The sequence below is a fragment of the Cinclus cinclus genome, chromosome 2 (assembly GCF_963662255.1).
Source record: "Cinclus cinclus chromosome 2, bCinCin1.1, whole genome shotgun sequence".
NCBI classification, from domain to species: domain Eukaryota; kingdom Metazoa; phylum Chordata; class Aves; order Passeriformes; family Cinclidae; genus Cinclus; species Cinclus cinclus.
In genome coordinates, this window is record NC_085047.1 from 73,654,888 (window position 1) to 73,726,976 (window position 72,089).

A 72,089-nucleotide genomic window follows, 5' to 3' on the forward strand; every position below is an offset into this window, starting at 1 on the left:
TGGAAGTCCAGAGAGATAATATCCACAGCTCTTCCATCTGATTCATCTAACAAGCTAAGGCTGAAAATTATTTTTCGGCCAGAGATATGTAGAGACACTTGCTCTGGACAGGTAAAAAAGCTCAAGTATTATAAAACACCAGGTAGACCTCTCAGCTAAAAGTGCTAAAACTGCTACTGTATGTCCAAACCAATTTCAGATTTTATATAGCCATGTGAAGGAAAGACCCCACATTTGTTTCAGGATTGACATTCATTAGGTACATATCAGATATTTTTTAAATATCAATTTTCAATTAACTGTATATAGATATACACACACATATTTGCAAATATCCATGTGTATGTGTATACATATATATATATATGTATATATATATATATATAAGTAAATTTGAAAGTTTGAACCACATAACCTACTAAGATTCTCATTTACATTTAGGCAGTTCTGAATTATGCAAAAATAGTGTGTACAAGTCTTGCTGGTGCAGAGACTCCTGAATTCATCTTTGTCATCTATCATTGCTATAAACACATTGTGAATGATCCAGCTAGAATTTATTATTGTTCATTCTTTCAAATGCTTTTTAACACTTTCATGTAGTTAAACTCAAATCCATTTCGAGTCAGATATTTATCAGTTCTTTACACTTATGAAGCTAATTTTACAAGTTGAGAGATTCTTCTGTGAAAAGAATTCTCTATTTACAAAATAATTTTAAAACCAGAATGAATTCTGAGGCATTTTTCATTTCTAAATTGACAAGAAATATGAAAAAAACACTTAAAAACAACCAAAAAATAATTTAAAATAATATTTTAAAACATTCGTATGACAACTGTGTATCCTCCCTTAATAAAGATACACTATGCCTCACTGTGTAATTGCACTGATTTAAGCAAATAGATGAAGAAAAGCAACAAAATTAGAGGTTATAATTTTAAAATTGTTCTATTTTTTTCAGTCCAGTATTTAATTTTTAAATGAAGTTATTTATAGATAATATATAGCTTCTTTTTGGGAAGGCAATGTCTACATTTGTGAATGCATTCCTAGTATGTGATAAGAGCAGAGAAAATTTAAAAAAATGTTTGTGATAATCTCTTTTTTGATAGAAACACTGTGTTCAGTTAGCTATAATAAAGAACTTGCAATATTATAGTTAAAAAGATCCTTAGTAAAAAACAAAGAAGGCATTCATCAAAAGATTTGCTAATTCCAAAAGTTTTTAAATTTTACACACAAATAGATTTCTAAATGTTTCCAATCAAAGTGCAATGAGGATTTTTATTTTTTTCCCCCCTGTAAACAGAAAATAAATCTACTTAACAGACATCAGCACCAGCTTGGAACATTACTGATGTCATTATTGAAAATGTTATTTGAAATCAATAATATGTAGGCACACATGTAAGTCCTGCTTTATTTATTGGAAGTCCTGCTTAGAACAGTGGATTTAATCCTGTACTAGGATATCTTTTGAAATGAGGCCTTAAGTAGTAGCTGCACAAAGGCAAAAAATCCTTCAGCACAGACAGACCTAGAGCATGCTACTGTGCTGAATGCAGATAACTCTGAGTGCATGCTGACTGTGGCATCAAGTCCTTGAAACACAGCACAGTGAAAGAGACTTGGGCAAAGCAGTTGTTTGGTTTTATCACTTATTGAGCCTTATTTTAAGCCAGATAGTCCTTGGCAGTTATTATGAAAACAACCTAGAACTGTATTATGGACTTTTTTTTCCATCAACTGGAATTTCAAAATGGATAGACATCACCTGAATCATACAAAAAACCAGACTTTGTTCTCTAGGGCTGTTGCTAACTTGCAAGAGGTTTGTTTACGCTACGTTTATTTAATCTTTAAGTAGAAGCCTTTGTTGTTGTTATAATTGTTGTTGTGCCTAGTGAACTCTTAAGGCTTAATAAGCATTTCCATGAAAAGATTAAATTTAATTACAATATGTTTATATGTTTAGTCTGAGTACATTTGTCAAATGAAGAGTATGTTCATATTATTCCTTTGGTCACATTATTTACATCCCTTATTCTTCCCTTCCTTCTTTCATTTTTCCCCTTTATTTCCTTTTTTCTTTCCTATTTTTTTAATGCTTGAACTTCCTCCTAATCTCCTAAGAAAAACACATTCCTATATCGCCTTCTTGTCTGTTTCAAACCTCTTCTTCACAGAGTACATAGTTATTCTCCTTTCCCCTGGAGTTCTAAAATTGACTTATTTTGTCTTACCTGGCCAGTGCCAGAATTTTGGATCATAATATCCAACTTCCTCAAGTTTTAATGGAATAAAATGCATTCAGTTCTAGAAAGAAAGGAACAGAAAAATGTGCAGCACAAGAGCAAAAATAAGCTCATTCTTCATTTGTATAACACATGAAATAAAGAAGTGAGCTCCATAAATCTGGTATTAAAGTCAATATAAAAACTTAAGTTCAAGATGAAAAATCCTAATATTATATGAGAACGTTGTTTTAAGGATTTCTTGTCTTCACTGGTAGACATTTAAGATGTTTACATGTACAGAAAGAAATTTACCTTCCAGACCCACACGCAGTATTGCAGCAGAATTCAGATAGAGTATAACTGTCAATAACTTATGTAAAGTGGGCATAAACAAACCAGAAATTTAAACAAAATCCAAATAGGACAAAGGAAAAAATACACACTGAGCATATTTAAATAGTTTTTAATCCATTATGCAATAATTTAATGAAGAAGGAAATAGGAATACATATGAACCTCAACAATTTTTAACAAGTGCAATTTGTAAAAGTATATTGTAAAAGTACAAAATTGTATTATGCACTTGAACAAGTAAGACAAGACTGTTTCTTAGTGCTGTGTCCTATGGGTGTCATATTTATGAACTATTTTCCATCCCAGAATCTATTTTTTTTCTTCAAATGTTTTGCATTATTTTGTTTTTCTGTAGGTTTCAAGAGTGCTAAATTAATCTTGAAAATATAGGGCAGTACAATGGCTGCTTTTTTATGAACCTCCCTCAAAATCTGTTGGATCGGCTCAGAATATCAATATGCTCTAAATATCAGCACTGTTCACTTAATTCATATTTCTAAGAGAATTAAGGGAGGAAAAGGATTCACATGAAAAATTGCACATGCAATGCATATGCACCACCTTACCTATATTCTGAAAAGTCCTGTATGTATGAATTTTTCTGTATGGTGTCCAGTCCCCTCAGGACATGCTGACCTAACTTCTCAGAACATGACTACTGACACTTCATAAATATATAATGTCCATGATTAAATTGTACATAGAGCTATCTCTGATCATATTATGTAGATGTGAATGCCAAGTAAGGAACACCTGCTTTATCCCTTTTCTCACAGTCAGGATGGTGCATTTTCCTGTCTTTTCTCCACTCTATGGAATGTGGGATACACATGAGATTTGGCAAACATGCATACAAACAGTTCAGCTGCATGACAATTAAATCTATGTCAACATTCTTTAAGACTTTTTAATTTTAATAAGCTGTTACACATTCAATTTCTCCTCTCCCTTTTTTACAAGATTGCTAGGACAAATTCTGAGATGTTTGCTCAAGAGAGAAGTGGACAAAAAAGTGAATTGTTAAGAAAAATATTGCTCACAATTGTTCCCATTTCATGTCCATCCCACTCTGATGAACTGTTTTGAATGTGCAGAATAAATGAAGCCCTTTAGAAAAAGGGACAATGGATCTATATAATATCATGTGAGCTCTGTAACAAGGGACAAAAATCTGAGAATATGCAGCTTGTACTTGTGAAATACAGAACAGAAGATGAACCATGCTAAAGACTCTGGACATTTCATAATTTGAATATTTAATTTTCCTCTCTGTTAGACTTTTTGGCTTGAATCAGGAAGTTTTTGCATTTTCCAGCAGTAGAAAGTACAGTTCAAGTTAGCTCAAATTTTGTACGTCTGTGTCCACGGATTGTATTTTGATAGTTTGTTTTCAGGGTTTATGCATTTTGTAGCTAATTTAAAATTTCACTAGACATTTATAGCCACTTCAGAGATGTTTAATATTAGGCAAATCACACTGGGATACGGCAATAAAATCATATACAAAGATTCCCTCCACCCGTCTAAGCTTTAAGGTTAGACTAAGTGAACCAAGGGCTAATCCTGATGTGAGGCTTTAGGAACACTATAGCCTCCCTGGCTAGAACTTGGATGATGGGCCAGATTAGTGCACAGCTGTCCATATATGAGCTGATGGTGATATTCAAAGAACTCCCACATCGAACACGTTTCCTATTATTTTGTCTGTTTGTTTGTTTCTTATTTCAAACAACTGCAGAAGACATATCACTTGCAAAGTATTTATCTCAATGGGAACAACTGCCTCTAGGCTTTACTACACTACAATGACTACAGCAACAAAAAATTTAACAAGAAAAAGAATTTTGCAGGCTGACCTGTGAGATTTTATGTGAACCTTCTAGATGCAAATGATCTTTTGATCACCATCACACAAAGTTGAAGAGAAAGATGGAATATTGTTCATGTAGGTAATTCTTCTGAAGATCAATTTATGCATATGCAGTGACATTGTATGATGACAGGAGAATAGATAGGAATGAGTCAATGGTTTTGGTAGGAAATAAAATTTACTGTTGCATAGACATAACTGTTCCATGAAGTTAAGGAAGGGAACATATACCTTTCCTGTGGGGCTTTCAATTCTAGTCACATAAGCAATAAATAAAAATGCCCTCTATTTTCTGCCTTGTAAGGCTGTTGCTAGAAATGACAGGTTTGCAACTCCCTCTCTTTTGTCTGTCTCCCTATCACTACATTAATGTGGGCGAGTGGGTAGACTGCAAATGGCAAAACCTCAGACTGATCTTTCTTTTCTAGCAAATGCGAATTTCATTAATTACTGTATTTCAGATCCTTATTCTTGTTACTTAGCTGGTCTAGTTTCAGCAAAGACAGACTTATATTGTGACAGACTTATATTGTGTTTAATACATACAAGATCAAAACAAAGGAATTGATTACAAAATATTTCATGCTATTTTAACACTTCAGTTCCTTTTTAATGTAACTTTCAATGTGTGTTCAGAGGCATATCCATCAGACTGGAAACAAAGACACTTAATCAAGGCAACTAAAAAAATAGAGTAATTAGAGGTACTCTGTTTTGCTACAAACACTATAAAGTTAGAAGATATTTAGACTATAATATTTATATTTTATATTTCAGTGATTTTCCAAGAGTGATAGTGAGAACACATGAAGAAAGTGAATTGCCTGGAAAATTTTATTTAAAAGAAAATATGGATATTTTGGTTATGAAATTGAAAAACTTTCCCCTTGGAGTATCTGGAATTACTCTGAATTTGGAGTTTTATTTTATAAATGAATAAAATGTAAATATGAGATTTTGTTTCAGTTGACTCAGCATATGTTCCTTTCTCTTTATTATTTTTCATAGAAACATAGAAACACAGAATAGCTGAAGTTCAAAGTGACCCCTTAAGCTCACATAGTCCAGCACCTTTCTCAAGTAGAACCAGCCAACGCGGGTTGCCAAGATTCAGGTTTTGAATGTCTCATGGGTGCAGACTTCACAATGCTTCTGATCAATCTATTCCAATTGCTGGTCACCCTCATATTAAAAAAAAAAAAAAAAAAAAAAAAAGTTATTTATTTTGTTTTAACATGGTGGCCTGTGTATCAGTTTGAGCCCATTTCCTCTTGGTTTACCATTAGATTCCAAGTTACATAATTTTTAGTCCCTGCATGAAGGTCATTATGCATATTTACATGATTCCCCCTAAACCATCCCTTCTCTCAGTTAAACAGTCATAGATGTCTCAGCCTTTTCTTGTATGAGAGGTGCTCCCTTTGTGGCACTTTGCTGGACTTAGTTCTATGAATAGTTTGTTGTACACTAGCATCATATCATAGAAACATAAAACGGCTTCGGTTGGAAGAGACCTTAAAGATCATCCAGTTCCAGCCCTGAGCAGGGCCATGTTCTACTAGACAAGGCTGTTCAGAGCTCCATCCAGCCTGGTCTTGAACACCTCCAGTGATGGACCATCCACAGCTTCTCTGGGCACCTGTTCCAGTGCCTCACCACCCTTACAGTACAGAATTTCTTTGTGTTATCTAATCTAAACATAGACATAACTCTGTCAAAATATGATAATCATATAGCAATATTGCTTCAGTCTGTGGTTTTTAATTATTTTTTGGTTGTAGTTAGGTTTTCATGTTACTAAACTCCATTAATTTGCAACACACTTTTTGAAAGAATATCCAGAAATTAGGATATATTTTTAACAGTAATATACAAAAAAAAAAGTCTTCATCTTACCTTTTTGATGAAGACTACTGAAACAATTATTTGAATAAGAAAGTTTTACTGACAAAAAAGGTACAAAAATGTTAGTGAAATGACATTGGTTTGGGGTTTTTTTAATAATGAAGACAATTATACTTTTGCAAAATTCTCAAAAGTCAGAGTGTTTGCTTGCTTTTGGAGCATTGCAAGAAGGTTTATTTTTCTAGGAAAAGAAAGTTATTTCACTTGATTTTGTTATTTCTGCTAATAAAATTTAGCAGTAATACAGAACTATTCTGACTGAAGAGACTTGCTTCACTTTTTCATTCATACACATATGGAGATAACTAGTTTGTGAAAATATTAATTAGGTTTCTACTTGACCCTAAGCTAGATACCTCCATATATCCTAGGAGATGGCAAAAATAGTCACAGCAGGGGAACTTAGCTCTCAAACAATAGTAGCTGAAGGGCTTTGCTTCGTGGTATACAACAGAGGCATTAAGCGTTTATTAGATAAAAGCAACAAGACCATGCTGTTAACAGTATGAGCAAGCAGCTGACAAGTGAACGAATTACAGGCCCTTCTGCATCTAGATTTTAAATTTTTAATCTTTTTTTTTTCTTTTGAATCTCTCCTTTCTCTTGCTGTTTCTGAACAAGCAATCTCAGTAAGAACATCTCAAGATGTTAAAATATTTCTTTCTTCTGTCAAAGATAAGTTTTTCTTTTCAGAAAATGTGAACTGAATCTCTCTCTCTTTTTTTTTTTCTTTTCCCCAGGACCTCAGCCTCAGTGGCTCTGTTTTCTAATTAGAAGTCTTCTTCCATTTTTGATTTAGACATTTGAACTCAATGTAATTTCCATAACTGAAGACTATTCCTCAATGTATGAACACTGGCTAATTGTGTGTATGGCATTTCTATGCAGAAAGAAATTTGTCAAAGGAATCACAGCATGGTCAGTGGACAGTCAAGAAAGTAGGCTGTTTTGATGATTTCAGTTTGTTAAAAACAGATATCATCTGACTAGTTAGCATTTTAGGATGCGAGTTTTTACCACAAGAATAACATAAGGATCTAAAACGGATGATAGAGGTAAAAATGGCTGTTAAAAGAAAATATGACAAATATATGAAATAAATTTATATTTAATTAATAAAATTATGAGTCACAGTACAGATAAGTAATTACAATTAATATATGTAACAGCAACACAACACAAATTTGCTTTTAATATAAGACAGTTAACATTTCTAAAATGTAGGTAGTCTTAGCACAATGAACTTTGTATAACATTGAAATTAGTCATAGCTTTTCTTTTAATGAACCATCAGAGATTAATGAATTAAATAAAGATACTAATTGGGTAATTGACTGAGTAAATTAAATTGGGTTATTGTTGCAAATAAGCTAATGCTAAGTTTATCAATGTTGCTGAGAAAGATACTCAACGCCAAGAGAAGTAGGAACTTGCATGAACCTAGTCAAGCAGCAGTTATCAAATTGTGCAAATATTGTAAAAAAAGTTTCAGTGTCATATTTGTTGGGGTTTTTTTTCAGTCTGGCTTCTCTTGTGACTAGACCTTCTGTTAATTAAAATCTCATTTATTTTTCTCTATTGTGCATTTTCTATATAGCTGAAACTAATCAGGCTAAGGTCAATTTCTTAATAGCTTCTAAAAATGAGGTTGAATGAACACTATATTTCATAATCTTAATATGCAAAAACTCCTCATTAGCAAAGATCTTCCTGAGCTAATTTGTTATGAGTAGTTCTCTTTGGTAATTATCTTAACATCTAAATACCTTTGGACTTCTTTAAGTGAATAATCCCTAGCACTTATGCAGATATGTAACATTTGACTTTCCTTTGATTTAGTGAATCTTACTTAGACTAATAGAATTATTGTAATTTCTTTTAATATCAACTTGTAAGATTTTATTAGCTCTTTACAAATATTTGTAATAGCTAGTTTTATCTTCAGTTTTCTTTTGACAGCATCATCTCTACTGCTTTTTCGTCACAACAGCGAACATTTGCATGATTACTGCTTCATGCTGATTTCTTTCACTTTGTTATATCAAGGGATACAATGTTATTGCCTTCATTGTTCTCTTCCCCTCTCTTTTGCATTTGATGTTTTCTCATTTTGTTTCTATTTTTTTTAGGTACTAAAGGTGTGCAGATATATTCATTAACTATCAAAGCCTTTTTTTTTTCCCCCAGTTAATTTGTTAATTTTTCCCTACATCCTGATCTCCATTGTATGTTCATTGACCCAAATATCTGTTTACTGCTATTCTGTATCCAGGTTCCAAACTGAGAAACACCAGAAGATCCAAAAGTAAATTAAAATAAAATCAAGCCCAAAACTGTAGGGAGCTTCTTCTTTTACTTTTGTAATGCGGGATCAGGAGAGGAACACTGTTGTTGCTGCAGAATAATTAAAAATACAAATATCAAGATATAGCAGAACTTATTATGGCTAAGCAGATAATTTTTGTCAGTTTCATAAGAAATAAATACTTTAAAATTGAACTAATTATTTAAGTATCTACATTCATAGTTTTTGTTACAGAAAATAATTCTTAGGAAAACATTTTTGAGACAAAGGCAGTAAATGGCAACCAAGGACGTCTTTTGGTAAGAATTTTATGAGAATGAAGACAGCACTAGGAAGCAAAACATGGATGAAGATCTTTAAGGATAATCTTCCAGAAAGCAAAAGTGTTGGCAATCCCCAGAACCAAGAAATCGAGAGAGGAGGACGAGGGGCAGGCATGGCTGAGTACGGAATTGCTGGTTACACTAAAGGGAAAGAAAAGAATGTGTGGGCAGTGGAAACAAGGACAAATAACTTCTAAAGAGTATAGAGATGAAGTACAGTTGTGTGGAGATGGGGGTAAGGAAGGCCAAGGTGAAGCTGAAACTGAACTTGGCTAGGGATGCAAAGAATAATATGAGGGCTTCCACAAGAATGTTATCCAGAAAAGGAAGATCAAAGGAGGTGTATCCGGATAAAAAAAATTGTTAAACTAGTAGCAACGGATGAGGAAAAGGCTGAGGTGCCCAGCATCTTTTTTGCCTCAGTGTTCAGTGGCAAAATCTCTTCCCACACCTCTCGAGTGGATGGACAGCAGCACAGGAATTGCGGGAATAAAGTTCCTCCCACGGAAGGAAGAGAAGTAAGTGAAGATCAGGCTTGTGAGAACCTGAGGAACCTGAATGCACATTAGTCTATGATGAAATGAGATGCATCCCATGGTCCAGTAGGAATTGGCTGATGTAGTTGCCAAGACACTCTCCACAGTAATTGAAAGTAATGGTGAGGTCCCAAGTGATTAGAAAAGGGGAAATATTGTAACCACCTTTAAAAAGGATAGAAAGGAGGACCCTGGGAACTACCCACCTGTCAGCCTCACCTCTGTGCCTGAAGATCATGGAACTCACCAAAGAGATATTTTATACCAATATGAAGTAAGTCATACCCACAAAGAAAAGGTCAAGAGAAAGGGGAAGGGTACTGGGCATTCATTATTAAGGCATTTGTCTTGATACGAAATGACTATGTGCAATCAGGCCCTAGTTTCCAGGAAATGGCTGGATGTTGTCCTGTGATGGGAAATCAAGAATACAATTTTATGTATTTTACTTTTTTTTCCATGTATGGCCTTAGTGTTTATGTATTTAACTGCATTTATCTCAATCCATGTTTTTTTTTTTTCTCCCCCAAGCATGCTGAGGAATGAAAGAACTCCATGGTGGGCACCTGTTAGCCAGCCAAGCTCATTCTAACACAATTAGTCAGATTTTATTTAATGCAGAAAGTGCCTTTGACCTCTTTCTGAGACATCTGTCAGCCTACCCATTCCTCTTTGCTACATGGGAGCTCTGGGGCATGGACAAAGACTTGTCTTTGATTTGCTCCCTGAAAGTCTTCCACCAGCTCAACTCTTACATCAGCTCTTAGCCACTCTCAGTGTTAATGCTACCCATGCCTTTCCCACCCATTAAAATAGCAGCTAAAAGTTTCCACCACAATTTGAGCTTTTGGAAGACATCAGACACTGAAAATGCATCTGGTGTAAATAAACATTTTGCAGTGTTATACAGATGAGAATAAGGTGCTATAATAAGTGGATTTAAAAAATTGAAATGGTGATCTTTCTCACTAATATGTAGAAAAATATAGAAATCCATATTTTTATATTTTTCTTCAATTATTTCAACAACGTAATGTTCAAATTGAAATTTCCCAACTTTTTACCAGATAAATGAAAGTATATGTTTACAGCTTTTTTTCCAATTATTTTATTTGAAAATAAGCAAGTGTTTTTCAGAAGCTGCTCATTTTACAGTGGGGCACCTTCTTCTTGTCCCTAATTCTGTCTTATCATGCTGGTAGAAATGAAAACAAAAATTAAAAATCAATGCCTAAAAATGATTAAATATTACTAGAAGTCAGGCTTTCAATGTCACCAGGGCCATGGTGTATTGATACTCTCAAGCTGTTAACAATTCTAGCCTAAAAGAATTGCATGTAATTTTTTTTTTCTTGTGGTATTTCTCTTAGCTGTGTTTCATACTCTTCAAACTTTGTATAGATATCTTGGTTTAGTTTTTTATTTCCCAGCCAATGCACCAAATATGTTATAGTTTGGGTTTGCCAATTATATTTACCTTCTGTTGTGAAATAGAATTAGGACTAAAAGAAAAGGAGGCCTAAAACTTAAAAGGGAATAAAGAAAAACTTTATTAACAACACAAAGAAAAATAATAATAAATTCAGAACAGATCTTCAGACCATTCCCTCTTTGCCCTTTGTCACAGTTTAACAACATACAGAGACACTTCAGTCAATTCCTTACTTAAGTAGTCTTTTTCAGTTCACTTCAGGGAGAGGAGTTTCTTCTTGTTCAGTTATAAGGATCTTTTTTCAAGACAGGAAATAACCAGTTCTCTTCTGACTTCACTTTTTTTATGAATAACAGCCACCCGGGATCTGCCATCATGGAACTTCTCCCACCCTCACAGCCTTCCCAGAGCTGTGTTTGTGGGCCATGTTAAAGTCATGGGGTGTTACTTTTAAGGATGAGCTACTCAAAGGCAAAAGTTCTCTTCAGCTCACTTCTCTCTGTTCATTCTTCATTCTTAGGAAGAGAGATCCCCCTTTTTCCCTCGGGGCAAAGGATTTTCCAAACACTTTACACCTCACGCCACCCCCCCCATGTCTTTCTCCATGGTTTAAAGGAATTCTTGAGTGTAGCATAGTCCACCCCTATAACTTACAAAAAGATATTTCAGCCAACCTTCACGGCGTCTCCTCATTCTCCTTCCATTTAGAAACTTAGCTTTTACTTCATTGACTTTGGTGTATTCTTTCTGTTCTTCTCCCTCTCACCCAAGGAAGGATGGAAAGTCTGTAAGTCTTATCTGAGCATTGGTAAAAAAGTTAAAATATCCCACAGAAGTTGCAGGGGCTGTGCCAGGCCATGCCGGAGCTGTGTCAGGATCTCAGGGGCAGGACGAGAACTGCAAAGTGCAGGCAGAGGAGAAATGGGTGCCAAGGCCGTGTGTCCATGGCTTTCCCCCGGCGCTGCCCGCCCCCAGCTCCAGCCGCAGCCCGGGGGTTCTCCCTCTGCCCTGCCCAGCACACAAAGCCCTGGGGGCTCTCCCGAACCGGGCCCGGCTGCCTCCCCCCAGCCCGTGAGGGCGGCCGGGCGGGCTCGGCCACCCCACGGCTGCTCCGAGCTGGGGCAGGGCAGGGAAGGGCAGGGCCCCCCGAGACACGGACACACCGGGAAAAGGGCCAGGATCTCAGCAATGGGCTCGGCTTCTTTTGGTTATCGGGGCTCCTGGTTGGAAACGGGGCCCGGCAGCTCCCGAGCGCAGCCCATGAGAGGGACCCGGGCCGGATCGGTGTTACCTTGTGAAAGGCCAACAATGCAAGAGCGCTTTCCCGGCGTTTACTTGCTTCAAATGTGACTCATGGAGCAAACTGACTTTTCCAATTGGTTTCTCAGGGTGTCAACAACTAAAGCAGCCTCCAATTGGTCCCATCAATTCACAGAAGAAGTTCTCATGGAGAAAAACTCCCTAGTACCCCCTACCTTCAGGTGCTTTCAAGGTAAAACCAGCACTGTAGAAGAAAATCGCACTATGTGTGTTGACATGCAAGTTGAAGTGACTTCATAGGGACAGCCACAAAAGTGGTTCAATTTCTTTGTTCTTGTAGTGGGGTAAAGGAATTAGAAGAGATGAATACTCCTTTCTCAGGGAGTGAGATCAATTTCACTTCCTGGCAGTTTCTAAATTGTGTTTGCCAATTGTGACTGAAATTATGGAGACAAATGATCGCTGCTCTCAACCTTTCATTATTCCAAGGCCACTGAGTGAAGTTGTGCACTGCTTTTAGGCTTTCCTGCTTTGTTTCAATTTACAGGATCTCAAGTTTCATTTCTCAAAGACTGGACTGGAGAAAAGTGTTTCTGAAATCTTTTGTATACACAGGGTTAGCACACTAGAGATCTTAGTTTTCTCTTGTATCTTCCCATTTCTTCTGTTTCTTTTGAAAGTGCAGTAATACATGTTCTGTAAAAGACATGATCAGAAGGAACATCCATCCTTTTCATAGACTGAAACTTGATGTTTCATTGTCTTTACTAAATTCATACAAAGTATGTGTGCTATTAGCTGTAACAGACTGCACCTAAGTTGCATTACTTCTATGTGTACTTCCTTTTTAGTGTGATCAGTTTAAATTTTACAAAGTTCTCAGAAAATGAAATTTGATCTCATTCAATGTTGAATTTTAAATTTAGATTTTTATTCTATAAACAATCTTATTAAGATAAACATATAGGATTCAAAAAGTCTGTCCTATAAAGTTCTTTATAAAGGACAGTTACATAGTCCTGGACAGGCAGTTAGAAAAAAACTCAAATAATTAAGAACATAATAAAATTTTATAACCTTGTTGTTAGAGTGTTTCCCCTCGAAAGGGAAACGTAGAAAATCTGTAACAACATCTAAAAAAGGCATCCACAACCAAATAAGCCCAACACGGTCAACACAAGGCAGTTTCTACTACTCCTGGGGGAAAAAAAATGGGAAAAAAATTAATGAAGAAGCTCTTCAAATTTTTTTTTTTTTTTTTTTTAGCAATAGAAATATACAGTAAGGTCATTATTTTTAGGCAGCTAGAATTTTTCACAAGATTTTGTCTCTGTAAGAAGTATACACTTCAGTTTTAATTTGCACCAGAAAAGTTTAAGAGGCCTTCCAAGTGTGGAAAGATTTAGTCACTCTTCCACTTTCCAAATGAGACTTTGCCTTGTTTAATCATCAAATAGGGAGGACTAAAAGAGCTGTCCAAGCTAAATGGGCAGTCTATGATGATGAATTCTGGTCATCTCATTCAAATTTTTAGCCAGTAAGACAGCAGAATGGGTCTATTACAGGTATTACTGTAAAACACTACAAATTAATTCACAGGAAATTAGCTCAATGTATGCACGGAAGGATGCAAATACTGACCTTTTTCTACTCTCTTTAAACAGCAAATACATTTTATTTGTAAATATAGTAATTTTTAGTTAGTTGTTTCACTGTCACTGCAGACCTCAGATCTTAAAAGAAAGAAGCTATTATGTTGATGGAGAAAATAGGTAATTTTCCAAGAAAAAAAAAAAAACAAAAACCATAAGAATGCATGCAGATACTGTATAGGGTTAGTTTGTTTGCAAACTATTGTTAGCATTCTTTACATTCAGATAATCAGTTTCAAAAATAAAAATTATGGCAAAAAAAGAACACAGAATTAAACTTGAGTTCATTGACTTAAATCCTAGCTCATAAAAACAAGGAGACAACTTTAGCCATATACAGCTCTATAAGGAAGCCCATCAGAGAGGGATGAATGGCAAAATCTACTCTGTCCACGTTAGAGATTTGAAAAGCTGGGTTTGCTGCTAGTAGTAGGATCAATAGTGCTTGGGGTATTAGGTAGTGCTGTCAAACAAAGGCATGGGGAAAGACAGTAAGAACTACCAGTCTTCTGGTATTTACCCCACTTTTTGTTTCATTGTTTGAATTTCAGATTCCTCATCTCTACTACAAGATTGATTCTAGTTCTTCTGCCTTGGGATACCTACTGATATGTGTAGGGTTATATATAGACATTTTTTTCTTGATTGGGTATTTTTGTATGTTTGTTTTTTTTCTTGGCTTTTTTTTTTTTACTTTTTTTTTCACTTTTTTTTTTCTCTGTCACTGCTGAGAAGTTCTTGCTCTGAGTGTTCTTGCTCTCTTGCAGAGAATATGTCTCTAGCAGAGATGAAACAATCTGTCTTGTGGCTAACAGTCCCAAAAGAACATGGTGGTTGTAGAAAATAAGGAGCATGAAGGAAGAAGAATATAAACAGTCTTACTCCCCACAAATGTGTCCTGAGTCATCCCTTCCTGGGACAGACAGTGAACAAAGCAGAACATGAAGGAGACATAAGGAAGTCTTGGAGATTTGTGTTTTTCACATGTTCCTCAGGAAATATTTTTCTCAGTTATAAATGAGTGGTAGCTTTTGCTCATCTTAGCACAAAAAATTACAGCAAATGAATGTAACAAGAGGCTGTGGTGAGGTATATTGGGAGTCTTGAAAAGAAAATTTAAGTGAATATAATTTGTTTGTCATTGATGGGAAGAAAAATTATTTTCTAGATATCACCAAGTTTAATCTCAGTTCACAGATGTGTTCAGTATTTTGAATCAAGATGACTGTACTAATAGTACAAATATTGATAATCTATTTTTTTAATTTAATATATCTTATGTAATAAATGTTTGTCTCTCACAAAGATAAGTTTAAAATAAAAATGTATTCATTTGGAATTTCTCAAGTTGTGTGTAATTCATATATTCTGCAATTTTTACTTCCAATCACAACATTCTACTAAAATAAAAATGGAAATAGAAGTGCATAAATTCCCATTTACACCACTTATCTATTTAACTGATTTTCCCATACTGAGATGGCAATTTTATTGCTGTTATATTTGTATAAAATTAAAGGTGTTTTTATGCTGCCAGGGAAATGTAACAAGTCCACAGTTTATAAAGGCATTGGCCCAGTAGATACACAGCACAAAAAGAACTGCTGGTCTCTCCTATTAGAAAGACCAAAATACATTTGTCCTGAGGTTAAGTGGGATAATGATAAATCACAATGGAAGAAAATATGCCCCCTTTGTGTTGTTTTTAATAAACTTTATGTTATTGTCTGATTATTTTTAAATCCTCAAATGGATACTAAATTCAAGTGAATTTTATTTAAAATTCATTCATTCATTTTCATGATGAACACTGTGTATGCGAAAATATAGGCTCTCCTGAGGAGCTTTATTGTCAGACAGAATTACGTCTGAAATGTGTATTTAAAAAAATCTTAATTTATAACAGTTTTTAAGGTGTATTTGCACACAGAAAGTCTTTATGGAAACTTTAGGAATAATAGCTTTTTTTTCCTCACATAATCATCCAATCCAATCAGTTATGCTGCTGTTGTAAAAAAACCAAAACAAACAGATACTTTATTCAAGCATTCTCTTGCTTCTCATACCTCATTCTTGCTTTACCTCAAGAAAATTATTCTACGTTTCTCCCTTATAATCCTGTGCAAATTGTATTAGGATGAAGTTACAGTCAGGTTTAAGAATTGTTTCACCTGAGTTGTTTTCAGTTGGTGCTTTTAAAATGTATTTTATTGAAGACATGAAATATCCAGAGGTGAATCCCAATGGAAACTTGTCATCAGTAGCTGCGATTTGAGTTAGAGCTGAACAGGTATTCATGGGATCATCAACTGCCACATCTTCAGCACTGCTTCTGCTGGCTGCAGCTTAGTTTTTGTCGTTTCAGTAGTTCCCTTAGAAATTCATGATGTGGTCAGCTAAAAGAACCAATTCAATCAATAAAACAAACAAAGTGCCATAGCTGTTATCACCTGGCTATTTGATTTTCAAAATATTATTCCCAGAAGACATCCACTTTTGTGAAATTGTTTTTCCAGTTTCACAAATGCAGTTCACATTTCTCTCTCTCTTTTTTTTTTAATATGGCTGTGGTTATGAGATTTATGTGATGAAAATTTTTGAATCATTAAAATGAAAACTAATATTGCTTCAGAATAAGTTTCATGGACCTTGGCAATTTTCAGAATAAAGAGAAACAAATGTGTAGGCTGTGAGGAATTTTACTGGAAGAAATCTAACCATCTTACCTACCTCCAGGGCTAGTAGGTGAACTCAATTTTCCATGTTTATAGTGTGGATTAAGTTCTTACTAGGAGATATATAATTGTACATAGTTACCTAACCCCTAAATCGTTATACAAGGCACAAAGTCATTGATGTTCTGTGGATTTACCATTAAGACCTCAGAACAATAATAAATAGTATGGGGATATAATATTTTTTCCATATACATTTTCTTTAAGTGGGACTTTCATTAACAAACTTCGCAGTAATTTCCCTTCTGTTTCTTCCATACATTTTTTTAATTGTCAAAAATAAAAAATTCAATGCTTATGATGGATATGTTATATTTAGTCTTTATATTTGCTTGTTTTTCAAAAACTAATAACAAAGTCAATATTTCAGTCTTCATGTTTGGTAACCTTATATACACACATAATTCTGTGCTGGAAAACTCTGGGAGGATAAAAATTTACATGAACAACAAAGAGAGTTATGTTCAATGGCATTTATAGACAATGCAATTTTTTAAAAAAAATACAAACTGGTTTAGGGTACAATCCATTTTAGAGCTTCAATATCCTGAACATGCCCATTTTAGGCACTGTGAGATACCCCATACAGTCTCCAGATGCACTCCAGACTCTATGTCTTGGAGGTCCCTTTTCATACCCACCAGTCCTTCCTGTACATTCACACTCTAAATAAGATAATGCAGTTAGTTCTAACTCTGAACTAGATTATGAGTATTTTGCACTTATTCTAATTCATAACTTGATAGGTTATTGGGGCACCTCACTTGGATGGTGAGCACACTTGTGCTCAGACTGAAGATCACTACATCCTTGATGACTGTTATCTGCAATAACCAATGCACAATTTCTTGGTACTTGCAATTTGAGCATATTCTACTTGCTTAAATCTTGGTTCCAACTAAACTAAGAATGGTCTGTCACAAAACACATGATGCCTTCTCAGAAACCATAGGATATTAATTTTGGTTTTACTCTACCTCTGCAAAGGAGTGCAGCTATCCCATTAGTCCTGCAGTGCCTGCCAGTGCTCTGTGGGTGTCCCAGATGGCATAATAAAATATCAGTAAAAATCACTAAAATATCTACATTGTAAGAATAAAATCCCATCCTAAATTCTGTAGTTGGGCTACTAATTCTGACATACTTTTGTCTTCAAATGAAAAAAAGTTATCTCTAGGGTTTTACTCACCTCCTCTTAAAGGGAGTTATATAAAAGAGAAAAGAAGAATCACCCTTTATATAATTTTATGATTAATTAATTTTCAATATGTGCATACCTATGAAGTCACCTGAAGCAGTCTAGCTCAGGCTCATGCTCTAGGAATTGATTATATAGTAATGCTTTTGCAAATGATTATACAGTAATGGTTTTGCAAAACCATTATGATTTCATATCCACAATTGGTTTGTTTTAATTATAAACATTTCAGTAAAAGTAATGAATATGAAAAAGAAGGAATATGTTGTGTGGCTATTCTCCCTTAAAAGAAGAGAAAATTCTTTTAATAATTTAACAAATGCACCTATAATTTGACAGTTGCTAGTAAACATGAGAAAAGTCTTTTAAACCTTTTCTGGTAGGAATATAAATTTTCTCATGTACAAAATTCACAAATTATTTCTAATGTGTCCCTGCCATGCCAAGGGTATTGAATGATCTTTACAGTTGCTTCCAATTTAGACCCTTTTTAATCTATTATTCCTTTAATTTAAATTCCTCCAGCTCTGAATTTGCTATAGTACTATCTCTCTAGGCGTTTGAGATCTCATTAGAAATCATTAAACTCTTGAGAGATGTTAACAACTCGCAAACACTATAAACAATGCCTTTTCAACCTTGATCGAAGGTTTTGTGTTCTCTGATTAATGTTTGTGCATTGAGATAGATTAAGAATATAAAAGGGAGAAAAACATTTGAATACATGGGCTTTATAAACAAGTTCTTTCTAAATGCTTTGCGACAATAAGTAAAACTTCTTTCATTTTGTCTTTTCAGTTAAAATAAGTAACTCTCCAAACAATCCTCACTGATAGATAACACAACATGAAATAAAGGTTAATTTTTAATTAATAATATGTAGCAATAAAATTTGTACACATCACTGAAATATGCTGTGTAGTTGACCTCCAAACTTGATCTCCAAAAACTGGTGTAAGTTTTTACATTTTATCAAGGAATCCTGAATATTTTTCTGGCATTCATAATGTTGGTCTTCACCCATTGAAAAGGATTATCTTGGATCAAACTTTTAACCTCTTTACCAGAAAGTAAACACCACCATCCTTTCAAGATGACAGAAGCACTGTACATTAAATAAAGAAGACAAATTCTGCAATGGTCCTACTATGTTACAGCTGTAGGGAAATTTCACCATGTTGCTGGATGGTAGATGGCTTCTGCAGACAAGATCTTCAACTTAAAAAATAATCACATTTATAAAGTCACCTTGCCAGAGCAGAATATTTATTGTAACAGTAGGATAAGGTTGTGGGTTTTTTTGTTTTGTTTTTTTTTTTGTTTTTTTTTCCCAAAGCATTACAAAAAAATGCTGATGATTTCATTGAATGTTGAAAAACGTGTTGTGTTTGTGTTGCTGTGCCCTCAGGTAGTGTGAAAGGACATGCAAACCCAGCTGCACAGCCTGAAGCTGGCCTCCAGCATAAGCTGTTAGAACTGTGACCTCTGTGCAGCAGGCAATCCCACCAGCAAAAAGGGTTAGTCAAACCAAGAGAGGGAAGGGCAGTTAATGTTAGAGATTATTTTAAGAGACCTGTTTAGCTTCTAAATGAACCATAATGTGGAAAAGACGTGAGCTTGCTAAGACCTGGGTGAATGAAAAAGGCTTTTCTGCTGGCTGCCCAAGGTAACGTGCTGGTAATCAATACCCAGGAGGAAAGACAACTCAGAAATGGAAAGGTGTGTTGCAGTTGTCCAAGAGACAAATGTAGGTTTCATCACTATACAGCAGAGGGTGAATGGACTTCAAACAAAGAGGGAGAGGAATTCTAAATCACAGTTAAAATTTCCAACTACTTTAGGCTTATCCCTAGAAAGAATATTTTAGACATGAGAAGACTTCAAGTTAAAAATATATGTGAGCAGATAAAAATATTTTGTGAATTTCCTAAAAGTCTGGGCTTCTGCTACAACATCATAAAACACCAGTAAAATACTATCCATGTTTATTAATTACCTATAAATATAGATGCTTTTGTTAGAAATCATCCCACATTGCATACCTAGTGCTTCTTTTCAATTCATCAAATATATTTCTTATCTGGTTCATCCACACACCCTTTCCCTGTGGACAGCATAGGAGTTGCACTTGCTAGGTAAGTGAAAAGAGCTGAGGATTGATATTGAGCTTATGTCAGCTATCATATTTATACATTGAATATCATAACAGATGACTGACAGGAATGACTCTGTAGTACCAAGAAAAAGAGAAAAGCAATTGCGCAGTAAATCTGCACGTCCCCCTGTGCAAAATACCATGAGATGGATGGTAGATGGTGACAACAGCTTTCAACAGGTCTCACAAAACTAATACAGACATTTGGAGGCAGAATGTTGCCAGGGATACATTGCCATTTTTCCACTGCAGTCTGTTGACCTCTGACACTTAGACAAGTTAAGGTTTTGCTCTTTCAGTTTAAGGTATGTTTACAATATCTTTAAAAATTAACTACCTTTAACTATATCAAACATTTTCTCTGAAATCTAAATTACAATTCAAATGTTTATCACTTACAGCCAGAAATTTGACATGCTTATTCTTATTGACCGTAAATATTGAAACAATTTTATACCTACTGTTTTTTTTTTCTCCAATTTCTCACTCTTTTTCCTCTTATTTTGTTTTATGGTTCTGTGGGGATTTATTTTGGTAAAATTTCAGTACTGTGAGGTGCCATTTACAATAAACTTAAGGAAGAAAATCCATGTAGAATCTCTCCACTTCAAAAAACAAAATGAAATTTTACATTTTTAAATTAAATATCATATTCTCACTACCTGTTTTAAAATAACACAAATGCTCTCATTCTGTGTTCCGTTGCATTTACAAAATGAATTAATTATATTTGAACATTAACTTTTTCATTAATTTTGGCATAGAAAAAACAGCATATTCATGTAATTTAAACACAGAAGCCATTAGATGTCTAAAAATCCAAGTTTATTCTCCATTATTCCATTTTTTTCTGAAAAACAGTGAAAATATAAAGAACCAATCTTAGTACTTATTGATTGTTCCTCCATTGTCTGAGTTATGGATATTTGCCCAAATTTTGTCACGTTTCAGGAAAATACCATGCCATGCTACATTTATGGTTCATAATCTTGGCTTTCATAGGCTAATTTAGGACTTCAAATTAGCCTAAATTAGCTAATTTAGGACCTAATTTCATTGGGTCATTAAACATTTTACAATAAAGCATTAATGAAAAGACAGACACCTTTAGACACTGATTCAGATACATTAAGCATTACTTCAGCTCTATATTACCCTTCAGTTATCAATGATTGCATTCATAGTTTAGCTCCCATTTTCTACTTCCTACTCCCTAGTTCAGGCATTTCAGGTAATGTAAATTCAGAGAAATTAGTACTGTAGTTTAGAGCCATTGTATGTCAATGCATCTGGGTTTATTTTCTATGGAAATCAAAATACCAGAGGGAAGTGGAATGCTTAGGTCTCACTCATGATGCTGTGAGATGCTCCATTCCTGAAACTAAGAGGTTTCCAAGATATATTTAAGTATGTTATTTGTAGGTTAATTGCTTGGGCTCTGAATACTTGTACATTTAGACATTTATATTCATAGAAATGAAAATATGGTCATCAGACGTCACAATTTTACATATCTATATATATGTAATAGCTACAAAATTTTAATCTGGAAATGTATATTGGCATACCTCAAATAATAAAGTTTTCTAGGATTGTGACAATTGACCAGTACTGTTATGGTATTTACAGAAACACTGAACTGTTAGTAATATGGTAGGGGAAGAATCACACAACACACTAATATATACTGAGAGGCCTAAATCATTGCTTCCCAAAGGAAAGCATAATATATATGGATGTTTTTTGGGGATCTATCTGTCTTTTGCTGTTAAAATGCTATAAAACTGAAAAGTACTCTTGATCTTTAATTTGAACAGGAAAGACTTTTGTATTTTCAAGAAAGTACTGCAGAAGGAAGAAGAGTTCTGGACTTCTAACAAGAAACAAAGAGTTTGCACACTTAGGACAATTAAACAGGTTTCTCAGTGCATAGTTATGACTTACTGATTTAGTCCCAGTTAAAAAGCTCTGCGTTTCATTGTATATAATGTCATTCTGTAATTAAAGGGCTTTTAATCTAAATTTTCTTGTAGCCAAGTCAGATCCTTAAAATACTTGAATAGATATATTTTATCATATTCAGTTATGTTTAACTGAAAACTGAGAAAAAATACTGCTACTTTCAGTACTAACTAAAATGTTCATCTGTCTTTTCCTATGTTATCACATTACAGAATACTGATAGCCAGAATACTGCAATGGCCAAACAATTTTATTGTATTTTGGTAGTGGAAGAAAAGTTCATTTTCTTATCAAATATGGCATGAAATTATTTAATTAAGGTTTCTGGTTGCAAAATAAGTCCAGCAAATGAAATGATTGGGTTGGCAATTTGCTTTAGTATATTCGACACAATATAATTGTGTATGACCAACTTTAAGTCAACAAAGCTATTTGATTTATTCAATTTTACACTGTATGTCTTTGCTTCATGCTGCTATTATACCTCTGGATGCAGACAAATTCATTTAATCACATTTAACTATAGGGAAGACAACTGAAGACAGAAAATCTGTAATAAACTGCCAGAGAATATCTAACTTCATTTGATTTTATGCACTTCTGGATTTTTTCCATGGGTTATATTGAAAAAAACCTTGAATACCAGTGCATAAAAGCCTGTTGCTCTGTAAGAGTTTTATGGATTTTTAAATAATCTACCTCTTCTGGATTCTCCTTATGAAGAAACAATGATTTTTACTCCTAAATGATACTTTGTTGACAGATTAAAAATGAATAAGATCCACATTTCTTCGGGATTAAATCACCTACTAAATTTGCAACCTGATATTCGAAAGAAAAAAATTAGATTAATTAAATTGGGTGTTGTGTAAGACCTTGATATTTTGAGGGATATACTAGGCCTCCTCAATTTTCAATGTGGTTTTGAATAGGTTTCTTTCTCTGTTTGTCTGTTTATTTAAGTGATTGGTTGGTTTTGTTCTCCCCTTCATGAAAAGGAAAAAAAAAAAAAAAAGGAAAAATTGTTCTTATCATGTTGGTACTTCTTTTGTTCTGTAAATCAGTGGAAATATTAAATGAAAAAATATTTACTTAGTCCTTTGCCTTTTCAATTTGATTAATTTTAGAATATTTCTATATTAAATCACCTGATTCAAGAATTCTTAGCTAGTACTATAACAATAGTAAAGATAGTCAGTAGTGTCCAGAGCAAATCTGCTCCAAAATATATGAATTTTTGTGGATTTGGTGATTTCTTATCTTCTCTGATCTTGGAACTGACCAACCAACCACCTAAAAAAACCCTTCCAAAAGCAGTTGATTTTTGTTACATAGGAGGTCCCTTTCTTTTTAGTTTACAGATGAGGTTTCCTCTCAGTCACAACAGTAAGATTTATCTGTTCATTGATGAATTTGAACCTTCATCTTATGTTTAATTATCTAATTTTCCTTCCATTTGTCTCTATTAAATTGAAAGTTTAGGATAAAGGGTCACTCATATCCATGTTTGAAAGTTAAAATTATGTCACGAACATTTTGTTAACTATCTGATTTCATGAGCACTATTGTTTTTGCCCCTTAGACAAACATATTTGGGAACAGTGTGAAACTCAGTTTAAATTTTTGACTTACAGTAGATTTCAATTTGTTTATTTTAGAGGTGTAAGAAATTATTGTCTGACAGAAAATTCAATTTGATGTTTCAGGACATTAGCATGTTTATGTAAGATACACTTAATATTTTGGAATTTTTGCAGTGGTAGGAAAACGGAAAGGTAAAAATTAAAATTTAAATGACACAGCAAAAATAAAAGGTATGGTATTTTATTAATACTAAATAGAGAAACACTGGCACTCCTTTTACAAGGTCTAGTTCCTTATCCATCTTTTCTGCTCTAGTTTCACAAGCAAAAAAAAAAAAAAAACAAAGAAGCAGGGGGGATACAGATATATGGCTCGACCTTTCTTTCTCATTTCCTACACCAAGGAGACTCATTGCCTTTGCCCTTTCTCAGAAAGTTATAAGCTTATAAAACCAAAGTAGTTTTATTAACCAGAATAGTTTCCAAGAAAAATTACTCTTTTTCTTTAATTAATCGTAAATTAATCTAATGTGGGATTTGAAACCTGCCTAAATTTTGATCAACCCAATTTTTGCTCTGAACTCTCTACAAACTCCCTTTGCAATACATCTTTAAGAGAACATTGATGGATAGAGAGGAAAAAATTGCTATAGAGAAAAACTACCTTTAATAAAGCAAATTATTTTATGATACTTGCTTTTGAATTGGCTGTCAGTGAAATAGAATATGAAAAATACCTATGAAGTTTGTGTAGTCTGACATTTATCTTTGTGGAAATATTTATATGCTAATTGTAAGTGTTGCTTTTTTTATATTCTGAAACAGGCCACCAAAATGTGCATTGACATAAGAAAATTGTCATACCTATAGAAGCAATAAAAAGGTGGATTTAAAAAAAAAAATCTTGCTTTTTTTCTTAACTTGTATAATACACTCAAGTAATTTTCCCAACTATTATGAGAATATGACATTCAGCTCTATCTAATGAAAGATGCAATTCATACCGGGTCATGTTCACAAATTTAGTCTCTCAGGGTTGATAACATTTAATATTGCAATATATATATATATATTGCATATATGTATACACATTTTTATAAACTATATATGTGTGCATATATATGTGTGTGGTTTTTGCATAATTTATATATGCAATATAATATTGCAAATATTATAAATGTTAAATCAAGAAATTGTCTAACAGCAAAGTTCTTCCTTAAAAACAACTAAGACCAGTATGTTGTCCTTAATGTAAGGCAGAGAGGACAATATCTGTTTCAAGTAAGACAGTATCTCTGATAACGAAGAAGATTCCTTTGTGAAATACACAACACGTGTTTTTAAAAGTTCTGGAAATAAAATATTTGAGACTATATTGCTTTTAACCAGGTCTGAAAAGCAGGACAGATATTAGTGTGAAATTCAGGGAAGGTAATAAATAATCATAAAAGAGGAAGGTGCAGAGAAGACAAGACATAAGGTTAGCAAATACTGGACTCACTGGAGTCTGTTAAGATAAGAACAGAAATAGGTTTTTGATACAATACTGCCTCCTCTGAGAAAATAAGTGCAAAGATACTGCACAATAGGCATCTAGAAATGGCACCGTTCAAGACATTTATCGATGTTGCAAAGCTGCCAGTGTCCCTGTATTTCAGGGATAAGAGGCACCAGGCTCATCTGGCTTTTCTCTTACTACCACGCACTAACCAAGGATGGAATATGGAAGTGCTCTACTCTATGTTTTTCCTGCCACAGTACAGAGTACCGAAGAAGCTATGGGCTATGAAACGTTGAGGAAAAGCAAACATTCATTTGTTTGGGTGGGATTTTCTTTTGCTTTTGTTTTTGATTTGTTGTTGTTGATTTGTTTGTTTGTTTGGTGGGGCTGCTTTTGTTTTTATTTTCTTTTTTGTTCTTCTTTGCTTGGATTGTTTTTTCTCGGTGAGGGGCTTGGTCTTGGTTTGTTGTTGTGCTTTTCGTGGATTTTATATGGCTTGTTGTTTCACTTTTGTTGAAACAATGGTGAAAAACAGTTCAAAGACATGCTTTTTTGCATGCCAAATTATCAAGTACTTGTATGCATTATGATATATAAACTTTGCACAACTTTGATCCCATACTACTTGGCAATTCCTAATTTAGAATGTTCCCTAGCCTCAGCAAAAAAAAAAGAAAACAAATAAAAACAATGTGCAAAATATATTTTAAAGCTTGAAATAGCAGTATCACTGATTAGAACAGGATCTGAACTTAAAGAACAAGAGCTTGCTTTATTTTAATGCTTAAAATATGAGCCCTTTAAAAAGATCTTTGATGTATCAGAGACCTCTAATAAATCAAAGTGATAAATCTGACATGTATTTGTGAGGCATGGACAAACATGATTCTTCATCACCCTGGGATTTTGAAAATACAAGCTTATTCTTTAAAAGTCTATAGTTTCAATTATTATTTACTCTTACTATAAGACTATGATATTTTAATAATTTAGATTTTTTCTGCTTTGGCTTCTAGCCATTGAATCTAGATATATCTGGCTGTTAGGGTGTCAACCTTCATATATTTTTCATTCCTTGGTAAGTATTTATGATCATGAAATTCTGTAAATACTATTCTGAAAACTACAGAAATTTAAATTCTTGCATCTTTAGAACATGTTTTTAAAGTGTTTTCACGATACTGATACTGGTTCTGTAAACATTGTTCCATTTTTTCAGGATCTGAAAATGCAGTTGACAGTTAAGGACATATTGACAGTTAAGGATATATTAACAATGTCTTCATTAAACACTACCTAATTATGACATAAGTATTGAAATATATTAAATAAGCATACTGAACAAGATTATTATATGTAGGACAATCTCATTTTTAAGAAGAGGGAGCATGTCAAAGGCTTTTATTGCCTGAAGCAGGGATCTGTAGGAGCAGACAGAAATGTCCCTTGAGTTATCCTATTTAAAGCTGCCTTGAAGAGCACAAACTTCACTTTTGCTTCCTCCCTGCTGCAAGAAAAATATCACATATAGGGGAGAAAGTTAAAAAATAGAATGCACATATATCAGCCGTACTATAGAAACAGGTTGGAATAATTCTGGTCTTGTGGTCTGATTTACAGAAGTGATTCTGGTGCTATCAATTAATACAGTTTAAGTTGTTTCCTCTCTTGCCTAGATCCCTCTTAAATGCACACTGCTGCCCTTGTGTTTGCTTTTATAATTTTCCTTTCTTCCAAAGATTCTGGCCTTTGTTATACCTCTGCCCTGCTTTGATTGCTGAAACTGAGACCATTCAGATGCTTCCATTCATTTATTTCTCTACCACCACTTTCTCAATGCTGGTTCTTGGCCTTCATATATTTTTTGCAATGTTTTTCTACAGCCTTTTTTGCTTTGTCTTTCCCCTTTTGCTAAGAAATGGAAGCATTTTACTCTCCATTGCCTGCAAAATGGCAAGAAAATACTGATCGTAATTACATTGCGTTACTCAGTGGAGCAGTTATTTTAAAGTAAACATTGAGGACAATCTTCAGATGTGAAATTAAACATCTGATAATTTAAATATTGAGGCTTGAGGTAATTGCCATTGAATACTTGAATTTCATTGTATAACATACAATTCACAGCCTTGCATGTCAAATCATACTGGAAAGAATTTGACAGGCATAAGAAAAAACCTTTGAGAGTCCAGATTTTTGTGGTGCATGAGAAAAGTAGTGATCTAAAATATGCTACAAAGCCTTTCTTGTCTATCTATTGTTCTCATAGTGTTTGAGAGGAATTAAACTATCTGCTCTGACACTGAAAGTTGTTGCAGTCCACTGTACTCTGTTGTCTAAACAATCAACCAGATATATTGTATAGTACTGGAAACTCAGCCATGATATAATGGAAAGTTTAAATATATAACAACTCCACTTCTGTATTTTACTCAATTTCTTTTACCTATTGTAGTGAATGTCAAAGAATGTCTAACATCCACTCTGATTTTACTTCAATAGACTCCTTTTAGATAGACACATAAGCATGAACAGATACATAAAATAAAGCCTCTTGTTCCACATCTTACAATTTTTTTAAAATAGAAATTTTAGATAAGTTTCAATTAACCTATGTGGAATTAAAATGACCTGCTCAAAGGAGAAAGAATGTGAATTGTTTTACAACCAATGTATGAAGACACCCACTGATGTCCAGTAAGTTCTTCCTTTTCCCCTTGTTTTTCTATTTGTCATTTTACCATTATCTTCCTTTTTCCCTTTCTGTATTTCCTTATCCTTCTGTAGCCCTTATTCCTAACAATGTGAAATATCAAAAAGTTCTGGTGGACATTTTATTCATCAAAAATTTTCAGTGTAGATAGATTGATGATTCTTGTCTTCTTTAGGACAGAAACTCAAATTCCTTTTTTTTGTCTCCATCCATTCATGAAAGACAAAATTCTTGTCTCACTTCTTCATTAGAAACAATTTGCATCAGGGAAGCAAAATTACGGGAAAGATAAATGCACACAGACACACAGATATTGCTCAGAATCCAATTCCATAAGCCACGACTCATCACTGAAAACCCAAACTTCCTGTTCTCATCATTATTCACCAAAATTAGGATACTGTAATCAAAGAAGCAGACCTGTTGTCCTTGGATTTTTTATTTATATTCTGATTTAGTAGTCTGAAAAATTTCATTTCAGTTTAAGAGTAAGATACTTGCAAATGAGCTAATCTTTCTAATATTGTCAAGGAAATTCAAGAAGCTGGAAATTTAGGTAAAGGACCAAATAACTTAAACAGAGCTCCAATAATCTCATAATGTATTTCCAAACCTTTTAGGTCACACTTAAACCAACCATCTATGAAATGTAAATAATTTTTAAAATTTAGCTGTGTTAACTCATTATTCAATAACCCCCTTTTCTTACAGTTCCCCTTACCCCCTTCTTTTTAAATATTAATTAAGCGTTTCCATGTCATTTCTAAAGCTGCTCACCTAAATCCAGCAGATTTCCCATTTCCACACCAAATTCCACAAAACTACCAGAATCCATACATGTGTGTGTTTTCCTGTAAAATTATACCTAAATTACTCAAATGGGTGAGAAAACCTCAAAGTTATTGATATTAAGGAAGTCCTGTGGGATACTGCTTTAAATAACTACTCTGATGCTGGTGCTAGGATGCAAGGTAGTTTAGTGATCCTTGACACCTGCCTTCAAGTATATTGCACTTGAAATGATACATTTATTCAGAGAGTTATAAAAAAACAAAATGAAAGCAAAAACCACATCAAAACACATTTCTTCAGTATCCTGTATTAGTCAAAACCAGCGTATGTTATTCAAAGTTTTTGTTTCTTAATCATGTTGAATTCCAGTAGCTGGTCTATTAATAAAAAATACTTTGATGGGCAAGAAGATCCTGTTAGTGTATTCTTTGTCTACTACTTCCACTTATAGTAATAATCACTTTTCCTGTCTGTTTAAGTCTACAGGACTGACAAGAGAGAGCAAGATGGGATTCTTTTCTCTTTCACAGTTACTTAGAGACTGGTGGCAGGAGAGGGATTCTAGCAAAAGTTGATTGCTGTAGACAGCAAACGCTTTGTGAGGAGAAGCAAGACTTCCTTAGAAAACAAACAAACAAACAAAAACATTAAATTGGTTAAAGGTCTTTCAGCTTCTTGTTATAGCCACCAAGGCCCTTTTAGATTCTATTTTCTATTTCATCTTATTAGTTGCAGCACACATTTCATCTTATTAATTTCATCACGCACAATCAAACAAATAGCAGTTACATCAACTGGAGATGAAATCCCACATGCCTCACTCTCCTCAGTTATGTTTTCCCAACGAAAAGGAAGTCCAATAAACAATTAAAAAAAATACCAGATTTGCAAATTTTGGAATAAGTAAATAGTGTTGAACATAGTTTTCTATGTTACTTGTTAAACATACATAATTTCAAACATATGGCACATTGGTTATCCTAGCATCAGAGATTCAAAATTATGTGGAAGAGAAAAAAAACCTACAATACCAGAAAATAACACAGAAACCATTTTAGATTGGAAAAGAAAGAGAAGCATTTTGGCACCTTTCAAGTTTTTGGAAAGATGAGATATGATCTGAAAAGGTTAATTGGTATCCAAGTTACTCCTGTTTAAAAAATTTGTTCCATTTTTATTGTTGTTTCAGAACCAAGCAAATATAAATCTATTATTAAATACTGTAAAGTCAACATAAGACAAAGCCTATATTTTGTCTGGTGGGCCAATATACATATAGAATACTAGTTTTGTAAATCTACTGTCAGAGTAGATCTTGCTTATATTAAACAAAAGACCTTAAAATATTCAGCTAGGTGTTGTGCCAATTTTTTCACCGGATAACACAAAATAAAACAGCATATGAAACAGATTCTGATTCACTACAGTAAGCGCCAGTGTTCCTGAATTTTGCTATTCCAGAGTTTTTGAGGGCTACTATACCTGTTACTACTTTATTCAACCTTTTTTTCCCACTTTATTTATGTGATTCCTATCTTATTAGCTGCAAGAACAGATTACTGTAATTCTCTCTGCTACAGTGTGTTGACCTCATGTTATCTCCAAATTACAGTATGTCCAAACCCCCTCGACTCAACTTTTAGCTTTCAGTGTTAACAGACCATCTATTAGTACTACTTTGAACACTTAAAGTGGCAGGCTTTGGTTTTTTTTTCCCAACTGGAACTAACTGCAAAATATGGATTCTATGTCTTGAGTAATAAATGAACTTAAATACTCATATCTGAGCATCTGGTGAGCATATACCATGCTAATATTCTTATCCCTGTGATCAAAATCTGTGAAGTTAAAATGTCATTAAATTTTGGTCTTGTATCCCTTCTTCCTTTTCTCTGTTATATTATACTTTGGTTTTGGAAGGGAATTTTTTGCGTCGGTTATTTTCTATTTTTTACATATTTCTGTTCTTTATCTATAATCTAAATGTACTGTGTAAACAAGATAACTTCATATTTTGCCTTTTATTTACATTTTCTGATTTGCTTGTTTTCTTTAAATAAAAAGTTAAATGATTGGACAGAAAATATGAAGCTGGTAGTCTCATTATATACAGGGTTTCAATTAAAATACTAGGTCAGTTTAAAACTTCTTACTATTTTCAGAAATGCCTTAATTCTTATTTCTATTTACCGGTTTTCAAAATTATGCAAGATTTCATGTGTATGCCTGGAGGGGTCCCCAGACTTTCCTCGTTCCTTATGATCCACTAAACAGCTGGCAGGGCTTTTTCCTGTTTTAAACAAGCTTCCTCTGTAAAACTGATGCTAAAGTATCTCTCTTTTGAAGTGAATGGAGATCGATGCTTAAAAATTTAGGCCCCAATGTAATCTATTGTTTTCTTTAAATAAATGGGTACTATTTTTTTTTCATGATACTGTAAAATTCAGAAAGGAATTTGTTTGAATTTTTCTTATTTGCGAATTTAACGAAAATAAAGTCTATAAAAACCTACAATCAAAACCGGTCTGGAGAATCAATTTACTAAATGTAGAGATAGGGAATGAAAAAATATTTTTTGTGCATCCAAGATAAAACTTCTACAAGTTTTCTTATTTTTCAAGATATACTAGCACAACTGTTATGAAGTGATTTGTGAACTGTGTGCTCTTTGAAGCAAAGTGCTTGCTTCACTTTGTATATTACTCACAGAATTTTTAGAAGGGTTTTTCAGTTAACATTCTTACTCCAGTGAAGATATAATGTGTAACAAGACATTCTAGGAGGGTACAGATGCCTACGTTTCATTGCAACTGTGTATGACTAAAATTTTCTGTTACTTGTTCTCCTGTGGTGATGAAATTATTTAGATTTTGCAAGTATAAGACACTTTAGAAATTTTAATGAGAATTATAAGATGATGATTACCATTTTTGACAGACAATATTATTGTCAAATACATTGTTTATACTTCCCTGAATGCAGAAGAAAAAAAATTTAAAAAAAGACCTGAGAAAAGAAAAAAAGGCAAAAACTTGGCATGTTACATAAAACCCTTCCTTTTATAGACTCCAGATCAAGTATGATTGACGGTGAGCAAATTGGAATTCGCTGAACATTCTAGTATGAATAAAGAAAACCCATTTGGACATTCTAGTGATAAGTTCCATCAAGGCTGGAAATTCATGTGAATTATTTGACAGGCATGCAAAAAATGAGACAGGTTGCCACTCATGGAATAACAGGAATGGACCCTGCCTGCTGCTGTTTTGGTCGATGTAAGAGTCAGATGCATGGATGTCTCTTTCTCCTCACACACCAACACATTTAGAGGGCTGAGGAAAATGAACTTGTTATTACACATCTTCAGTTAAATCACATATTTAGCCTTAAAGTTCTGAGAACAGTCTTCTTTGTATCCAGTTGGACCCAGTTCCTCTTAGCTCAAAGTTGATCTCATTAAGGTTTAGGTCTTTTACTACTGTGAAGAAACAAAGTTCCTAAGGATTTCTTTTCTGTAGTAAAGAGAGGTTTTCACCTAGGATTTTTTTCTGCAATTCAGAGATCTTTACAAAAACTGAGGTACCTATTCATATTTTATGTTATTATTTTTTTTCTATTTGCTGAACCAAAATTTGTAAACCAATAGGAAACTACTCTAGATATGCTCTCTCTCTTATACCTGTAAAAAGAAGAGTGTCTCTACTAGACAGAATTTGTAATTGAATTAAGCTTGGAAAAACCTTTAGATAAATGTGCAACTTTCTGAAAGGCTTCAGATTAATTATGTGAATTAATTTTGGGAACACTCTGAAATATGGTACTTCATTCCAGTGCTGAAGAACAAGGATTTATAGATGAAATAGAGGAAATGCTCAGTAGGCCTCAAGATCGTACAAGATTTAAACAATTTTTTGCACATTTTTTTTTTCATATTTTGCCTCTGTCTTTTGGATGAACAAAAGCCCAGGAGTTAGAGATTTTAGATGGAAAATAGAAAGTAATTAACAGACACAGATTTTGAAAAGTATGACTCATCAATACTGTGCATAATGAAGTTGCTGAATTTGTAGAGGAATCTCAGATGCTAGGGAGCTTTTCTTAGATTTTGAGAAAACAGTACTATGAAGTTCAAAGGCAAACTATTTTACCTGCATTTTAAATTTTTACTAATTCCTGTAGAAAATGAAGGTGTATTTTTTCTCAATATTATAATATTACAAACTAGACCTTATAAGAAACATGGAAAAATTCAGAAATGTATTTAGCATTGACTGAAAGCAGACAAAACCTGCAAACATAAATCTGGACTCCACTGCCCTACAATGAAAACCTTGGAACATTTTATTTCTTGTCCAGTAATTTAACACTAGAAAATAAACCGTCACTTGACTGGAAATTATTATATATTATTCCTATGCCTTTTTCCCCTATATTTTTTAATCTCTTCTGGATTTATTGTTTTGAAAATATCAATTTTGTTTCTAGAAAAGTCTCAAAATATGATTATTTTACCATTTCAAATTACCAGAGCTCAAGCAAAGGCCCATTGTATCTTTCAGTCCTTATTTTTATGTCACCTAAAATATGAGAAATTATTAACATAACATAGCAGAAAACAAAGTGGATTAAATTATTTAAGAAAATATAACATTGATATCAAAATAGAAAACCCTCAAAATACTGGATTTTAAAATTTCTGATTTTAATAACACCTAAACATCCAAACATTAAGTTTTCAGAAACAAAATGATTTTTATACACTGGGAAGTTAGTCATTAAAGTATGTTTACAATTTGCAATGTATTAATTCTTTTGCATTAACAGCACAAACAGAATTTAATTGCACTAACAGAATTTAATTATTTTATGAAGGTAATATACAGGCCTAACATGTTTTCTCATTACAGCCTGTGTTTATGTTCATCAAAACCAGACAATTCTGAAGCACTCACCAGACTTATCAACCATCCAGAAAAGAGATACAGAAAACTACATCTGTGATTTAAGGCTGGATCTACGGCAAAAGGGCTTGAAACTCAGAGTAAGGATGCAAGAAGGGATGTGATGTAGCCATAACCAAATTTCTTTGGAAAAAAATTAAAATCAGCATAATTAACATTATTGTTAATACTTCCACATATACTATTTATGCACTTTCAAGAATTTATAACTTACAGATCAATAATTCTAATAATGCAATATAAGAAAATTATGCATTTTTTCTTGTAAGTAGGGTATGAAAAAAGCCCAAGATCTAGCTTTTATTTTTAATCTTATCTATGAATATATGTTGAATATGAAACACAAAATAACCACTATAAGCACAACAATGTGATCAAGAGTAGCATAATTAAAGCACCACTTCCTGGCAGTTTCACTTGCCATGATCCTTTAGCTAATAAGTCTTGGTTGAAGGCACTTCCAAGCTTCTTGCTACAATCATTTAAAAAAGATTAATACAAAATGATTTTTATAAAAAATTTGCTGCCTTTTAGTATTATTTGCAGAAAATGGCCTACAGTCAAAAAGTTTGCAGAGCCTGTTCCTATTCAAATTTAAGTCAATGGAAGTATAAATTAGGCTTAAGAAACTTGTAAATTTTTTTTTTTTATTTGTGATATAAAAAGATTATACTTCATGCTTGATTGCACTTTCAGAAAGATATGGGATTTATCCTTAATTTTAACAGTTAACCAAATAAAAGTTGCTACCTTTATGCATACATAAAGGAACCCAATGTTTTACGCTTGCTAGATTTAGGAAGCTAATTTTTTTTTTATTATAAATGATACAGGGAGAAAATGCTATAACATTTAGATCAAAAATGCTATATAAAGGAAAAGAAATATGTGAAATATTCCACATTTTCTTGGTATTGAAGAAAATTTTTAATATTAAATTTTTTAATTTGATCATAATTGTGATAAAAATTGATAAAAATCAATGTTAAATATGCCTCACTATAAAAGTCTAAAACAATAATAAAAATATTTTTATATAGGTTTTCATTATAAGCTGAAGTTCTGAGTCTTGCACTATAGTAGAATGGTAGATATCTTCACAAAGGGAAAGGCAAAATGTAGTGACTCTAAGTTTTTAAGCTCTTAACTTTAAGAGAAGTAAAGAAGAAAAGGGCACTTTTAAGTGAGTCAGTGTGTCATGCCAACATCATAACCACATTTCCTGCAGCCTACAGACAAATAACTTTAAGTCATTTGGGATTTTCTAGGCTAACAATATAAAAGCATCTCTTCTCCACCTTTTCAGTAATGAACATATTTTCTGCTCCATTACCCTCCATTAACTCGGTGCCATTAGCAGTATTATGCAATATTTCTGTCATTCAGCCAGCCTAATACGAGCATAAACCAGTGTATTTTGTTGGCAATAGGAGACCTAATAAGGGTGAAAATGGATTGCTTCAGCTTTAACTCAACAGGAAACTTTTCCTGAGGTGAGGACAAAATCTTAAGGCATATTCCAAGGCCATATCTCCCCTATGTATTGTGCAAAACTGTCAGCCTTTGGTCTTGAAACATGTTTTGAAAACTCTGTTTATCTATTCATGAATTTTCCTTTCAATATCCTTGAAAAGAGGGGTCAGGAAAAAAGAGCACTAAATATAATTTTTTCTCAGCAATTATGAAGTGCCATCAAGATATCTCACTTCATTAAAAACTAACTGCTTGGAAGAAATACTAAGGTATTAAAATGCTAATAAAATGTGGACATCTTAATTTGAAAACTGTATAGCATTTTCAAGCTGCTTTCACTTCCACTTTTCCCTCAGACCTGCATTCATAAAACACCAGCAAACAATTTGTGCCATATAATGAACAGAAAAAATAATGAAGTGTAAATAATTTTTATTACACTGAGAACCTCCCTACTTCATCCAACACTATTAACTGATCTCTAATTACAACATGTTATAAAGCCTGTATTTAAAAACAAATATGGGATTGTCAGAAGAAAAATCAGAAGCAAAGACGTCAATTTGTAATACACAATCAAATTATTTCTAAAGCACCCCACTGACTTGTGAATTTAGTCAGATTTTAGATAACTGACAGAGAATTTTGAGATAACCTCATTTGACATTTTCATAAGAACTAAGAAAATTACTGTGGAGAAGTAAAACAAAATACAGGAACAGACACACATAAAAATAGTCAAAGCACAGTTACTGAATCATTTGTTGTCAGTTTGGAAAGACACAAGTAGCCTAGCAAGTGTGTAGCAAGGATTTCCCTTGCATTGAGCACTGTTCAATTGCTGTATTAATTTTCTGTATAATAAAATAGGGAATATGTTTGTCATGTATGCGGATTACAAAAAATTATGCTAGTAGGTAACATTCAGGGAATGCAAAGTTAAACTTTTTTTTACTTCCTTGTCTCTCTTAATGTTTTTAATTGATTTGTATCACATAATGAATACCATCAGGGGACAGATGTAGACTTCAAAATAAACAAAATACAAGGAAAATATCTGAGATCAATAACTTCCAACATAAAGAGAACTATATTCTTAGGGGACTACATATAAAATAAAAGTGAGATAGAGACCATGATGTAGACCATTTGTTAGATATAAATCCATAGAAATAGAGCATATATGATTTATCTGACTGTTTGTAACTGCATTATGGACACCTATATCTGTTATTCATCCTAAATTTTCCTGTTAGTGTGACCAGCTCAAATGTGGATAAGAATGGCTAAAATTAAGAAAGATAAACAATATTAACACTCTTAAGACTGAGAACACCAAGACTATTTTACGAACATACTTATATTCAAAAAAGAGGGCTGGCATATTGAAAATGAAATATTTTGGAAGACATCTCTGTGTTAAGGGATATTATAAGCAGACATTCTCAGCTTCTAAATACTCTTACAGTCTATCATTCTTCAGTTTGGAGAGGAGAAGATGGTCAGAACTAGAACAAAGAATTTGACTCTTTCTGCACTGAATGGTCATTCTTGAGACTTCGGATGCATATATACCAGTGTAATAAATACTTCCAGTTGTGTATAGGCACCTGATCTTTGTCATTTGTACTATTTATCAGATTTTATGTCCTTCAAGTTTTTCTTGAGGTATATATCAGTCTCCCCAAACTGCTCTGTGTGTTTTTTTTTTTTTTTTATCGTGTGAGTTATGTAGTCGGAAGCTATCTCAGAAGACCTAACTTTTGTCCAAATTTCCTTAAGGATTAGAGCAAGAGTAAACCAAACACACAAACCTTCATGGACATGAGAAAAAACAGACATAATAAAAAGAAATATAGATCTGAGGCTGCCGGCTAGAGGACTGCTAAAGGAGTAACTCACATCTAACCTTGACCTTTCGCAACTGATAAAATTATTACAGGTCTCATAAAAATTGCAAAAAACCCAACCCTCTTATGAGACATTTGAAGGGGCTTGAGAGATTACATACTTTTGATATTGCAACTTTTGAGGTGACTCAAAGAGGAATAAATATTATTGTATGATGTTCAGAGGAAGGCTGAAAAGAGGGATCAAGGTAGATATCATAAGTATAATGGTAGTTTGAAGAGAAGAGAGGTGGAAGTGGACCAGTAGCATTTAAGAAAGGATCTTGCAAGTACACATGCCCTGACGAGCCTCATCACCACAGCCTATTCAATCTCTTCATTAAACTACTTCCTTAACTAATTTCCTGTGTATGTGCTCTCTGTGTGAGACAGCAGGAAGCCTAAAGTTGAACTTAACAGCAAACAGCATGAGAAGCTATAAGTGAACCAGCTATGAGACAGACTTGTTTGTGTTTGTACATATCTGTTTGTGTGTGTGTGTGCGTGTGTGTACATGTGAGTCCAATCTGCTAAGCAAGATTAGAGAGAGAACAGGTGGTTAAAGCAGGCTCACAGTATTGCTGATGTGTATGCAAGCACTGTGTGTGTGTGTGTGTGTGTGTGTGTACACAGTGCAGATAAAGTCACAACTCTCCTGCCTGTCTTCTCTGTCCTGCTGGTGGTTGGTCATGTTTGTAAAGAGAACACACAGTGACTCTGGATTGAGAGACCAGTGTTACCACAGACTGGATCTGTAAAAGAGGAATAGAAGCCACCTCACATCCAGCAGAACAAGGAAGAGAAATGAGTCCCATCTCTCTTACTTTAGCTCCAGAACCTCCCTCCTAGCACCACACTGTCAAAACCAGAACTTCACCCTGATGATGGTCAGAAACACTTTAAAAATCAATCTTTTTGTAAATGCTCATTAGGCCCCTCACAGTTCCCAGGCCAGTTCAATGAATGATAATTCTTTGTTTTCTTTCACTGATCTGCCTTGTCAATTTTCTTCAACATAGAGTTTATTCTATAATAAAACTGAAGAGCTGTACTTGTGTAAATAACAGTTTTGTTAGCATAGAGAATGGAGGACACTGAGGTGATTAGCTAGCAATGAAAAGAAGTATATAAAGTGAAGGTGCACTAGCAGTATTACGGACAGAAATAACCAGGAAATGCAGTGGTGAAAGGAGGTTTTGGTGTGAGGTATCAGTGGGAAGGTACTGACTTAAACCCTGTTCTGATCTTGACTTGGTGTATGATGTACTGTTTCTTTTTGCTCGTGGACCAGCTGTGAGTGAAGTGGGTGAAATGAGAGCATGGCACGTGTGATGTGCTTGAGAAGCACTGCAGGATGGAAACTGTGAAAGGGTTAGTGGGAACTAACACTCAGCTGGGACAAAGCCTCTGTTTTACATATGTTCTATGCTCGCAGTAGATACTGAGGACAAGATGACCCAACTGATTTCAGAGTCAAAGAGCATGTCCTGGCTTATTTTACTTGTGAATAGGGATATTGCTCTTACAGTAAACACTAGAATTAGAAAAGATGGTATTAATCATAAATTAGCAAATGTAGTTGAGCTTCTAAATGATAAAATACAAAGCATAAATTAATATAAGTCAAACAATTTCAGCATACCACAAAACTATAAAACATACTTTTGTTTGAAATCAGTCCATACATTCTCCAGTAGTTTAATCTCTCAAAGTATCCTCATATATAGACAGGAGTGTGTGTGACTAGAAAAATGCTAGAACATAATAGTGACACATAACAGAAGAGAAATTTTGCCCTCTCTAGGGGGAAAAAAAAAATCCTTCTTATTAAATTCACAGTAACTGAATCTGTTTATTGTTGTCTGAAAAGAAACTTTAAACTTTTTAAAATAAGCACTGTTTTCAAATAAATCTTTCTCAAGCATTGACTTGCAAGAAAATATCTGCTCAGCATACTATTCTTTAAAATAAAGAAGTACTTTTTTACCACTTATGCTAACTAATCTAATTAAAACAGAATAAAAAGGTTTTTGAGCACCACTCAGCAATGTAAAACTATTTAGCCAAAAAATGAGGAGTCTTAAGCAGATGATGAAAATACTCAGATGAATGCTTGAAGGCTGAGTTGTTAGAAGCATTATGAGACAAGCTTTCATGTGCCTGAATATTGTAGAAGGCTAGATACATAATGTTGTATCCATAACACATATGAGAGGCAAGTAAAGCTCTGTAAGATTCTACTTACTAAAGAAAAAGTCAAAACGGAGTCTATGTCCTATCACTAGGCTGAGGAGAAATCCTAGCAAAACTTTTTAAGTTTTCTGAGTTTTGGCTCACTTCTGTGTCTTCCTAATGCATATAAAAATAGGGAAAATAGCAACATTTTGAGAGATTTTATGAGCACTAGCATTATTTATATGATGTATTTCACCTCAGTCAAAACACAAGTTCACATGCTCAATTCATGCTGAATTCACGTAAGTTGCTGTTGATGTTTTTGATCCAGGACCATTTTAATGTAGCAATGACAAGTACAACTTATACTCTATGAGCAATGGTTCAAATGTTTCAGAAAAATCAGTTCTTATGTTCTGAAGATAATTATGTCCCACAGCCTATGGTAGTAAGGTAAGTTTGCTGCGAATAATTATTCTTGCTGTCAAAGGAACTTCCTCCAAAATATCACCACAGCATCAATACCATATACACCTTCAGTAACCTAATGGTAGTGATTGTAATGTCAAAAATGTCACTGGATCAATCAACCATGACTTTGTGCCCTACATGACCAGAATTCTCTTTATGAACTCCATGCTTCATAAGCTTGAATCACTGGGTAAAATATGCAAAACAAATTCAAGAAAACAGACTTTTATTGATGTCTATGGCATCTAGGCAACGGAGGAAGTGGTTAATAACCTAGTTTTATAAACAGTGTTATTGCTTATTATTTCAGTTATGTGATGCGCCTATCACTAAAACGAAGAAGGACTGTCACAGTCATAAACTCCAGTGATTCTTCTCCATTAGTATTGCTAGGACAAAGCTATTGTCAGGCAGTCTGGAAGATACACAGCTGAACATTATGTAGACTACATTGTTTTCCATGTCAGTTATAAACTGTAATTAGACATTAAGCAAAACATACAGTGACAAGAATAATGAAGACTGTGGATACTGCTTAGAGAAGTTACAAATTATCCATACAGGAGAAATTTGCAAACAGAATGTATAAATATCTGTTAGTACTTATTCAAGTGAGATTATCTACAAGGAGAAATAATTTCTGTCATTCAGCTGCAAAAATAGGTAAGCCTTCAGACTGCCACTGTGTCTTTAGGTCTGAAACAAAAAAAAAAAAAAATAAAATCAAATTCAGTAATAATAGAAGAAATTACAAATAATGTAGTTATACTGTTTTGAAGTTAGCAAATATTTGGAATAATCTTTTGAGGCCAAAATTTTCTATTTTGCAAGTACTTTTAATTTATCTTGTGCTAATTGTGATGAGACTAAGTTGCAAAGGATCTTTTGTACTCATTAGCTACTAGATTCTCTGCAGGATCTGGCTGCATTTCAGAAGATTTTGGATTCTTATTAATTTGTCTGATGGAATAATAACCAGATGCTTTCAGGGGTCCACATGATCACAAAAGTATGAAATAATAATGCAGACCTGAGGTCAAGCTTGCAGATCAGGGTAAGGATCAGGGACATTTGTGTGTATCTACTGTAGTGTTTGGGGTATTTTACAAATACCTAACTACATGAGTTCATATTTTTCTATTGTGAAGTCCTGAGATCTTCGGTAAAGAGAACTCTCAGCAGGAAGGATGAACTAATTTCTGCTGATCCTTTATTTGCGGGAATTTTCAGTTGTTTCGTAATTGTTCAGAAATACATCACCTTGTTTTGTTTCTCAAATTAAAAGGCGATCATTAGAATTATCTGTGATATATTCTATCATTCTTGAAATTCAAATAATTTAAGGTTGCTGTTCTGTGCACTAAGAATGTTTACATGACCTCCTGTAGAGGTCTTAACCCTGAGCAGAGTTAGGAAACACATCCAGCATGGAACTTCTCTGACTACACAGGGCAACCAGGTATGTTTTGTTGGAGAAAAGAGTTCATGTTTGCTCTCTAGCTTCAGTCTGACATGGTCAGGCAGAAAGCTGCTCCACAGGTATCTTAAATAGGCCCAAATACTATTTTACTTCACCTTGTGTTGCTCTTTGTTTTTAAGGTCTTCTCTTTCATCACTCTCATTCCTTTACAAATAAACAGCCCACTTCTAATGGCCATGGTTTGGTAGGCTTTATAACGTTATTTGGTGTATATGATTTGTTTGCCCTGGTAATTTCTACATCGTTCAGCATTTCTGATAAGCTACTTCTTTATTTTGTTATGTACAGTTTCCTGCTGTATTTTATGCTGTTCTCTTTTTAATGGAACTCTGGGTCAGAGCTAGCCCTTTGTACATGCATTGCTCCTACCTCATTATCTGCACCATCCTGATATTCCTCGTGTTGCTATTTTTCAGAAGTGCTACATGTCAGGATTAACCATAGCATCCTCTGCCATAGTTTGAATGTCCCTACACTTCTGTGACACTGCCTGGCTACACAGATGAGCAGTGGTGGGGAATTAATAAATAAATAATTTTTTTTAAATCAATTTCACCGTTGCCGTTTTAGAAGTAGTGATGAGCTAAGGCATGGGGCAACAATGCTGTAAATTTTCTGACGCATGATGTGGTAACCATTCAGCTTAAATGAAATATTTCTTTGTTTAGTTCTTGTACTGTGAGGATAAAAATCAATTGCATCTTAGTTAATGAAATTAGAAAGATCAGATTCCATACACAGAGTTTAAAAAGATAGAGAGATAAAATTCTCAACATAATGGTTTAAATTGTTAAGATTATTTTATTTCTAGTTATCTCTTGATGTAAAGAGATCCATTTCTTTGAATTTTGCCAATGATAACACTTGTATATTAATATAATTATATACTTGTATATAATTATAACACTTGTACAAGTGTTTTAACAACTCATTAAATATGAATAATTGAACAACAAGATTTTCAGTATAAAAAGAGTTGCACATTTAATTAATTTGACAGTAATTTTGACAAATAAATTACTCATAAAGGAAGAAGTTATGGTCAAGAAAAATATATGGATTGGTGTCCTGGTTTGAAAGACAGGTGTTTGCCAAGGAAAGCAGAAGCTTCCCCTTGGACTGAGAAAAAAAATGTCATTCTTCCGATTATTATAATTTTGGAATTAAGAGAGCTCTCAGGCAAAGATATGGGGGTAGGAATAACAGTTCTTTACTAGTATATCTAACAAGACAAATAAGAACAACAACAGCTATGAAATTACCCACAAACAGAGCAGTAACTCAGTCCCAGTGTTTTTTGGCTGCAGGCACCTTTTCCCTGAGCTGCAGTTCCCGGTGCTGGGGGCGGGCGGGTCCCGCAGAGCCGCAGGAGGGCTGGGGGTGATGGCAGAGCTGTCCCAGGGGGAGAGAGAGATGGAGAGAGAGCTCTCCGCTCACGGTGTGGGTCCTGGTGCTCAGCAGAGTGCTGGATGGTGGTATTTCACAGTGAGAAGACAGCCGGGCAGGGTCCGATGGTGGTTTCCCGACGCTGGGATGGGACACAGGCGGTGATCGTCCTTCTCGTCCGAACTCCGCAGGGGAAATGGGCCGAGGCCCAGCCTTCCGCTTCCTCTTCTGGCTGTTTGAATCTCCCGGGGCTCCCCTCTTCCCTCCCGTCCCCCCTCCTTGTCACCAGGGCCCAGTCAACAGGTATCTTAGCATGACAATGGGGAAAATTCCACAGAGGGAAAAAAGGGAGAGAACTAACCCTCAACAATTGGTTACGGGGAAAAGTTATGAAAAGCAATAATTAAAGAAACCAGTTAACAGACCAGCAACAAATTAAAGATGTCTCATTACTTTTCTTAACATGTAGGGCATTTGTGTTAATGAGGTTTATCAAATAAAAATGTTCAATCTAGGAGTTTATTCAGTACTTAATATGTAACATGCAACAGTCCTGAAATTCTCAAATAATGGGTGAAATCTCTCTTTTACTCTGCCATTGGTAATACATTTTGGTTTTGAAGTTCAACCAAACAAGTTTTGATGATTGAGGATTTCTTAAACAGTTTGTGCTAGTGCTCATCTATTGTGACCTGTAAGGAAAGGATTTTAACAGCCACTGAAAGACCACTGCAAACTTCTGTTTACTTGAAATATGGATAAAACAAAAAATATCATCATTTAGGTGCTTACATTCAGAGAAATCATACCTGTATGTATTTTTCCAATGCTTCCCCAAAGTAACAAAAAAAAACCCAAAAAAACAGGATAAAATCTTTCTTCTCTTTCTACAGTGACTAGACGACAATGAGATGACATATGGCCTGATCCCATAAGAAAGAAGGTCTTTCTTATTTGATCGTAAATAGTGTCTCAACTAAATCTTGTCCCATCAGATCCTACCAATTTCTTCTGATGGAAAACAAAAACTCTTTTGGCTTCATTTGGCTTCACTGACATCAATAGCCTCACCTTACTGAAGGGTAAACAACAGTTCTAGACATTGGGCTCCTGTTTTCTAAGATTTCTGAGTACTTAAACACTTTGGAGTGTTCAAGGCTGAATGATGGTGGTGGTTTATGAATCTAATAAAAAATGTAATTTTAAGAAATTCTTCACATAAATGGTCTTACGAAACAAAACCTGCATAGCAAAATAAGAGGTTCTGGAAGTGAGATGAAGCACTGGACTCTTGAATATGTGTATTATTTAATGGTTAATTCCATGGTTTTATCTGAGTCTGACTCAGTTGCGTGGCCTTAGTTAAGTACAAACAGTATCATTTTATCAGGAATAAACAGCACAGATAAGTCTATCTGTAGAAAGGAAATTAAGGGCAAATTGCTAGTTTTATTTATTTTATTTATTAAAACATTCTTGTTCCATGTTTAAGAGCATTAACATTGAACCCCTTGTCACCTTAATCAATGGGAATATCACAAATAAACCTTGAAACTGTGCTTCACAAATTCACAGTTAAAGTTTTTTCTACTGTCTTGTAAAATTTCACCCATACATTCCAGCAACACTAGAACTGACTAGCTCTATCTAAAACCTTCCCTTATGTGATCTAGTTATCACTTTTTTCAGATGCATTTTTCACATGTACAACAGCTAATTTGAGAAAACATTTCTTGAGAAAGTATTATATATATATTTTATCTTTCAGATTTCTATTTCCCTTAACTCCAGATTTATACATGTTTACAAAAAAATGTCAAGTGCTTTTCTAGTTGATTTTCTTTGTGCTTTAGAGCTTCCAGCTCTAGTTTGGGGTCTCTTTGATGGTTTTGGTTTTTTTTTTTTCAGTTGTTATTTTTAATTAAGAGTAATTATATTAGTTCCTTTCACCTAATAAATGGCTTCTTTAGTCTCTTTGCTCTTTCTGCCTTCTTTGTGTCAAAGAGTTGCAGCAAGGGGTCAGTGACAAAGAACATAGATGAGGAAATCAATGTCTTTTTTTCTCTCAGCTAAGAAGGTGAGGTCAGGATGCGCAGTGGATAGGATGAGTGTCACCAGACATAAGGTGGAACCTTGAAATTACCCACCACATAATAGGGAAAATAATTACCACAAGAGCTGTCAAACACTGGAAAAGATTGTCTTGTAGGGTTGAAGAATCTCCAGCCTTGAGGTTCAAGACTCAGCTTTTGAGCAGAAGTTTGGATGATCTTCAGAGATTCCTTCGGCCTTAATTTTTCTCTAAACCAAAGTACCTATAAAAATAAATAGAAAATACATGTATTCATTAATTTCTCTGATTATCAGTTATCGAGTATTTAGGATACTATGTATATAGTTTCATTATTTTTATTGCTTGTGGATTGTTGTTTTATACCCTGCTCTGTCACTTCTTATGTATAACACAGGGTCCTCATACTAAAATTAAAGAATATTGAATATCGCTGTACAGAAATGCTCAGAGGCAAAATTCGTATGATTTAGAGAAAAGGGCGAGTGTTATGCTCTCTCTTCTATACTTACACATTTAATGAATGATTTTAAAAAGCTAGAGATTAAAATTAATCTTATGGATATATTAATTTGTTTCTGCCTCAGTTAACCGCAACAGGATGTATTTAAATATCTACATTGCTATTTTTTTCCCTGACACCAATTCTATTCCTTTTCATTATCTTTCATACCAAGGGAGAAAAATTCAGTTAAACCCTTGTTGGAACAAATAAACAGTTAAACAAAACCAACCAACCAACCACCAACCAACGAACACCTAAAAAAAGAAGTAAGTCCATCCTGACCTGCTTCGTTCTACTGCTATCCAATATTATCTCAAGAAAATTCAGTCATAGCTATAATGGTAGAAGCATATACTGCTCAGTAGCCCAGGGAGCAGATCCTCTTTGCAGTTGCCAAAATATTCTGTCTCCCTTCAACTTTAGAACATTAAAAACAGAACAGCAGTCACAACTGCAATATCCAGCTGCCTCACTCTTTTTTCTTTCCCCTGGCTGTTGTCATCAATTAGCAGATTCCCTTGCTCAGCCTCTGTTGCCAGGAAAGGCATCTTGCTGAGATGCCGTAAATCATGCATCTACAAAGCTGGTACAACTGTCATCCCCATCCTTAAAGCAGAATACAGGAAATTATAGTCCTATCAGACTTACAATAGTCTCTGCAAAAGTTTTGGAACAAATGCTCCTTTCATAAGTAGAATTAAATACATGAATGGGGAAAGCCAGCCTGGATTCACCAAGAGCAAATCATTCTTGGTAACCTAATCGCCTTCTACGACAAAGCAACCTGCTCAGTTGATGTGCACCAAGGGGTAGATGCGGTCTACCTGGATTTATCCAAGACTCTCAATACCATTTCCCACAGCCTGCTTCTAAAGAAGCACTATGGCCTAGACAAGTCATCTGTGTTGTACCTTCTTCTGTAATGAAACTGTGAGTTGATCTCAGTATTTCGGTACAATCTAACTAAAAATTATAACTACAAGTGAAAATTTTAGAAAATATTCAAGTACTTTTAGTCCCTAAATTAAAGATTTACTTAATATGAAAATAAGCCTAAACAAGATGAATCAAACAGAAAAAACCCCAAAACTTCCAAAATCCCAGGTCTACTTTATTTATAAAAAGATAGTTGAAAATAAATTTTTTCACTGTTCAGTATGTTCTTACTGGGTGAAATCCTATTATATTTACACCAATATATGCCATTTAATATTTTGGTCCATAATATAATACTAAAGCCTGCCTTCTCCTCCCACTTATTTTCAGCAAATAAATTTACTTCTGGGTTTAATTCTATGACCCATTGACATGATGAGAGGACTCTGCAGAAAAAAAGTAAAAATACTAAGAAGCTCGAAACCTCCATAACTTATCCTTCAGGCCTCAGGAAATGAACTGCTGAGCATTGTACATGTATGGAAAAGAACCCTATATTTTAGTCCTTGAACAGAATTAACACCTGAGTTTAACGTACAACAGTTTACTTTATATAAACAGATTGTCAGCAGACTATCCTAACCACTAGGAGGTAGAATTAATCCTTTTCATGCTTGTTTTTTTTTTTTTTTTTTTTTTCTCTGATTACAGCAGACTGAACACAAATGCAAGATAAGAATGGGGAATATTTTCTTCTTGAAAGAAATGTGGACCATTTGAATCACTCAGGCTAACCTTTCCATCCATTATGTATTTTTGGCATTATTTCTGTGTCATTTGACTGCCTCATGCTCTTAATAACAACCTAATTTCATAATGCAGTTCTTCATTCCAACCTTAGGAAGCAAGAAAAGAGGATGTGTCTAGATTGCTAGTATCCATTTCAGGTACTTAAAAAACTTTTGACTTTTGAACTGTTTTCCAGTGTTATGGAAGTAGGATACAAAAGAGAAATTGAGAACAAGAGAAAATAATTACCGGAATCCAATTTTGACAGATTGCAGAATACTAGCTGGGTGGAGAAAATGTGTGCTCTTGTGGCACAAGAAATAGAGACTTCTATGCCATGGACTCTTCAGAGTAATCATCTTCAACAAGAAAGTAGATTCAATAGAAGATAGAAGCAGTAGTCTCAAAACTCATCTCACCAGAATCTTTGTGCTTGTATCACAAATTGCACGCAGGGAATTTATTGTATTACAATCAATTTGGCTGTCTCATCTGTCCATTAGGTATAAAATATAAAGTTCCTACTTCTTAACCTACAATTTGAAATAATAAAGGCGTAAAATTCTTAGCAGAAAAAAAAGTGAATCAGAAAATTGATCGGCTGCTAGCACCAAACCATGTAGAAATTTTGAATTGTAAGACAACTCAGTTTAGTTGGTCAAAGTTCACTTAACATTCACACACACACAGGAAAAAAAAAAAACACTGAAAGTTATTACAAGTTAAAGACAAGACAGTTTTGTGAATTCCATTTAATTGCTTGCATACTTATTCACTAATTCTCCCCCAGAATTTTTGCATATACAAATAATTATTTTCATATGCTATTAGTAAGAATTTTTGCCAGGCAAAATATGCTGGGAGCACATGTTTTGCTAAGCCACAGGAAAATGAAATCCACATCATTCACAGTAGCATACATTATCCAACAAGACTATAAAACATTATTATGTTAGCTGATTTTAGTCCTTGCAAATTCAGGTGAAATTTTATCAGTATAGATTCAATAAACTAATTTGTTTATTTCCTGGAGAAATAGGCAGATTTTTTTCAGGTTTTTTTTTTTTTGGTTTTTTTTTTTGGTAGTTTTTGTTGTTTAACCTGCATACAACATTTCCTACAATTAAGTTCTCCAGTAGCAGAAGAATATATGCATCTTTCACTAAATATTCACTTGATAACAAAGCAAAACTAAAAGTAAAACTCCTTTTCCTTGAGCAGAATAGCATCCTTTCAGGTAAGTGTGAAAATAAAGTTGCAGCTCCCATTCTGTGAATGAGATCAGTAATTCCAGGTAGACATTACCTATTCCTTTGCTTTCTTGTTAAAGTGATGTAAAAAGACATCAAACATGAAATTTTGCATGTGAGAACTATGCTGAGGAGAATATCATCCTGAAAGGAGGAAAAGAACGTGCAAAATGTAGTACCTAGCATGCCATTAGCTAAGTGCAAGATGCCGTTTGACCTGGTTCTATCCTTTGGAATCTCTTGCTACTGTCTACAGGCTGCTCCAGAAGTTAAGATAGGCCCTTAAGTCAGTAATTTTGAATAAAGGGCTGGATTTAAGTGTTGAATTTTTAAATAATTGCATTTAGGGTACCTCATCGTGAGGTGATTACTGAAGTTGTGCTATGCATATCAGTGTGTGTGGAGCTAACTGAGGCAGCTCACACATGCAGCAGTTTGTGCAGAAAGGCACAAACCCAGGGCCAGCAGCCTTGTGCCAAACAACATGCATACGTCCCCAGCTATGATGGAAACATGTCACAGGTGACAGAGCATGGTTCCCAGCTGTTGTTAGAGCTACTGGTGCTGTGACATCCAAGGCTTGACCCAGACAAATCCTCATAAATAGGATTCAGATCTACAAATCTCAAACGACAGGGATTGCCTGGGACAGCTTACTGAGGTTAGACCAGATGGTTTTACAGCTTGTAGCAGCTGTGCAGTTGTCAAGAAGCTGTGCCACCACATGAAAGAGCTGCAGGACGAGGTCAGCAGACAGAGCGGCATCAGAGATGAAAGCAAAGCAGTTGAATGGCTCTTTTCCAAGCAACTGTGGCTTCAAGAGCTCAAAATTCCAACTGTAGAAGAGAGATGGGCAGAGCCTGTGCCTGTCAGGGTGTTTGACATCCCAACCATAAGCAGAAAGGAGCATCCGAGGTTCGTAGCTGCTCATGGTTGAAATGAACTACAAAAGTTAGAGGGTCTGCAAAAGCTTACAAAGCTTTACAGTAAATTACACACTTGGCATGGAAATAGGTTTGTTAGTCTCTGACCTCCTAGCATAAGCCCACAGCATGTGTTTTTGATAAGTGGGTAGAGTGAAGGGGGAGAGGGATGAATTATAAAGGAGGGGGTGGAGGAAGCAATCAGCAGTCCTGGTTGTAGTGTAAATCCATAAACCCAGCTGGGGTGTCCAGAGTGCTGGGGCGCACACACACACAGAGCAAATACACTGGGCTTGGTGGGGAACCTTCTTAAAGAAAAGCTTCTTGCTTGTTATGCAAATTAGTTATCAGTCACAGTCTGTTCTTCCAGACCTTTTTGAAAATGGTTGGATGCCTTTTTCAGCTTCATTCTTGCGCTACACAGTGCTGTATTTATTTCCAAGAGCTAGAACAAGGACTTTTGTCCCAGGAAATCTTGCCCTATCTCCATGTCTTCTGCCCTTCTTCAGTCATATTCTGCTCTTTCTCGCAAAACTGTTACCAACATTCCTTGGCTGTTATCACTCACAGCCCTTAAGTTGGCTCCATGTCTCTCCAGCTATTAGTTATTGAGATATAGCACTATCACTTTTTTTTTTTTTCCTAGGCCTCTGTAGGCCATTATGACAAAGCCTGGAAGCTGGCATCAAGAAAATGGCTTCTGCTCTTCCTGAAGACTTGTACCTAGAGAATGTCCTCATAGCTGATAAGGAACTGAGGGCACTACAAAAAGAAAAAAGATCAGAGCCAACTGAGCCAGAGCTACACTGCAGCACCAGGAAAAAGTGCAGAGTGTTAGTAGTGGGAGACATCCTGTTTTAGGCAAAGGGGTTTCCCATGTCACTTGTGATGAGGGTGTCAGAACAGTTTGGCCAGAGAAGTTGTGGGTGCCTCATCACTGGTAATATTGAAAGTCAGGTTTGATAGAGCTTTGAGCAATTTGATGTGGCAAAAAATGTCACTGGCCATGGTGGGGGAATGGAAATAGATAATCCTGGAACATCCCTCCCATCCTAAAATAATCTACAATTTTATGATTGATATTTAAGTGGCCCTCCATAAATTACATATGATACATTATTATGCCTACTGTAAAGTTTTACTGTTCAGAATGAAGTCATGGGACACAGACTGACAAAATTCAGGACTTCTCCATATCTTGCTGTATACTAGATGATTTGATTTCATCGGTATTGAAAAACAAGATCCATGTTATGGCAGATGTTCATCATACAAGATATTTTACTGTGACTTACTCTTGATTTTATATGAATATTCTAAAAACACAGAGAAGTAGTGAATACTTTTATATTGCTGGGGTTCATTTTATAGAACCTACCACAAGAAAATAAATTAATTCCTGTTTTCTAACTACTTTGCAATAATAAATTTCTAGCTAAAGTTACTTAAATCCAGAGTAGACTACACAGTTACAACGGCTATTAGACATACAACAAACTAATGAATCTACTTCTATTAAAATTTAATCAGAAGCATATTTAAGTCCTTTCTCAACTGTAGTTGCTATAAATTTTTCCTGTGACCCATCTAAAATCCATATAAATACCATATAAAATCTACTTGAGATTGTATTTATTAAAATTAACCCTTTATTAATATATTAAAGCTGTGATCTTTAACTGAGTTTCTGAAGTTGTTCAGATGTAAAAACTTTTAATGCACGATTTATTTTTTTTTTTGTAACCTGTTGTGAGTCAAATTTAGTTGTCTGCAACACAGTTACCTAGTGGCAAGAACTATCCACATGGGGCCGGCAGTTGGAACATAAAGATGTGGGAAATCATTTCTTCTGACAGAAGACAAGCAAGATGAGCCAGTGGAGCTCAAATGGCCTCAGAGGTTGCATAATTATAGGCAGGTGATACCATCAGTCTCTGTATTTTTACTAGTTAGTTACCTTTGCTGTACTACTTTGAGCTGAAAAACTCTGTTATACAAGTATGATCACCTGTTTTAAAGGATTATCAGCTCCTGGCATCTGTAGGTAAGTACTGCATCTTGCTGTTTTCACCTTTCTGTTGAGGCAGATTGCAGATATCAGCAATTGCAGATATTTCAGACTAGCAGTAAACCCTCTTGGAATGCAAGCAATGAGATGTTCCTGCAGGCACAGCTGCTGGTTTTAAACTATATTGCATGGATTTTGTGTCACAGTGATAATGTTCTTTAAAACACTTCCTCTCAGCTCTCCAACTTCCCTAACCAGCCTCCAAAAATTGTCATCCATATCTTTTCCCACACATTGGCAGTATGTTTTCTTCCACGGGCAATACAGGATTTAGAGTGTGCAATTAACAATTCATTGTTTGGAACTGAATGAAGAGAGTGAAATTCACTTGATGGCTGTTCCACTACACATGAGAGGCATCTGGCAACAGGAAGTGTCATCAGTGTTCATCTGGCATCATGAAATTGTCTTTTGGACAACCAAAACATCCTTCTTACTACTTCAGGATTATTGTTGGTCACTGTCTGTACGACATAAATAGCTATTTTATGTAGTATTAAGTCTGCTCTCTGGACCCTGAATTTTCCTTCAGGTTTCTGAATGACTAAATACCAGTTTCTTCTGTTCTGAATTCTGTGCTAAAATCTGCTACTGTATGTCTATTTACTATGAAAGAATCAGATCAGGATTAAGAAGTCATACAAATCAGCAAAGTATGATCTTGTTACAAAAAGTGTCAATAGAAAGAATCCGATTAATGGGAAATTGCTGAGCATCTGTGCAGACCATTTAGAAGTATTTGTTTCATTTTTATTTTTCATTAAAGATACACACACACACACACACACGCACGCACACATATATTCAGCAAAGCTGAATCCTCAGTTTGATTAACTCCCAAACTATCTCAAATGTTGGAAAACAGAGAAAGTCTGCAGGGAGGTGAGAGAAGAGGCAGAATTAGAACTATCCAGAAACCAAAAATGGCATCTGTTCATTCAGCTCATTAGAGGAAAAATGGATTGCATACCTGTATGCCAACCTGAAAGTACTTTTCAGATTCTTCTAGTATAACACCAGAAGGTAAGACTGTGACTGTGTAGGGCCTAGTGGCTACCTACAGTTGGTTTCTCAGCCATTTTTCCAGTTTGAATCCAGAGGCTTACAGCTTAACAGGAATGGTAAAAAGGATCTATGTATCTCACACAAACATCCAAATTATAGTAACAGTTACAATTAAAAGTCAAAACCTAAAAAAGTTAACATTGTCAGACACAGTCATTCCCTAGGTATTATCATCATCTATGTAGCACAGGGAACTGAAAGCTTGTTCTTTGGACCAACTCATTACTGTTTCCAAATCTCTCATCACAGAAGAATGTAACTATAGAAGTTACAAAAGTATTCAGTGTGGTAGACCTTGCAGGTGATTTCATAATATATGCAATGGCTAACTACCTTAGGAAATACAAACACACAAACCTCCTTGTTTAATATGTCCTTAATCTTTTTCTTGGAGAAATCAACCGTTTTAGGATATAGACTTATATTTCAATCACAGCAGGACAAACCACTGGTTAGAAAAAGAATCTGTTAGCTTAGGCAAGTGATAAGAGAATTGTGAGAAACCAGCAGAAAGGTATGACAGAGAAAATGATGATCAAATAGATCTTGAAATTGAACTTTGAAATATCCTTTTCATTAAAAAGAACATGTGAAGCTGTCCATTTCTATTCCTTCTTAGTTCTCATATTTGTCTGAAATAGTACACAAGTTGGCATCTGAAGAAAGAAAAATCACAGTGTGTAACAGAGCCACTTATAACTGCAGACCAGTTGCAGGGCCAATATCTATTTATTTAAAAGCTGCTCTTAGAGGGAAACTATCATGCAAGATAAAGAGTAATATCTATGAGTCATGTTTCCATGACAAGTGGAAACCCCGTTATCCCCTTTACAGCCACCTGAATTTCTGGGCCTAGAAGTCCTTCCTGTTTTGCCATCATATGAGAGTCTTACCTGCCTCACCTTGCCCATAAATATGTATCTACATACACATATATGTATAAAACTAGATGCATGCTATATGAATAATTATATATTCTATTCTATTCTATTCTATTCTATTCTATTCTATTCTATTCTATTCTATTCTATTTATTATATTATGTTAACCTATAAACGTATGCAAGTATATACTTGTGTATACTTAAAAAGGATGCACAATATATATAAATCCACAATAATTTTATAATTATTTTCATGCATTTAGTACAAATTAATAATATAAATTGATATAAATACTTGTTGCCGTTACATAAAATATATCTAAAAATATAATATAATATGAAAGATTTAACTAAGTCTGTATGTGACAATTTAAAAGTCATCTTGGACTCACTACTTCAGAGTTTCAGTAACTCCTAACCCATTGTGGGGATGGAAATGTTAAAATGGGCAATATGCCAGTGAAGAGGGTAGAGGAACATGCACAAAACTTAACATGTCTGTGAATCAAGTGATGACTCTGGTGAGGCCAGCAGTGAAACAACTGCTGAACACTGCTCCATGCAAAGAGCAGACCATCTGGGGGAGTCTGGCCAAGAGGCCCCAGACCCTCGGGTCTAAACTTCCAGAGTGACCATACAAAATTATTGGGAAACCTCTCATGTTTGTGCTGTGCAGGACGATACAGGTATTGTTGTAAACTAGAATGGAATGCCAGGACAAGAAGACAATATCTTACGAGCTTGTACAGGAAAATCACTGATGGAATTCTGAAAACAATTACATAATTCAGAAGAAATTACAAAAGGACTAGATATTTAGAAACACTGAATCATTAACTGGTTTTGTTAAGAACGACATTTAAAGTCATGTACCTTCAACCTCCTTGCTATACATAAAGATTTTCCAGTAGACCAGCTTGTTCAAATCACCCAGCATCCAATCTGGTCTTGAACACCTGAACACTGCAGTTATGAGGCACAGCTTCTCTGGGCAGCATTTTCCAGTGTCTCATCACACTTAGAATAAAAAAAAATTTTTCCTTAGACCTAGTTTAAATCTACCCTCTGTTTAAATCTATTTCCCCTTGTTGTATTACTACATGCCCTTTTTAAAAGTCCCTCTCCAGATTTTGTGTAGGCCCCTTTAGGTATGAAAAAGCTGCTAACGGGTGGTTCATGTGTATCATCAGAAAAACAGGAACAAAAAAACCCCAGGTCTTTCTTGTGACCTGAAATATACATAAAAAGTGGGGCATCTGTTCTTAATTACAGTTTCGCTCTGGACTTAGTACCAAAAACACAATGGGATGGTAAAAAAAGGTATGAAAAGGAAAACTGAAGGAGAATGAGAGATTCAATGTGACACATTATGGTTTTTATTGTGCTGTTTATGGATGTGAAGTTTTGTGGTTACAGATGCATAAGTGTGTAAAACCAAAGGCTATGCTGACTATTTTTTAGTTACCCAGCTTCTGAAAGAATAAATGGACAAGTAGCAAAGGATTCAAGATGATGAATTCATGTGCATGTAAGTTCCTATCCCTGAGTAGATGTTTCATAGGCTTTACATTTTTAAACTGTGAAACTAAGTAGCTTTTACCAAGCACTGGGATTTGAGGGTTGAAAAGGTTATTTCTCTATTTCCTTTAACACTGCTGAAAATCAAAACTGCGCAGGCCCTCATCCACAACCAGAATATTATGGAGTGGAACAAATTGGAAATGGGTAGAATGTTTTTTGCACAGCCAACAGCTAGTAAGGTTTTTCACTTACAAATGGAACCAAGTTACTGCTGTCAACAGGAAGTGAAAACTTTGAGGTAGATATGTAGTTTACACAAGAATGAGTTTAGTGTTGATTTGTAATCTATGCAGACGGGAAGTCTGAAGAATTTTTATAAGCAAAATGCCTACATTGCTGAATCCTAGTGATGCTCTTTTTAGTGGCAAAAGAATTCTGCATATATTAAAAAAAAACAACATCAATGAAAAGATGATTCCTAGAAATTTAATAGCTTGTAGTCCTTCAGCAGCAAAATAAAACAATATCCTGCTGGGCACCCTGAAGTTATACCTGGCAATTTTGACAACTTGGCAGCCTATTTTGGTACACTCAAAGTACAAGTGTATCCACTTTATGGTTTTTTCCTCGCGGTTACTTGTCAGGGTAAATGGCAACCAATTCTTCTTGTGCTGCACCTGTGCTGAAACCCTTCAGAGATGCTGCTTTTACAGACATAATACATGGATACCTATAATGCTGCTGAAGTAAAATAGATCTAGAGGATGCACACAAGGTTTTTGAAATATAAAAGCTTTGAATTCTGAAGGAAGTCCAAAGTGCTTTGTTTTGGATTTGAGGTGAATTTTCTTTTTTGAGTTGCTTAGTTTGGGTTTCTGTTTGTTTGGGGGTTTTGTTTTGTTTTTTTGGGGGATTGCGGTTTTGTTTGTTTTGTTTTGTCTTGGTTTTGTGGTTTTTTTGGTTTTTATTTTTTTGTGGGAGGATTGGTTGGCTTGGGTATTTTTAGAGTTTTTCGGGGAAGGTTGTTTTGTTTGGTTTTGTTTGGTTTGGTTTTGGAGATTTGCTTTTTTGTTTGTTTGTTTGTTTGTTTGTGGGTTTGTGGGGTTTTTGTTGCTATTTTAGCTTCAGATTACATAAAGCTGTACCCCCATTACCCTGTCTGATACACAGATGCTGAAAAAGTACCCTGATACATCAGTTATCTTGTGCAGATAAAAGCTTTCCTTTGCAACCTCAGTGCATAAAGAAGAAGCCCTCAAAACAAAGAACTATGTGTTTTAAAATTTTCTGGGGGATTTCTTCCAGGGATTCAGTGTCCCCCACAGCGTTTTGACAATTGATATATTTTTTTGGCTGACTGGGGTAAAACTGTGTTCTACAATGAAACAACTTCTTGCATGAATAAGGAGAGAACAGCAGATATTGTTTACTTCAACTCCAACAAGGCTTTCAACACTGTATCTCATAACATCCTCACAGGAAAACTCAGGCAGTGTGAACTGGATGACTGGACAGTGATGTGGATTGAGAACTGGCTACATGGCAGAACACAGAGGGTCATAATCAGTGACAGAGGATCTGTTTGGAGGTCAGTCACCATTGGTGTCCCCCAAGGTTCAGTACTGGGCCCAGTACTGTTTAATTTCTGTGTCAATTACTCAGATGAAGAAACAGGAACCTCCTCATGTTCTCTAACAACATAAAACTACGAGGAATGGCTGATACACCAGAGAGCTTGTGCACCCCTTCAGAAGAAATTTGACAGGTTGGAGAGACGGGCAGAAAGAAATCAGCTGAAATCCCACAAAAGCAAATGCAGGGTGCTGCACCTGGAGAGGAATAACCCCCTGCACCAGCACAGGCTAGGGGCCAACCAGCCAGAAAACACCTCTGCAGAGAAGGATCTGGGGTTCCTGGTGGTAAAACAAACTGTCCATGAGCCAGTAGTGTGACCTTGGGGCCAAAAAGGCCGTTAATATTCTGGAATGTTTTAGGAATAATTTTGCCAGCAGGTTGAGGGATGTGATCCTGCCCCTCTACTCAGCCCTAGAGAGGCAGCATTTGAAGGATGTGTCCAATTCTGGGTTCCTCAGTTCAAAAAGGCAGGAAGCTCCTAGAGCCAGTCACAAAACTGATTAAGGATCTGGAAGATATCTCTTAAGGCTCAGAGAGCTGGGCTGGTTCAGACTCCAGAAGAGAAGACGGAGAGGAGACATGGTCAATGCCGGTAAGTTTCTGAAGAGTCTGAGTATGGAGCCAGGCTCTCGTTGGTGGTGCCAAGCAATAGGACAAGAGGCAATGGGGCAGAAACTGATGCACAGGAAGTTCCACCTGAACATGAGGAAGAATTTCCATAATGAGTGAGTGATCACCCACTGGAACAGATTACCCAGAGAGGTTATAGATGTAGGAATCGAGCTGGCTGACATCCTAAGCCAGACCAGTGTTTCTGATGAGTTGCCCCTTGGCCCCAGACCTTGGAGGGCATTTGTTTAAGTTTGTAACAGTTCCTAAGAAAGTTGTCAAAGGTTTTAAAACTGTTTATGGTAAAGCTTTATAACCCTCATTTCCCATTGGTTCCTCTATTCCCAGTTATGTCATCCCTTTTCTCCTCCCAGTTCTGGACAGTTCTTGTATCCATGTACCCCCATTAGTTTATGTTCACCGCATTGTTCCACCCATCCTACCTTACTGGTTACTGCCCCATATTACTCCTCCCTTGCACCACTTTTACCTTTACCATTTGGATTATCATCCTGGATCCACTTCTCATCATCCCTTATAAATACCCTGGATTTTCCCTCAGCCTTGTCTTCTACCCTTAACTCTTACAGTGTATGCACGTGTTTTGGGCCTCATCCCACATTTTCTTTTATGCTTATTAAAGTATTTAGTTGCAGAGTTGTGGTGTGGACCCATTCCTCATTTTGCCACCTTTGCCCCTATATCAGGGGACCCTTAGAGGTTGCTCGGGGAGACTGCCCTTGAGTCTTGCACCATAAGTATTAAAAAAAATAACCTGACATATGGAGTCTCCCTCACGGAGAGATTCAAGAACTGGACTCAATCCTGCCAAGTGTTCTAGGATGACTCAGATAGAGTAGGAAGTTTTGATCAGATGACCCACTGTGGTACCTTCCAATCTGATGCATTCTCTGGTTCTGTGTTTGAGTGTTACTGGCAACTGCCACGTCGTCTTCATAAATATACTTTTATCGTAACCAGGGAAAGAAATATAGAAGCATTTCTATGGCAATCAGTTTATTTAAGCTTAATAAAATAAACATGGGTATGATCAATGATATGGCAAACTGAGAATCTGAGTGGTGAAACTGAAAACTTTTTCTAAGCAAGTGCATCACTGAAAGCTTAGTAAGGTGCACATTTTTGAAAACTTACAAAGCGTCACAACTTCCATCAAAAGCAAAAACCAAGAGGTTATTTAAGAATCAAGTTTTGTCCTTAACCAAGAAATCTTGACAAGACTTGGTTCTTTTAAGAAGAATTTGAAGATATTTCTAAGCCTTCATGCAGATATATGCTCATCTGTACAAATTCTTCTAGGCATGTAGTACCTTTAAGATGAAGAACTGGCCATTTTTTTTTCCTGACAAGCCAACTAGATACATACTTGTGGGGAGAGGAGAGGGAAGATCACTGAGAAATATGAGGAGATGAACTGGATATATCTGATTGTGTGAACTCTGGTGAATAAATCCCCTGCAGGATTTATTTTTCCTCTCAGGTTGACTGTTTTAGTCGAGGCATTATGATCAGCAGATTGTTCATCTAGAGACCAGACAAAGGCAGAGTATAGCCTACAGGCAAACGCTTCCCAGAAAACTGTCAGGAAATGATCTTTCACATGGTTGTCAGCCATCTCTAAGAGCTGCATGTATTCTCTCATACAGCAGCTGTTGGGGAAATTCAGTGCCCCTGAACTTTTTCTCACAGTACAGGGACAGTTATAACTATTTTATACAACCTTACTACTGGGGAGTTCATCAAACAAAAAATGTATTTGCTAAACATCAGCTTAAATTTTACATCCATGCTAACTGACAAAACCTTTCCTTGGAAAAACAGCATGGCTTTCGAGTCTGCTACCCTGGGCCTTCAGATCAGTGTTGCCTAAACCCAATTAAAGATGCCTTCCAGCATGATCAATTCCTGCTGTTTGTGTCTTCATAAAACAAGTTTATTCAAAAGGGTGACGACATTGTCTTTTTCTCAACTGAAAAGCAACTTGATTGGATCACGGTATGAGTAAGATTTGTTGCTTTGGCTTAGAAAGTTCTCTACTGTGGTATACAGCTGGATGAAAATAGCTGTCAACAGATAGTTGACCAGACTCACGAGCAACTATCTCCATCATTCCGTGGTTGGACCTATCTTGTAGTAAACATATGGCAGAGTATTGTGCCTTTATAATCTTCTCCATTCCCGTCTAACATGCCCAGGGATGCAGATTTTGGCAGATGAAGGTAGGATCATCTCAGTGTACAGGTTTTCCTCGATGCTGGTCTTCATCAGCATCACTACAAACCCAGCTTGAAATTTAGCATTCTTTCAAGAAGTTAGGAATATAAACCATCCCTGTTAAAATTTATCTCCTTTTCTAGTAGCTGAAGACAGTCTCCTTCTCTGCATTTCCCATTTCTTTTGCACTGTACAAAAAGGTTTGTTTTTCCATTTCACCTTGACCTCAAAAACCTCCTGCTTGATTCTGCTTGAATTTTATCTTCTAATAGGTTCAGGCTCCAGAAGCATCATGTGTTTCAGTTTTAAATACTTTTCAAGTAGCCCTTCAGGACTTTTCCTTTTTTTCTCTACATGCACGTTTCCTCTGCAAAGGAAGCAAAGTAAGACAAGGTATGCCTGCCCCATGACTGGGAAAGGTGAGTGACTTCTATCCCCAAGCAGTCATGTGAACATAAACCTGAGTGTGACACTATCACTGCTTTCTTTCCACACATGGATAACAACTTTACCACTCACCAGGTACCTTGCATATTTTCTAATACCACAATTTTTTATAAGCAGAAATGCTAAGCTCAGTTTTTGCCTTTGTTACTTCTGCCTGACAGATTAAATGTTTTCCATTCTGGTGAAAATTAAAATACAGCATGGAAGTGGAAATAAATTGGTAGCCCCCAAAACTCACATTCATGCTGAGAGAGAGATAGCCTCAGTGCTTTTGGGCACTTGTGGAAATAAATCTTGCAAGTCTGCACTTTAGCATTAATGAGGAATTGTGGTTATTAATTGTGAAGAAAACTTACCATTTCTACAAATTATTCTGCTTATTTTTCACAAGTAACTTAGTGCTATTTAAAAAAAAAAAGAAATGGGAAAAACCTAATTTTAAATATTTATTTATTTATTTGTTTGTTTGCTTCCATTTTGCAGAAATAGCTCACCTAAATTTAGACATCTGTGATGGGAACACCTGAGACGGCTGTCTAGGTGTTTATTGTCAGAGGATGGATGGACACCTTGTTACATGGTTCATGATGTTTTCAGATTACATGTGCTATGTCTAAAAACTTTGTATTTCTATCCATCTCTGTATAAAGGATACTTAGAGTGATTCTCTCAGACCAAGGCCCGAAACTTACTTTCATATCGCCTACCTTCCCTGCAATCATTGTAAATGTATGTAAAATCAGAACCTACTCAACAGATAACAAAAGGGGGAGGGGGGTTTGTGTTTTTGTTTGTTTTTTTTTGTTTGTTTTGATTTGTTTTTGTTGTTGTTGTTGTTTGGTTTGGATTGGTGTTTTAGTGATTTTTTTTGTTTGTTTTTCTTTAGTGGACAAGTACACTTAAAAAAATTAAAGTTCTCTCTTCTCAACAGTAAAAATCTCAGATTTTTGAAAGAAGTCTAAGAAAATAGGGATCTTGGATGAAGCTGTAAAAGACAACATAGCTGACACAATTCTAAAAAGGCCTCACCTTAGCCACTCAACAATACTGAAATAAAGCTTTGATGGTAAAAAGATCGAGTGTCAGAAGAGCACTAGTTGTGCTAAGTACATTCATGGAATTTGGGCTGAATGTCATACATTGAACTATGCAATGCCTTTAAAAATGTGGACAAAAAAGCCCTTGAGGCTGCTAGAAGCTTACTTTTTGGATGATCACATAGGTAAATACATTTTATTGATAGGAATTTGTATGTCATTGTAAATGAAAATAATGTTGTGTATTGCAGACAAGACTGTCCTTAAGCTTAAATTAATGTTCATTATGTTTCTCTTCTTTTCTCTGCATGACCTATGCAATCTAAGTATGTAATTAAGATGGCTGAGTTCTTCTGAATCAATAAACACGGTATTCTACGTATACAATTTAAGGCACAGGGGATGTTAAGAAGGAAGGGTGAATAAAATAATAGAACAGCATAAATTATAGATTGAAATATTTCATGATGGAAAATTTTCCCCTTGGAGATTTTACAGAGTTTCCACACATCCTTGATCAATTTTTTTAAACACCAGTTTACCAGCACATTATCACATAGATCCCAGTTCTCCTCAATTCTAAATCACATGAAAGCAAAACATATTTGAAGTAATAATACAGCAAAAAAGAGTAAATTGGACCACATTCTGAAAAATAAATCTGTTACAAAAATCACAGCTTTGAAATTACTTGGTAGACATGTGAATGCTGTGTCTGTACAGAGAGAAAAGAATAAGCAGGTTTGCTCCAGCTTTGAACTGGGAGTCTTCTGATGTTGCTTGTTTCCCACTCCTCTCCTCCTACCCTTCAATCTCTCTCGACCTTCTTTCTTAAAAACACAGAGAGCAACTCTACTTCTCAACTTTCACCTGTCAGGTTACCTGCAGTAACAAACTGCATAGATGCAATAATGAATCCAAGTTTACTGATCCTCTAGTTTAAGCATAACAAGTTATAACAAATTACCCTTCTTTCAAAACATGTCCTTAATAACATTTTCTAGATGGAAAATATTTTAAAACCTTGAAAATGACATCTTCTAATGTCAAATTTAATAAAGCTGGTATGACTACCTTATAATCATAGAAGATAATTAAGTTAATTGTAGTACCTGAGCTAATTAGTTCCAAGTTCCCCCTCTTATTATATATAAAATGTTCAGGACATGTTTTTAAATCAAATAAAATAGAGAAAGCTTAGCCTAATTTTCTGTATTATATGCTGTGGGGGTTTTTTTGTTGTTGTTGTTGTTGTTTTTTATCATAAATAGCTATACAGACATATAATTAAAGAACTTATTTTTCTTTCAAGGTTAGATGTGTGAACTGAATACTTTCTGTGTCATTCTCATTCTGTGCCCTGTATTTCTAAAAAAATCTTTGGAAAAATTTAAAAACCCTTCTTCTTAAAAAACAAACAGAGCACCAATAAAGTTCTGAGTATTTCTGAAAACTTTTCATGCAAAAATATTTATTTTAGAGTAAGTGCATGAGAGAAAATTTTGTACAATAAAATATTGGTGAAATCTGATTTTCTTTTCTTCACTTGCTGCTCTACATAATTGCACATTTCGTTTGCTAGCCACATTGTAAGTGAATTCGAGCAGCACAGAGAGAGATAGGAAAGAAATCTCAGGCAATCTCAAGCCTTTCCAGTCTATATTCTTGTAATTTGCAAGGGTCTAATGTACTGTTCTGTGAAAGAAAACCAGGCAAAAAAAGAATGTTGTGAGAAAGGCAGTAGGAAACTATTTAGAGGAACTCCATTCCAAAATTAAATTTGGGATTCTATGATCTGCAAGTTTCCTAGAGGTAAGAAGTATAAATAGAGTTACACACATCTTCTGGCTTCCTAGATTGATATATTATTCAGTGTTAAGCTTCTTTCTACCTTCCTTCCTTCCTCACTTACCTTCCATGTATGAGTTTGACTGCAAATTTTGGGCTTTAAAAGTCAGAAAGAATGCTCATGCTACACACAGCAGTACAAAATTACTTGGATTCCCTTGGTCCTACTGAGGTAATGTGTCTGCAGAACTCAGAGGAGGGCAGTATTAGTTCTGGGGATTCTTCACTTACCTATTTCAGACCAAACAGCATGTTCTCTGTCATTAGGTCATAAGGAGATCACAGGTTTTGCTTATTTTGGGTCTATAATATAAATTAGTTGAAATAAAATAAAGCCAGGGTAGCCTCTTTGTGTAGCACTATAATGGCTTAGACATACAGTAAGCACTAAGGCAAAATTAGTTATCCCTAGGAGCACAATAGATTTGATTAATATGTGACACCCATGCAAAGGAGAAAATAAACTAAAACCTCTGCAGATCCTAATAAATTGAAAATGGGCAGGCAGTTTCCAGGCTTTTGAAAGCTACCATTTGTGTGATTATATTGCTGGGAAAGTTTTGTAGAATGTATTTATCTTATGCCAACAAGTATTCTCCCAAATAGTCATCTGGGAAGTGTGGAGGATTTAGTACAGGATAAAGGACTATTCTTAAAATGTTGCTGCCATGTGGCTACCTTGCGTTGCCAAGTAGGGAAATTTAATGATGGGCTGTTTGAGGAGTTTGACCTTAGGCTAGGAAGCTGAAGTACTTTATTTTTATAGATGGAAGAGGAGTAATTTCTTTTCAAAAATCCTAGTGGACATGATAATTTTACCCAAGTTTCTGACTGTGTCATGCAGAGGTGGTTCAGATAAGCTAGTTCTAGCTAGCTACTAGTCGCATATTTTCCTCATGGTGCTTTTGCTGCCTCTTTACCTTGTTCAGGTCTGCTTCTATCCCACCTGTTTGCCTTCCATTTATGAAGTTAGTTGTGACTTTGTCATTATTCTTTCAATAAAGCTCTCCCTTTTGATAATTGAAGGGAAAACAAGGGGGAACACACAGGTGGCACAGTGGAACACTTATGTCTCTACGCAAGAACAAAATCTTATAGGAACAACGGTAAGGAAGAAAAGGGGCAAGTTTCCTGCTGTTTCTTTATTTTGGTCTGAATCTCTCTCATAAGATGTGAGAGAGCTTTATGATTCTCTCCACCCTGTTTCACCTAGAAGGAGGTGAAATAGGAAAGTAATTAACAGTAAAAATCGTATCAAATTTGTACACTTAAAATGCCACAGTGACGCTGGCCAAGTGTACTCTCTGTATTTCAGTACATGATTGCTCACCAACTGCATCTCCAAGATCATAGTGTATGTGCATGTGACTGTGGGTGTATTATACTTTACTTCCCTCTAGTATGAAGAAAAGCAATCAATTTGTAAAGACAAACACTTCCTTATTTTTTTCATGTGTGGGAAGTGGGCAAACTAGAACATCATGTTCCTTTGCTCAAATATATGTAAATGGAAGTTAAATGCCTTTGGAACAGCTAAAAAAAAATGAAATAAGAAAAAATAAATAGAGAAAGAACAAGAAGCAGAAATCACTTCTTTGGCTCTGTTTTGAATCAGGCTTGGCATTCAGAGAAGATGCTGGGGCAGCTGGTACAGGAAACAAGGCAGGAACAGTTAAAGTATTGTATAAAAAAAAGAAGAAAATAACTTCTAGTTAAAAAAAATGCAAAGCCATAGCCATTGGTAATATACATGGAAATATGTTTGGCAGTATCTGCAGAACCAGGGGGAGAATGCAGATGGCTAAATGGCAGCGTTAACATCTCGTCCCACTATGCTCTATAGGGCAAAACAGTCCCAATTATATCATTAGAAGTACAGGTTGCATGGACATATCAGTTAATTTTAAGTGTTGAAAAAGCTTAATGTTTTGTTACTGTTTACCTTGCCTACTATTCTGAAAACATTGTCCTCTCAAGCAAGCAACATCCTCCCACCTCTCTGCCCTTAGATATTATCTAAGTTAGATGATTCTTGATATAATACACCTTTTTGCTTTTCATTTTACTCTGATGTGTAGATTCAGCACTACATCAGTTTGTCACTTACTGATACCTTTGAGAAATACCAGTTCTTTGTGCTCCTTACCTTATTGGTCAGCCAGATCTTGGTAAGATTTCACATAAAGCTCTTACCATTTAGTGTTTCATTGCAGATTAAGACTTTTACGTTCTTCAGCCTTTTATTCTCTCAAGGATTTTTTGTACCAAAAGAAAATGGTGATTTCTCAAAATTTTTGTGTATTAGTTTTTATGACGCATCACTTTACATTATAATACCAAACTTATTTTCTATCATGACCTAAAGATAATTGTGTTTGCCTTCATCATCTGACTACATGCAAACATATCCTATAGGTATGCCATCACCACAAATTCAGTCACTCATGTATCAGCCAGGGTATCAATGTTTTTGATTGAGAGAGGAGGAAGCACTGCAGTACTCAGGAAAAAAGTTGTAACACCTTTGACAACTTTTATGTGCAATGAGTATCTACTTAACATAGAAGGGAGAATATTTACAAAAAAGATCTAATTTCTCTATTACATATCCAATACCCAAATATGTCTAGGGCATGGCAAAAAAACATATTTGTGGGAGCTTCTCTTGGTGGAAGAGAGAAGCAAATACAAGAGAATGTTCTGGTGATTTTCAAAATCTTTTCTTTCTATTGGTTTGTTTTTGTTTGTTTGGTTTTTTTCACATGGCAAAGCAGAATTGTTGGCAGAGTATTACTGTCTGAGGACAGAGGTTCATCACAATAAAGGTACAGAGGGACCAGTGACAAGGATGAGACAAAATTACTTATCTTAGAGAAAAGAACCCTTCTCTTCCCTTTTTGATCACCTTTTCTAATGATTTTGCTACAACTGTTGTATTATTTCTTTCTTTCAGGGTAATTTTAAGAAAATATTTTTAGACACTGTGAGCTGCACATCTATGCTTTTCCTCCCACTACCCATTTTTAGTTCTACATCTTTGTTTTTCTGCTCCTGTGTATCTATCCATATAAGCTTCTGAGACCGACTTACAGTGAAGAAATACTTTTCTTTCGTTCTTACAAATCTAAGAGAAGGCTGTGTTCAAACAGACTTCTTAATTTATTTCATTACCTCTTCTCACTTAATGAGGAGTGGGAAAGAACTACAGTACTTAGCTACTCCAAGAGGGCAGTGATCATTGGCAAAAAAATCCATTTGGAGGATAATGAATTGTGGTATATTTCATGGTCAATACCTGGGTACAATTCTCTTAAACATTTTTTTTAATTACCTGGATGATGGGGCAGAAGATGCCTCAGCATCTTTGCAAATGATATAAAATAAGGAGAACTGGCTGCCATTTTTGCTGCCATGTAGACAGACTGGAGAAAGGAGCTCACAAAAAAAAAAAAAAACAAAAAAAACAAAAAACAAACAATATTAAGTTCAGCAAAGGGAATGACAAGTTCTGTGCCTGGGTAAGAATAATTCCATGCATCAGTAGATGCTGAGAGCCACCCAGCTGCAAAGTTGTTTACGGTAAAGGGGACACCATGTGTAAGGTTCAAGCTTTTTTCAGTAGTGCCCAGTAGCAGAATCATAAGCAATGGTCACAAACTGAAACACAGGAAGCTCCTTCTGAATGTCAGAAGAATGCCACGGTAAAACACTTTTTTTTTACTGTGACACTGACTGAGCACTGGCACCAGGCTGTCTAGGGAGGTTATGGAGTCTCCCTTCTTGAATATATTGTGAACCTGGTTCTGGGCAACTGGGTCTTGGTGACCCTGCTTGAGCAGGAGCATGGACCAGATGACTTCCGGAGGTGCCCTGAAACCTCAAAACTCTGTGATTCACAAATTTTGTTATTCTGTGTATGCACATATACACATGTGCCTACATAACCATCTATTATGGATGTACACAAATGTGCAGTAAGTACTAGGCTTCCCTTGTATGTGAGTATCTAACCATGTATGAACATGCATACAGACATCTGCTTGTATTACTGAACTGCTCTTATTACCTCATTCATATTGCACAATGAGAACTAAAACTTAGGAAGTTAAAACGAACCTGAGAGCTAAATGTATTTTGAAGTTTTGATAGATATTATGCAAATGATTTATTTGTTTTAATGTACTGCTGACTCTAGGCCTTAATGATGTAGGTCATATAATAACAAAATCTTTTAAAACTGTGTGTGAGATTAAGAAGATGGTTTATTTACTTCTGGTTTTTACTTATTTTTCTGCTTAGTTTTACAATTGTTGTTTATTTGCTTGTTTTTATTGGAGTGGTATAGAGAAGTACTGTTAGTTGTACTAGTGTCCAACAAATAAGACACTGTTACTTTAGGATTAGGCACCATAAAACATGACTGTTGATGTAGACAAAAGACATCTGGAATTTCAATTCTTATATTTCATCTACCTGTTAGATCCTTATAAGGATTATAAAAAAATCTACATGTTGCAAATAAGTAATGAACTAGCTTAAATATTAAATTTATTAATGTTAATGGTAACATGTATTATGTAATAATGGCCGGGCTTATCATCTTGAATTGCTAAGGAGAAATATGTGATTTTGCCTTTGGTTCTTTACTGTATCTACAGATGGCCAGATGGCCAATATTGGTACTAGTCAAGAGCTGCTGTTGTAGAAGTGAAGAGGCAGAGAAGGGATTACCATAGTTAAAAGATGTACTTCAAACTGAAGAAGAAAGTCAGCATTGGGAAAGTATCAATTCAAGGAACATGAAAGCCCTCCAGGGATATACTAGAGATAGAAATCAAAGACAGTAAGAAGAAAAGATCACTAGCATGAGTATCTGTTAATCCTTTAGACTATGACTAGTGGAAAAATTTTAGACTCTTTAAACCAATTCACAATTAAAATTACACAAAAACTATTGCCAAAAAGTAGGAAATACATCTGACTTTTTACATTACTAACAAGGTTTTAGTAAGAAATTGTCCAGCAACATTGCTCTCATTGCTCCTTCCCTTTCAAGCTCATGGTACAATGAAGAAAATATGGGAAAAGAAAGAGCTGTATTTCCACATCAAATTATAAAAAATTAACTTTGGGACAGAGCTTTCCAAGCATCAGCCCAACAACTGATCTTATGAATTTTTATTTTTTTTTAGTGCAAAGACCTTTGCAGTTCACAAAAGTCTGTGGTGAAAAACAACTGAACATTTTCACTCAATTAACCATTTTATGGGTGCATGTTCACAAACATATGCATTTACATATATATGCATGCATACATACCTGAATACACACACACACACACACACACACACACACATATATAGAGCAAGCACTTTTGCCACTTAGAGCTTTTGACACTTAGCCGATCTTTCATGATTAATCTGTCCTTTCTACACAGTCAGGTGAATATTTAAGCCCTTAGTGTTTAAAATTCCCCTGCATCTAAAGCCCATCTTTTAAGAGGCTTGGGAAAGCAATACACCATCTAGATGACACCTAATTTGTGTGTCTTTTATCAAGATAATTTGTTTCAGAACTGTGAAAAACTGTCAATTTAGCAGCAGTAGATTGAATAGCTACTGGCACCTTGAAAGGAACAATAGTGAAGAAAGCTGAAGAATGGCTAAATCAAGCAGGAACCAATATATCAGTATTACTGGGTAAGTTCAACTTTGCAGAAGCTGAACATAATGAGAATGGCTGGTACCTTTTGAAGTACATAGAAATTACCAATCATTAGAAATTACCAATGATTACTTGGCAGATCAAGTAATTCTGTTGCTGACAATGTACTTGGCAGATCAAATAATGCCATTGCTGAGCTGTCTAAATAGCATCCTGTTTGGCTACTTCTGGTGGAGGAAATTACCAGTTTTCTTTAGAAATGCAGGCATGTGGTTTATTACCTCTAAAAGGAAAATGATGAGAGTGGGCATTAAGACGAAAGCTGACCTGCACAAATGCTTAGTCTTCTTTGAAATGCTCTAAGATACTCGAGTGATTAAAGGTCTGGTGAACATGAAACTCTTTAGGACAGGCAAGGGAAGAGTGGCTATAGGACTTCTCGAGCAGCACCATAAACTTACGCTTAATCAAGTGAGTGAAGCCATGACAATTTTCTTTACTTCCTTTCCATTGACTATTTCTACATTAAGCTAGACATTTGGCATTACGTTTTTGACTCAGTGTGAGTAACTCCAGGCATACATGTTTGGCTGCAAAAGATGTCCACAAAGTGTCTATGAGGAATCAGTTATCAGAAGTTACTACCAGCTTCTTTAGTATCTACATTGTCAATCATAAGTGGAAACCAATTTGGAAAACAAAGATGTATTCATGGACACAGTGGAAAATGAAAAATACTTTCATGTGGGTTTGTGAAGATTTCTTTTATAGTCCATTAAACAATCTTGGAACCTTTCTAAAAACTTACCCTCACAGATTGGTACGTGTACAACCTTTCTTCCTGATGTGTTCTTTACCTCCCTTAAAATTCAACAGTAGTCATTAAAATCTGCATAGGGACATCAGAAGGTATCCTTATTGCCATGGCTACCTGCAACATCACTTGTAAGCTAATCTTAAAGCAGAGTGAAATATCTTGTAAAATAATTCACTCAGGTCAATGACCTGGCTGAGTTTTAACTGCCATGGCATGTTTTAAGAAGATATTCCAGTTTACCATCTACAGCTGGCTCATATTCACAGAACTCAGCCCCTGAGCAGCATATGTACACACAGTACCCACGGTTGTCAACATCTGTCGTGTGTGGTGGGGTATTCATCACATGTGTGCATGTGGTTCTGTCTGTACCAGATGTATGCAAAGATTGCTGTGTGAAGATTCACCCCAAGAAATACAGTTCCTATCAGGCTTTTTGGTAATTTTATTTTAAAATTGCAGTGGTGGTTTCTGTTCTTTAACAGACAGTGCTAGGCTGTTGCACAGTTGAAGTTGCATATGGGATTAGCAAAAACTTCCATGTCTCCTGTCCCTTATTGAAGGTCTTAACTTGTCAGACCTCTGTAATTGCTTTCTCAAGCAATTGACATGAGTGTCAAGGTACTAACTTTCTGACATGCAATGATCTGTGGTGCCATAAACTATATGACCCTGTATCATCTTGTACTGAAGTCCGCAAATCAAGGTAGCAAGCTTGACTATGATTTAAAGAATGGAAGAAAATTTTACACTCATTCACACTGTACAAATCAGTCAGAAATGTAAAAAAGAAACAAAAGAAGGAATTAAAGGGATTAAGGGATATTAAAAATGGATAAAGTAACAAAACCAAACTCATCAAAATCAAAAGCCTTTTTTTTTTCTTGTCTCGAGATATCTTGGTGAAGATATAAATTGATCTACAGAATCTGTGGCTCCACCAGATACAGAGGAGGCAATTTTCTATTTATTTTTTTTGTTTTTTTTCTTCTGATTTTCCTAAAATAGTCTGGTTTTAGGCCTGTCATTATTCATCTTCAAATTGCCTTGGAATACATCTCTTCTGAAAAGCGTTTGTTGCCATTGCTATCCATAGGTCTTCACAAATTGTGTTGGACATGTATGGAGTGTTTTCAGGGTTTTCATTATCCCACTTCGCCAGAAAACTTAGAATTATTGTATTAATCAAGCAAAATATAAGTATACAGCTCTGCTCTGCAGTGTGATGAATTCATTCGCAGCAATCCAGTCATATTAAGAAGAATATTTCCTGAATAAGTTTTTTTTAAAAAAAGCATAGCAACTTAATGATACATTTATTTACACTCTAATAACAGTCCACATAAATTGTATTACTTACAAGCTCCAAATATTGCAATTTTGTGCAACCTCATTTCCTTTCTCACCAATGATTAGTGCAGAAGTATCGACTAGGAAATCAATCAAGAGCTGATTTTCAATAAAGATTTTAATGTCAAATAAAAATAGTATTTTAAAAAATGCTGTAAATAAAGGATGTATGTTTAATTCATGGTAATATGAAAATCATAATATGTAGACTACCAAGCAATATACCTATCTTACTAGTGAATGGAAGAGATCTTTTTTCCCCCACTGCTTCCTTAAGAGGCAGCTGATCATGCAGAAGCAGAGTAAAGAAGGAATGTGATCCTTTTATCTTCATAGTCAATCACCAGAAAGAAGGGGGGAAAAAAAAAAAAAAAAAAAAGGAAGCATAACCCTTTCTTTCCATAATCCTTCCTGTACCAGTGTAATACCAGTATACCAGTACCATGAAACATGCTTAGACTGGTTTCCAGAGGTTCCTAAAATACTTTGTTCAAGTTTCTGGTCTTTTTGATGGTACTGGTGAAAACTGTGCAACACTTTGAGGAAGATGGATGTGATGAATGAATGATTATGTGATTTCTTCTCAACTGAGAAATAAGAAAGACATTTGGAATTAACGTGTCTTATATCAAATCTATTAAAAGCCACACAAAGTTGAGTATTTTGACTCAGAATCAACTTGAAATTGATGTGACAAAAAGATAAACTTGACACGGATGTCAAGTTTGCCTACATGTTCCCTAACCCAGTCCTCTTTGATCAAGGGCAAGTCATCCTTCATATTCTCTATGTATAAAACATAATAAGCAAATATGCCCTCAACTTTTGTTTTCAATCCAAATTGAAATTATTATAAAATTTAATGTGATTACACTTAATCAGTTTTAAGATTTTTGCCAAAGTTGTACAATGTCTTCTTTTTAAAGAATTCAATTAAATTTAATTGAATATTTTGAAACTATATTTTGTATCACTCCTAAATCCATGTAGGCTTCATTACACTAGAATGTCAGAGATGGTTCAATTTAGACAACTTTGGAAGCAACTCTGAGTAAATTTTATTAAAAGGCACACCTGAAGCTGGACTTATATGGTGTTGTGACCACATCCTTCTTATCTCTTGCTTTCATTTTCTTCACTTATGAAGAGACAGCCCATAAACTGTATCCACTAGGAATTACTGCATGAAATAAAATGAAACCGAGTAACTCAGTAACAGCTTGTTTGATACCATTAGGAAATTATTATGCATTTTTTACAGGTTCATTTCCTGGTCTCCACAATAAAAGCTCACTGTTTGATTTGTGGTCTGCAGTTAAATGGCAGAGGGCTGACTGGATCATGTAACACATGAAGTACCTCTAATAGAAATTCAGGTCAGTCAGTGTGCCTGCACTTATGATTGAAAAATCCTGTCTTTCACTTTGCTTATGCCTAGGACTTTCAACTATTTTTTTTATTATTATTTTTGTTTCTAAACCTGTTTGCGGTTTGCCAAGAAATGGCACTTAATAAAATTTCTTATGTTGTGACTGACCAGATAAAAAACATTTATGTTCTGCACATTAAAAAAAAAAAAAAAAAAAATCCCTCTTTCTGATTGAAGAAAAACTGTACTGCCTGAAATTCAGACACTTACGAACACTGCAGTAAATATTGTTCCCACACTGGTCAGTTCTTGAACTTACGGTTATGAAACTGGTATCTATCAAAATATTGGCCAGGGGAAACTTAAAACCAGATGCTATTTTGATAATAACAATAATATGTTAGAAGGAAAATAATTATAGTTTCCTAATCTGGTAAATTGACCTTGGCAAGGTATCAGATACCCACTAGGCTGCTTTATCAATCCTCTCCTTCAATAGAGTCGGAGGAGAAAATAGGATAAAAAGCTTATGGATCAAGAGAAGGACAAGGACATTACTAAAAAATTATCATCACAATAAAGATTTACTCAACTTGAGGAAACTATTTTAATTCATTTCCACTTAATAGTAGAGTAGGATAATGAAAGCAAATCTTATAATGTTCCCACATCACAGGGAGAGATCTTCATTCCCTTCTTCCCAGGCTCAACTTCCCTCCCAAATTCTCTGCCTTCTCCCCTCAAGCAGTAGAGGGAGTATGGGTATAGCAGTCAGT